The sequence below is a fragment of the Protomyctophum parallelum genome (genome assembly GCF_964188405.1).
Source record: "Protomyctophum parallelum genome assembly, chromosome: 4".
Lineage (NCBI taxonomy): Eukaryota > Metazoa > Chordata > Actinopteri > Myctophiformes > Myctophidae > Protomyctophum > Protomyctophum parallelum.
The window spans coordinates 13,692,804-13,743,517 of record NC_139700.1 but is presented as its reverse complement, the minus strand read 5'-3'; the positions used below and the strand labels follow the sequence as shown (position 1 = coordinate 13,743,517).

Genomic DNA, 50,714 nt, shown 5'->3' with positions numbered 1-50,714 from the left:
CTCTTTATGACGACAATCAGCATAACTATATCCCAGTTAACAGCTGTTAAACACCACAATTAAACATAGGAAATGTGTGTTGTCAGTGTTTAGGATTGGTACTTCTACTCCACTACATCTTGGATCCAAATATTGTACTCCACTATGTTTATACAAAACATACTTTAACCACTTCTAACTGCTTCTACATTGCAGTATTAATACTTTTATACTGAACTGTCATGACAATGTCCATTTTGATCTGTCTGCATGCAGGTATATTTATTTTCATATTATAACTAGAAAAAGTGCCCTTCTGGGCACAGGTCTCCACCAGGAAAGGAATGTAGGACATTGCAGCTTGCCTTCATCTGGTGGTTGGATAAAAGGGCAACAAAAGTAAATTATCCACAGATCCGTGCAGTTAGAGGTAAAAACACTTTTCGGCCAGTTATAGCGCCACCTTGAGGCTGAGTTGAAATTGTTCATGTGGCATTTCGTCCTCGGCCTAGTGGGAATGTGCGTGCACAATTTCACGGAAATCACGCGATGTGTTCATGATTTGCAGCATTTTGTTTGAAACTGAGCACTCCTGCGAACTTTGGAAGCCAATCTTAACCAATCAGGATGGAGTCTGAGAAATCTGAAAGACCGGTTTCGTTGAATGGCTCTAGAGAGACTGTGTACCAATTTGCGCGATGTTTGGACAAAATCTGTAGGTGTACTGTGCAAAAACTTGTTTTGCACAAAGCGGCCTCCTGGTGGCGCTATAACAGGCCGTTCTGGAAAGTTTGGGGCAGAGGTTCATCGTTGGCATCCAGGGAGTGTGTGTGCAAAATTTGGCATCGACCGGGTTAACGGTGGCCGAGATTAGCTGCTCACGGACACACACACGGACGGACACACGGACGGACACACGGACGGACGGAGTGCAAAACATACTCTCCCCCCATGCCTTCGGCCTGGTGGAGACAAAAATGGTTATGGGTATGGTTGGTTGATTATGATTGGCTAGCGATGTCCTTTGATGTGACCGGTATGTCATGGTGTTGAACTACCATGGGGAAAAATAAGCATTCATCATTTAAACTTTAAATGATAAATGCTTTACATTTTAAAGGATTCATATATTTATTCATATATATTTATAAGGATTAAGAAGAATGGTTAGAAATAGCAGACATACAAGCTCACTGCGCTTCGTGCCACGTTGCAAACTTGTAGGCTACACCTCGCCCAAAATTGTAATTCTTTCATTTTCTGGTACGGTTCCGAGGCCAAATAAAATAATATCAATTTGGCGGTCATTGGCACCAATGGGTCATTGGGTCACTAAAAGGCCAATGTTTGACCCATTTTTATAGTTTGTTGATTACTTTTGATGCAGTAATGTAATGGTCTTTTTTCTTTTCTTTGTTTCTTTTTTTAGGTATTAAAAAGTCCTTAAATTGTCGCTTCCTCTGGGGGACTTTGCAAAGAAAATCATGCTATTTTTTAAAAAACTTGAAAACGTGTGCAAATCTTTGAATATATATTTCACAGCGAACATTTTTTTTAACTCATATCTTCTTTCTGGAGGGTCATACATATTTTCAGATGGGGGTTGGCAGCCAATTACATTTTTGGGGTCCTTGACATGAAATAGTTTGAGAACCACTGATATAGAAACATAGAATTTTCCAGAAAATGTCATGATTTAGAAGACATTTGTAGAATCTGGTCTCAGGTCTTAATGTAGTCAGTAGTTCCCAAACCTTTCAGCGCGTGAACCAAAACAGAAATGAGATATTCGCCCGGGACCCAAACTAGTGAATATAGCAGATCTACAAGCTCACAGCGTGTCGCGTTGTGCCACGTTGTGAGCTTGTAGATCAGCTATTTTCACTACTTCTTTCAATTTATGGAATTTCTTAAGAGTTTTCATGCATTTCTTCATGACATTACCGAAAAAAATCTTTGCATTTTGTTATTAATTCATGAAAAGTTTTGCTTTTGGGGATTTTTTTTTTTAATAATTAAAAACCAAATGTAAGAAACAAAAACTAAGGGGACCCGTAACAATGTGTCTGCGACCCACAAATGGGTCCCGGGCGTAAACAGTGGTTAAAGTGACTGGAGGTGATGGTTCCAGGATACTTACTGAGATGGATGTTGTACTGGTGGTGGTACACCTTGACCACGCCATACTGCAGCTGTGAGGACAGGTAGAGGGAGAGGCGAGGATGGGGCAGGTTCGGCCGGGGAGGCGGGACTCTCACCAGGAGGTAGTCGATGAGCTGATCACTGAAATCATTAAAATCGCCATTATCCTTTTTGATCGTCAATGTCAGCAGTGGTTCCCCCCAGCAGACTTTTTTGCTCGAAACACACAAAAGAGGTATGCCCATAACCACCTATGGTCCAGACCCACTTGTTGTAGTACTAGAGAGACACACAGATAAGACTCTAGTGGCCAGATGCATAAGACATTTACACTTACAAAATGTATGATTAGGCCTAGGCCCTAGGCTATATGCACCTAAGATTTCCATTTTCCACTTGTAGGCTATTTTGTATTGGATGTAACCTGTGAAAGACAAACTGAAGGCTTTGCAATCATGAACCATGAACACACAGTTAAGAACTTCTTACCAGGTTCTTGGAACATTGACTTTCAGGTATTCACGTTTGCTGACTTTTTTACCATTTGTAGCCACCAACCTGAGAGGAGAGAGAAGAGGAGAGGAGAGGAAAGGGGAGGAGAGGGGAGGGGAGGGGGAGAGAAGAGGGGAGGGAAAGATGGGAGCATTGGGAGGGGAATGGAGGGGAAGGAGGGAGGGGAGAAGAAGAAGATGAGGAGCTGTTGTATACAATCTAAAATTATACCGGTATATTAATGTTACATCGCCATCTTCATGCCAGTGTTACAGCCTGAATCAACTTCAACAATCACCTCCTCCTTTCCCCAATAAATCCAAAAGTAGTGTGAATACCTCCACGCAAGTCTGGTTTAGCCTATGGGTTTAGCATTGTATCAGCTTGGTACAATGGCGGACCCGTGGATTCATGACGAGGAAACCCCGTGCAGCTGGGCTTTAACGTTGAGCGCTCGGCCGCATTGGACCACCAAAATGTGGACAAAAAAAAAAGTCTAGAGTAACAGAAGAGTATAGCTACTACCTGTTCCTATATTGAAACATTAGCAAAGAAAGTCTGCAAGATCAGTTTCTAGATGGGCAACTTTAATTGAGATTTAATTACAAGGTCATTATTAATATAGTGTCTATTACACTTTTTTACATTACATACAGACTATTACATTTTTTGATAAGAGCATCAGATAAATGTAAAATCATAGCCTACTAATGCATAAGGTCCTCGATTGAGCTATACTTTAATCAAAAACAGTAGCCTAGGCCTACATCTAGCTCACAGCACCACATCACACAGAGATTGTGTGCTTGTAGCCAGGCCTAATCTATTTGTGATTTTTTTTTAATATATTTTTGTAAAATATGACCAATATTGAACAATTGACAAAAAAATGTTGTTCGAAGTACAGTCTGTGTGTGACATACAAAAGCAGCTATACATACTGTTTGAGGGCATTTAAATTTGGTTTAAATATATGGCAAATTCAACTTAATGTAGTTTCTCAGTCTAAAGTTGACTTGTAAAAATGGAGGAATGGACTCACCAGATCGTAGAGAAACAACCGGCCTGTCGATTCAGAATAGCAGGATAATAGAACATCTTGAATGTTAAATAAATTCACCGAATAATAAGAAATTAATAAATTCTCCGGGGAATGTTGGAAACGCGCGAAACTCAGGCAAAGTGATCACACGTCACTAACTTGTAAAGTTATTTGATTGGAGATGACTTGACCCCATGTGCGCCAATCAGGTTCCCGTTACCAGGACACAGGTTCCCGTTGCCAGGCCACACATTCAGCCAATCATGAAACTTGTTTATTGTAAACATTTGGGCGCGTTCGGAAATACCGCACCGGAGCACACTGGCCTATTAGTTTGCATTGCACAGTGCGCTCAGTGCGCTATTTCCGAACGTGCAAATATGCTGCCAGTGCTATTTGTCCCAAAGTTTAATACTGCAAAAAAAACCTACTTGTTTAAAACATGTGATATACATGTTTACAAAATGCTGTAGTGTACATACAAAATGCTATATTTTGACACTTGCTTTGGCAATGTGAGTGTATGTTTTCTATAAGTAACTAGTAAACTACATATATTTACCTGATATTAAGCACTTAACTAAAGTATAATTTTGAGGTACTTACACTTTACTGGAGTATTTCCAATGTTTTACTTCTACTCCACTACATATTACATAATAGAGACTAATATTGTAATTTTACTCCAGTCTCCACTCCAATTATCTGAAAACAGGCTATTTTGGCACGTTTGTGGGATTGTTTTTAATTGTTTCCCTGAAATTTGCGATATAAAATTGACTTTAAAGGGGATTCTCTGAAATGGTGTAGCCTACATCTGTATACATGACAAATTTGATGGTTAGTTTAGTTTCTTAAAATTGATTCAGATCGCCACGGCATGAGGCGAAAAAGAAACAATGCTGCCATCTTGTGGCCTTGGTTTCAACACAGTTCTGAGTGAACATTATGTGAGTTCACCTGCCAATCTGTGGAGTCAGGAAGGACACTGTCCGCTTTTTACCTCCCTTCTGATGATGATTTCCTGTTTTGGCTATATAGAAGTGTATATTTGTATGTCTCTAAATGTTATGATGAATTGAACATGGTGGACCCTCTTGTAAACAAGCATAGTGCTTTATTGGTCATGCAATCACAGTTGAAAGTTTTTGTATTGAGTTGTGCTTGAAATGTACTGTAATTCTGCAAACTGTTAATAAATAATAATGTTTTCTTTGAAGATGCCATGGGCTTGAGTGAGATGGTCCACTGGCAGTTACAGCTGGCCTCAGCCTAGGCCATATGTTGCTCGCACTAGAGAAAAGGCCTAGGGATAACCAAAAGATCAATGTTTGAAGTGGTGTACGGACCATAGACTGTAAGGTGCGGAATGATCAATGCAATGGCCAACCGGCCAGCCAACATAGCCACGTTTGGAGCCCTGCTGTTTGGACATGGCAAAAAAATCTTTGAATGACACTTCAACCGAAGGTTTAATCTAGTTACCATCAAAGAACAGGTACAAAGTTACCGCCATCAAAGAGCAGGTACAAAGCAATACAAAACAATGAATGGAACATCAAATGCAAAACAACTGAAATAAATTGTTATCATGAAAAAGAAATTACAAAAAGTATTTGTTCCAAATGTTATTTTTCCACACAATTATTTTTCACCCAGCAACATTTTTTTATTTCTGCTACCTAAAAAAATCTTTAAAATCCTTCTAGGGCCCTACATTTTCTTTTAACAAACACATGTCCCTTTCTATCAAGTTGGTGTTTGTACTAAACAAAAACAATTAAAGAACCATTAGGAAGGTATTAAGTATTAAATACAACAGTGTATTAAACATTTAGCACTTGTGAACTTTGGCTCAGATCAGCAAAACGAACCATTAAACAATTACTTTTGTAGTATATTGAAGATATGAAAAAAAGGATGGCGGACAATTCCGGGCCAGATCAATGCCTGCAATGTGACATGTCATGTCATTAACAATCAAGTTGGGGTGATGTCGGAACTTGGGGTGATGTCGGCCTCGGATGGAAAGGAGACGTTTTCTTTCTCTCTCCCGTTGTCATCATCCTCCATAGGATACGGCGTCAGGTCCACGGACAGCATACGGCTCATAACGCAGTCACCGGTCTAGAAACAAGGGATTAGATTAGTTTGCATTAAATAGCATTTTTTCCTCAGACTCCCAGCAGGGCATCAGATCTATGGTAGAACAGTTATACTTACATCTGAGCAGACTCCCAGCAGGGCATCAGATCTACTGTAGAACTCCTCTTTGAGAGAGATGACGATGATTTGCATGTTGTTCTTGGACTCCTCCCTGATGAAATCTGTCACCTGGACGCACGCACACGCACACACACAGGTTCATGTGTACAGAGATGATGATGATTTGCATGTTCTGTATAGAATCCTCGCTGAAATCTGTCACATGTGTGTGTATGTGTGCGACACTGCTTGCGCACGCACACACGCGTGATCGCGCGCACGCACAGACAGACAGACAGACAGACAGCACTGCATGCCATTGTAAAAATGTCCTTAGATAAACAGAAAGCTCAGTAACCACATGTTAAACTTGCCTTGCGGATATTATTGTTGTCCAGTGCTGCATCAACCTCATCCAGCACCAGGAATGGAGCAGGACGAAAGCTGAAAGAAATCATTGATGTCAGTGACAGTGTTGTACCAAAGAGCAGAATCATTGATGTCAGTGAGTGTTGTACCAAAGAGCAATGAAGGAAGGTGACAGGTCTATGGTGTAACAACAGACATGTCTGTGTATGGTACATATACAACCATTTAGTCAGAGGCCATGTCAAATTAAAGGACTGCAGTTTTTAAATAACATTGCTCATTCTTTCTGTCCTAAAGAGCTTCTAACTAAACATCTAGAAAAAGCTGGTGACTCATTTCAGGATTCCACACATGATTTGCCACAAGGTCCCACATTTTGGGACACTGTGAAAGAAAAACAAAGTAAATAAGCAACTATTTGACTTGTGAATTCTCGCTGTTGCTGTTGTGCACATGAGTCTACTGCCCCTATCTATGATTGATGAGAAATTGATATGATTAGTCTCAACAGTTTTAGCAAGTTACTAAAATCAGCTTGAGTCAATGGCGAACGTTCACACACATAATAACCAATAATTCTCCAGCACTTGCTCCATGTGCACCTGCCCCTCTAGACCAGAAAGCATGCTGGCCGGGCCAGGCTAAACCACATTTAACCCTATACATATACCACCTATTTGAAAATAACACAACAGGTCACGATACGACCTTATAGATCTATTTAAAAAAACATAATTTATTTTATTTTGTATTTGGAAATATTTACAGTACACAAATCTTGTATCGGGTCCCCTGGCACAAATCATTTTCAGATGGGCGGCGGGGGGGTGGTCTACAGCAGATTAATTCATGACATGAAGAAAAAAATAAAAGTGCTGGTATAGTACTAACTGGTTTAAGGCGAAGAGCAGAGCCAGCGAAGCGATGGTCTTCTCTCCTCCAGACAGGTTCTCCATATCCATGGAGCGCTTCCCCGGGGCCACACAGATGTAGTTGATTCCCTCTAAATAGGGTTCGTCCTCGTTGTCGGCACTCAGGAAGGCCTAGATGTGAGAAACCGTGTTGATTTCGTCAACTAAAACTACAGTATGACAAAAAAGGTGACTAAAAATGTGACTAAAACTAAATTATTTACTATTCAAGAGACTATGACTCAAACTAAAATCAAAATTTGCTGTTTGTGTGTGTATTATGTGGTTTACTGTACCATGCTGCAGTCATGTGTTTACCTGTGCACTGTTGTTCTTGCAGAGTCTTTTGTATATGGGGTCGATGACGTTCTGTACGTGTTCAAAACACTTGTTAAACAGCTCACAACGCTGTGTCTTGACACGATTAAACTCCGTGGTGGCTGTCCTGGCTTCCTCTGTGCTTTCAGCTAATGCTATATAAGAAGAAACACACAGTTTTACTAAGCCATTTGCCACAGATGTAGTTTAATTTCATTCATAGTAAGACATGTGTGACTGAATGCTGTCTAACTATAAATATTAAAAAATAATAATAATAATAATAATACATAAATAAATTGAAAACATCAGTGTAAAAAAAGGCGAATGGCTCGGAACTGTCACAGGTCCACTCGGGCTCGGTGCCGTCATTTGAAAGAAATCTCAGAACGGGTCGGAATCTGATCAAATTTCACAGATCCATTCAGGGCTCGGGCAAATCAAGGACATAAGATAAGATTAAAGAATGAATCAGACTCAATAATCAAACCGTCAGAGAGACAGACTGAAGGAATGAATATATATTATATATAAAACCAACATACCATCCCGTGCCTCTCTGAACCTGGTTTTGACGTCTCCCAGCTTGCTTATTGCTTTGAGATCTGGGGGATTGGTTTTCTGGAGAGCCGACTGCTTGGAGGATTTTGCATCTCTCAACTTCTCCAACTCAACGTCCATCTCCTTTTCTTGCTCAATTATCTACAGTACACACACACACACACACACACACACACACACACACACACACACACAGGTGGTCCCCCGCTAAATTATGGAGAGTTGCTAACCAAATGGACCCTTATTAGAGAGCATAATGGACCACTACGGGTCCATTTGGTTTAATTTTACGCTCTCAAGAGTTAAATTATTGTTAAACATTAAGTACCCTTGTACTTAATGTACAAGGGTACTACACAATGTAGAATAATTGTTATTTTGATCAACGTTTGCCTGTAGAGCTTTCCAGAAGATTGAGAACAGTAAAAATCACCGAAATACTTACTTGCAGCTTGGCTGGCAGGACAGAGAAGTCGATGTCGAGTTGTTCCTCACGTAGATAGATCTCTGCGCTGCCTAGAGCATTCCCCGATTCCTCATCCATCTGGTCAGAACAAAAAAAAAACGAATTTGCCATTTTTTACTATTTTGAAAAACATTTTAAAATAGTTCAACTAGCCGATCTACATCGACACGTGAGCTTGTAGATTTGGCTAATTGAACTATTTTAAGGCAGTTGGGGGGAATAGGAGTGGGGGTTATGGAGGCATGCAGGGGAGTTGTAGGAGTGGAGGTGGGTATGCAGGTGTAGCCTTGCATAGCAATACTAATATCACTGCATGGATATTAGTCTCGTCCCTCTCATATTTGAATACTGGGCCCTGATTGTTAATAGCCTGGTTCCAGACGAATCTGGTTGGCTCGTCACCACTTTGGCCATGGCAAAGGCAAATGAAGGCTGGCTTTGCGAGGCTAATGCAGGTGTGGGAGTTGGGGGGTACAGGGTATGGGGGCCAGTGAGGAGGGGGCCTTCACGTATACCCTGCTTATTTTTTTCTAGTATTGAATAATGATACAGTGTCTACTGTGTACCTGTACATCGGCGATGTCATCAAAGCTCCCAGATCTCAGAGTGATGTCCACGCCCTGGATTTTACAGTCCAGCAACAGATTATGTCTGGCCAGGTACTTCTGTTCGCGAGACGCCTCTGTGGCGAGCTGCAACTTCTGTAGCTTGACCAGCTCCCTGACGGACGCACATTAGAGACCCATTAAAGACCTGACGGACAAATCTGTGTCGCCTCATAGCTTTGAATCACTTTAACCGTTATTTGAAACTTCAGTTGTTGAAAAATAGCAGATCTACAAGCTCGGTGCTGCGCTATGAGCTTGTAGATCTGCTATTTTAGAAAACTCAAATGTGGCACAAATCCTTGAATATATATTCTTTCACAGTGAACGTTTTTAACTCAAATCTTTGCTTCTGGGGGGTCCCTGGAAGAACATATTTTCAGATGGGGGGCGGCGGCCAATTACATATAATTTTGGGGGGTCCTTCACATGAAAAGGTTTGAGCACCACTGATATAGAAACATACTGTAGGTTTTTCAGGAAACTGTCAGGATTTAGATGACATTTGTAGAATCTGTTCTCAGGTCTAAATGGGTTAGGCAAGACTCTGAACCCCTAATTGCTCCCGATATGCAGGTTGGTGCCTTGCATGGTTTCCTCTGCCATCGGTGTATGAATGAGTGTGTGAATGGGTGAATGTAATGCACACTCTATGTAAAGCGCCTTGGATAAAGGCGTTATATAAATGCACCATTTAGAACCAGAAGTAGCAGTCATACCTGTAGCAAACATGCAGCGGAAAAATAAGTGGAATGTGGTGGTGTTTATAGTAATAGCACCTATAACAGAAGTAGTAGTGGTGTGATATTATCACCTGCTAAGTCCTCTGAGGTTCTTGGTGTTTTCGTCTAGCCGATACTTGGCATCAGACACCTCTTTTGTCTTGACCTGCATGCTGTTCTGGAGCTCCTGCAGGCTGTTCTGATTTTCCTCAACTGCCTTCAACAGCTTCGTCTCCTCCTGGAAGTTAAATATAAAACCAATGTTAAACACAAAAGTTAATCATCCATTAATTGTTGTCTTTCAGCACAACACAAATTATCAAATTGGTCTTTTTTGTGAAATATTTAAAGGGCCTACTAGAAGTAGCCACTAGAGACTGTGGCCAAAGTGGTTTGAACGGACCCACCAACCAAGATTTAAATTAAATGCTAAATGTTGCATTTAGGAGGCAACTTTCGGGATGAGCTTGTACATTGAAGGATTGATAAAAAACAATAAACTATTTATCTTTCTAAAAATCACTCCCAGGTGAAGTGAGGGGCGCTCTTATCATCGTACATCATTCATTCATTGTCAATGGGAATTTAATACTTTACTTTACTTTGTGTAGGACAAAAATAGCCGATTTGCTCGTCTACATATGACGTAAATTCTCCATTCATTGTCAATGGGAATTAATTTGTGTAACACAAAAATCTACACTAATAGCTGAATATAGGAGGTGGAGAAGGTGGGGGACCATGTATTTGATGTTAAATAATGTGTTTTGCCTCCTTCTGCTGGTCCATTGCTCGGCCCTCTTTGGCAATTGTCTTCTCAAGGGTCTTTTGTCTCATCTCGTGTCGCTGCACCTGCTGGTGATTGTACTCCAACTGGGTGTTCAGAAGTGAAATCTGGCCATCAAAGTCCAAGCTAGAGGACAAATACGACAAAACAAGACAAGACAAGATAAAAACTTTGACTAGTTTGACAAATTAAAATACTCTTTAATCTAAAAACAAGTTAATATATATTATTACTGTAGGGGTTACTATGCCAGATTTATACTTGATTTATAGCAGATCTAAATTTGAAGAAATTCCCTCAAGGCATTGTGAGACACAAAAAACCCAAAACATACAGTAATTAAATCCATTCCAAGCATTAGTTTTGCAAAAAAAACACTCATTGGGCTTAGAACGGCCATGCCCACTTGCCCAAATGTGCTGACAGCATCAATCTGTGATGACGGCATTGGCCGTTTTTAGCCTCATGAAAACGCCCTAGTTTGACATGTCACATGCTACATAAAGCATGATGAAAATTTAAAAATGTTGCCTTCTATAGGTTGTAATTGGTATGGTCACATATTATGCCAATTATGAAAATTGCTCAACATAATGCAAGTTAGCATCCGGCAGTTTCTACATGCTCCATACTAAACATTTCTAACATAAAACCTTGGTGTACTCAACATGTCCAGGTTCACAATGGGGCTCTATGGGCTGGCTACTAGACTAAATGTGAAATGGCACACTGTGTTCATTTGAGGCATTTTTGAAGCATCTTTTTATGGCTTTCGACTTTATTTTTTATGGAGGGACAGACAGTAGGCTGACAGGAAATGGGGAGAGAGATGGGGGGATGACATGCAGTAAAGGCCGTCGGGAGCAAGAGTCCAACCCGCGGCACACTGCCAGACTGGATTACCAGCCAAGGTGCCTGGACCACTGAGCCACGGCCCAGGACTGGAAAGCAATCTTAGCCAATCTGGATGGAATATGGTAAATCGGACAGATCTGTGTTAATCATATGACAATAGAGATAGTGTTTACCAATTTGTGTGATGTATGGATAAAATCTATAGGAGTAATATAAAAAAATAAGTGTTTTGCAAAAATCTGCCTCATGGTTTTGCTATAACAGGCTGTTCTGGAATCGACCGGCCCAACTGTGCCGGAGATTTTAGCTGTACACAGACGGACGGACACAGACAGACATACTCTCTCAGTCTCTCCCCATGCCTTCGGCCTGGTGGAGACAATAACTCTGGCCATGGCTATCACCAGTGGAAGCATAAAATTAAATAAAGAAATACCTATGTTACTGTAACTACAACAAAATAATAAATGAGAACCATGAGGTTCTTTTACTACTAATACGTTAAAATTGACGGTACCGTTTGCAGTCCAGTTCTGCTTGCTCTTTGAGGTGTTCCTGTTCATACTGCCTGATGTTTTCTATGCCAATCTCAGCACAGAAGTCAGCAAACACAGTGTCCTCCATCTGAACACACGTACAAAGACACATATTTAAAACAACCACTCACACCCATACAGTACAAATGATATATAATTTAAAATAATATATAAAAAAAATATTTATATTGGGTAGAATTAGAAGGTAATATGTTTTGTTTTAACAACTGGCTGTACTCAAAATGATATCCAGAAACACTTCATTTGTCAAGTACAATAAATGCACATCAATTTGACGTTTTTCAAAGAATAAATAGACGATAAATACACAAGGATATGTTTCGCATTATATTTATGTCAGTTTTTTCGTCATCCTCCCAGTGTGTTAAAGGGACATTTCACCTCTGCAAGAAACTGTCACTCAATGTTAATAGTATTTGTAGTAGATAACAGTAGCACAATTTGAAATTTGCACCCTAGGAAAATAATGACGTCTGTGTGTTTGACTGGATTGCTGAATTCCTACAATGCCCATAATGCTTTAGTGCACTGCCCCTCCTTGTGGAGAGGGGGGGGGGGGGATGCGTGGAGGTGTCACTTTGTAATCCAGGAAATAAGTGAGACCACATTTTCATGACAGTATTTTGGTCATGAACATGGCGTCATGACCAAAATACCAAAAAATAATATTACACACATAAAGTTTTTCTTGTGTCCTAAACATCATTCCAATAAGCTCTGGTTGGAAAAGGTGTGAAGTGGCCCTAGCCTTTAAGGTATACAATAACTGTACACACAAGGAGGAAGACAGCTGCAAGTGGGCAGAGAGCATCGAGATTCCTCAATTACCAAGACAGCACAGAAGATAATAGTCAGACCTGGTTGATTGTGTCTCTAGTGCTCTTCAGCTCAGCTTCCTTCCTCTCCACATTCTGCTGCTGCATCTGGATCTCTGCCTCCAGGTTGGCCAGCAGACTCTCCAGACGGGACCTCTCCTGCAGACAATACCATACCCAAATGAAATTATTGACTGCATGTGGTGGTTAAGACACTTTTTTGATACAGAGACAGTCATAGCGGCAAGACTAATTGTTCAGGAGAGGAGAAAAACTTTTATTTAATTTAGTTAATAGCACAGGCAGACTCTTCACATACTAGAGCATGTCTGAAATAAATGTCAGAGCTGAAATCGACATGGAAATATGAAATAAATGCTTAAACATGCAGCTAGGTGTAATATTAGAGACCACAGAAGTGAACCTTTCAAGCCTGTTTTCTCAACTCGCTGTAACACATTACTTTATAAGCCATAACTCCAAAACTGGTGGGTCAAACTGAACAAACAATATGTCAATTTGAAGCTATGATTCCCTGCTTTCATGACATGAAAGCAGGGAATCATGTGTATTATGTTGGTGCAGGTGTAACAACTGTACACATATTAAGTCAGCAAATATTGTGTATTCACTGAAACAGTACCCCCAAACACACAGACAGAGAGAGCGAGAGAGCAGAGGAACGTCCAGCGCATAATAAATCTGTGTAGCGTCATGATTGAACAACACCAGAGATAGATTGTGTATTGTACTTGGGTTGCCAAGTGGCGCGCGCACACACACACACACACACACACACACACACACACACAGTGCCACAGAACATCGTCAAATCAATCCAATCGTCCACTGTGTGCCTCACACACCAATGTGCCTGCCCCCCAAAAATAGGGCCCTATGTGTGTAGCTGTGGTTTGTACCGCTTGGCATGCTGGGATCTTGGTTTTGCGGAGTGTGTCCAGTTCAATGTTGGAGTATTTGAGTCGGGTCTCACAGCCTTGAGCCTTAACCTTGACCTGATTCAACTCAGACTCCTTCCTCCTCAGCTTCAGCAGTTCCTGTTCAATAAAAAATATCATCATGGTTTATGATTTGTAGTATTTTGTTCTGCCTCCAAGTCCAAGGTACAGTAGCTGACACACATTTGATATTGTGTGGGTCGGGATTAGTCTTCATTCAAATGAAATTAACAAGACACATTCCAAGACAAAAAATGCTTCTAATTTGTCTAGAGCCCGAATGATTTATCAATGTGACCACCATCTTTTTAAGAACATCAGTATAACAATTATGTTTTTTCAAATTGATTTGACATGACTTTCAGTCAGATTCGTGAGCGAGCACCTAATGATTTTTAAATTACGGTATTAAACAGGCACATTAGAAAAACAATAAAATTACACTATTTTGCTATTACTCACTTAAATTTGAGCCTTGGCTGGTATTAAGTCACTGAGCACTACAGTATTTTCTTCATTTTCTTGTTACGGTTTCTTGTCATTTCTATTGTATCAAAGGTACATTTCAACATGAGCAATTAAGTTTGTATTCTATTTTGAGCATTTATCCAAATAATCAGAATGGTCCTGGAATAAATACAGTGGTGTATGGAGTTGGTAATTAAACATAGTTTGCTGTGCTACTGGGCCCAACGGATTTGTTTAAATCCCTTGACTCACGCGTAGCTCTGCTGTCAGTTGGTCCTTGCGTTCCTTCAGTTCTTTCATGTCCTTCTCATCCCATCGCTTGGCTTTGCTTCGCAGGTGACTGGAGCCTCCAGAGATCACCCCCGACTTGTAGAACATGGTGCCATCCAGAGCTACCGTCTACAGGTAAAAGCAGAGTGACCGTGGTCAGATATACTGTATTTAACCCAAAAAATTGCATATCTACAAGCTCATAGCGCGGCACCGAGTGCAGCGCTACGAGCTTGTAGATATGCTATTCTTTTTTATCGTGAACATGTGGCGCAAAACATTGAATATATATTCTTTCAGACTAGCGAACGTTTTTAACTCCAAGGTCCCTGGAACAACATATTTTCAGATGACGGTCCGTGGCCAAATACAGATAATTCTGGGGGTCCTTGACATGAAAAAGGTTGATCACCACTGACATAGAAACATAGGTTTTTCAGAAAACTGTTTGTAACATGAGCAAAGAGCGGCTCTTGTTGCTGTTATGATATGATCTGAGTGCCTATGCTGTGTACTTGTACGTGAGAGCACAATGTATAATGTATTGTGTACTGAATGAACTGTAGCATACTAGCTACTGACACCATCTCATCTCAGACAGCAAGGTCAGCTTGCTGCAGTAAGTTTGTTATGTCTCAACTCTCAAGTGTTGTGAGGTACGTCATTAGGATCCAGCTATATATGTCCTGTGTGTCTAATAAAAATTTGTGAACGTCTTAGCGTGATACTGTCTCGTGTCATGTTATTGTTCTCCCGGGCCCGTCCGTCTGTCCGCCGCCGGACCAAGGAATAATTCAACCGGGTTGTCACACACCACCCAGCCTACACACACACTACCGGTCTGTCAGAACCAGACGAGGGTCCAGTACTTAGAAGATTACAACAGTTGCTGTGCCTGAAACTGAAAGTACTCATACCCCCTGGTCTACTGAGGCTCCCAGAGGACTACTAGGTAAAGTACTCATACCCCCTGGTCTACTGAGGCTCCCAGAGGCCTACCAGGTAAAGTACTCATACCCCCTGGTCTACTGAGGCTCACAGAGGACTACTAGGTAAAGTACTCATACCCCCTGGTCTACTGAGGCTCCCAGAGGCCTACTAGGTAAAGTACTCATACCCCCTGGTCTACTGAGGCTCCCAGAGGCCTACTAGGTAAAGTACTCATACCCCCTGGTCTACTGAGGCTCACAGAGGACTACTAGGTAAAGTACTCATACCCCCTGGTCTACTGAGGCTCCCAGAGGCCTACTAGGTAAAGTACTCATACCCCCTGGTCTACTGAGGCTCCCAGAGGCCTACTAGGTAAAGTACTCATACCCCCTGGTCTACTGAGGCTCCCAGAGGCCTACTAGGTAAAGTACTCATACCCCCTGGTCTACTGAGGCTCCCAGAGGACTACTAGGTAAAGTACTCATACCCCCTGGTCTACTGAGGCTCCCAGAGGCCTACTAGGTAAAGTACTCATACCCCCTGGTCTACTGAGGCTCCCAGAGGCCTACTAGGTAAAGTACTCATACCCCCTGGTCTACTGAGGCTCACAGAGGCCTACTAGGTAAAGTACTCATACCCCCTGGTCTACTGAGGCTCACAGAGGCCTACTAGGTAAAGTACTCATACCCCCTGGTCTACTGAGGCTCCCAGAGGCCTACTAGGTAAAGTACTCATACCCCCTGGTCTACTGAGGCTCACAGAGGCCTACTAGGTAAAGTACTCATACCCCCTGGTCTACTGAGGCTCCCAGAGGCCTACTAGGTAAAGTACTCATACCCCCTGGTCTACTGAGGCTCACAGAGGCCTACTAGGTAAAGTACTCATACCCCCTGGTCTACTGAGGCTCCCAGAGGCCTACTAGGTAAAGTACTCATACCCCCTGGTCTACTGAGGCTCACAGAGGCCTACCAGGTAAAGTACTCATACCCCCTGGTCTACTGAGGCTCACAGAGGCCTACCAGCGAGCCGATCATTGTTTTGTTTAGCGGGAGCTCGTTTACATGTCGGGAGCGATGCGAGACAAAATCACAAATGACATCCAAACCTTGGATGAATCAGGATTACCATGGACAGCGAACGTAGATGCAGAGTTATGAGGCTTTGAAAATCCTCCTTTGACTTGTGGTAAATGGGGGGCCGTGTAGATAAGTCCTGGTCGCTGGGGAGACGAGGGCGTTGCCTAGCAACCGGACCAATGTTAAAAGCTAATTCTCAGCTCAACCGCTTCATATATGGTGTAAGGGGGCGTACTTAGCAGATAATGTCCCATAGCTGGGGGGTACGTATATATATAATATATTCGTACTTAGCAGAGAAATAATTAACATCACTAATAGGATCACTTGACAAATGGCACGTTGACGACTGACATGGACATACAGCAAAACGCAAGATGGAAATGAAGACAGTATAATATACACTCCACTGATGAATGAGGCAGTGTGCAGGGCTCGACAGTGCGACTAGATACTCGCATTTGCGACTAAAAATATCACTGTGCGACTTGTAAAATTAAATTTGTCGCACAGGTGCGACTACAGGATTTGACCATTCAATCGTGATAAAGACAAGTCTCTGTCTACAGCAAGTGCACATTCTATAGTCGCGGTTCTATACCTAAATTTATATTTCTGAACGGCGGTGTCGTTCGCCAAAAAGAGAAGAGCTACAAGCTAACAACGTGTCGAGGCTCAACGCGGTGTTCATTTGAAGATCTGTCCCTTTGCTCCCACCGGCCCCTCCCCTCACTGTGTTGCTGCTCCACGGAGCGGAGCACGGAGCCTCCGTGCTCTTCCCTGTCAGTGCTTGCTGACTGTCAGCAGCGGCAGTCAGAAAATAAGTCAGAGCGGGATAGCATTAGCGTGATAGCACAGAGTCAGAAGGAATTGTTGGACCCCGACACGGCGACACGTTATTCGCAAAGTCTGTTTGTAATGCTCAAAGTTCAAACGTAACTTACTTTTAACCAAACGCGGGTGAAACAGCGTACAGCCGTGCACGCACGCGCTCACACACACACATGGAGTGGACGTTTATCAAAAACAACCCTTGCTTAGCGTTTGCTTACAAAAGCGTGTGCCCAGCATAAATGATAATGCGAATGACCGAACTGGCTGGATTACCGTATTAATATCAGTCAGTCAGTCAAAGCCAAGGAGAATGTTACAATACTAATTCACCATCGAGCAGCCTCTGCACTGTCTGAATGTCACACTAACATGATAGAACAGCAGGATAAAAACGGATAGCCTGTCTATCCATCAATGAGCAACATATTATCTATCTAGCTCTGGTCCATAGCTCTAATGTGTTGCACGTATTAGAGGTATGGAACAGAGCTACTATCGATCTATCTACAAAGTATTAGCATAAAACAAATTGATTATATAGATTATATGAAAACAAACATAACAATGATATCATGATGAATATCACTATTTTGTGATAATTGCTGAAAAGATAGTGATATAATATTTTGACATTATTTTCCACCCCTACCTCATATCACTTCATTAAAGAAAAATCACACCCATGTTAAGTGAGGGTCGCTCTTGTCATCATATATCATCAGATATCATCTCATACTGGCCAAAGTGGCCAATCAGAATGCCTGTTGCCTGTGATTGGTTAGCTGATTTGCTCGTTTACATATGACATACATTTTCCCTTCAATGTCAATGGCGTTTAATTTATGTCATATTTAGCAGAATTTTGACGTAATTTCTCTGTTGATTGTCAATGGCTCATTTTGAGATGTGTGGGGACAAAGGCTGTATATAGGAGGGGCTAGCGCCCCTTAAAAATACATCATTTTTCATCGTGCTCCTAAAATAATTTGTGTGCTACTAGATTTTTCAACTTAGGCGCACACGTGCTACTTGGAAAAATGCTAAGCGTCGAGCCCTGGCAGTGTGGCAGTGTTGATTTCGTCGACTAATACTATGACGAAACTATGGGTATGGGTGGAGTTTGCATGTTCTCCCCGTGTCCCCTAGGGTAGGTACCCCCTTTAGGTAATAAAGGCGAAAAAAAACACTGCACTGGCTGGTGTTACCTTAAGGCGCTCAGGGCCGCTGAACGCCACTCTCTGGGCTTCCTTGAGGCTCTCGCAGACCAACGTGTTGCCGCAGACAAACTGCACCGCCCTCTTCAGCTGGGAGGCCAGAGGACCAGAGGCACACTTCAGTACGTCAAACACCAGCTTGGTGTTTGGTGCGACCTCCCTCAGACGCTCGTTGATAGGTTTGACCTGGGCAGTCACATTCAATTTGAGACACAGGAGAGACAAGAAGGGGAAAGAAACAATGTCAGATAGTTAATGACAGTGTTGATTTTGGCAGCAAATTTTGATTTTAGTTTTAGTCTTTTGAATAAAACTTAATTTAGTTTTAGTCACATTTGAAAAGTCATCCGAAATGTGTCTAGTTTTAGTCGACTAAATATCATAAGATCTTTTTGGGGGGCACGGTGGCACAGTCGGTAGTGCTGTCGCCTCACAGCTAGAAGGTCCTGGTTTCGATTCCCGCTGGGGACACTGTGGGTGCTGGGGGCGTGATCAGTGCCCATACCCGAGACGGGGTTGGCGAAAGGGCGGATGGTATGGGTATGGGTGGAGTTTGCATGTTCTCCCCGTGTCCCCTAGGGTAGATACCCTCACAAAAACATGCAGTAATCCTTGTCTCTAAAACTACCTCCCCCTGGCCAGCCGGGGCGCCTGATGGAGGGGAAAGGAACTGGTCAGAATAACGTGTTCCTTCCACGCACTACGTCCGGCCAGGGAAATCCCCCTCTGTCAGGTGAAAAGAAGCAGCTTGGACTCCTCATGCGTAGAAGGAAGCATGAGGTCAGTCCACTGCCCCCCCCACGTTGGCAGAGGAAGTGTAGCGACCAGGATTACATTAGATAATTGACACTGGGTGAAAAAATGGGTTGCAAAATAATATATATATATAAGAAATATATCATAAGATTTGAGTCGATTACATCTACAGTTGATTTACCGGTAGTCGACTAAAATGTCCTTTGGCGGGCCTTGATGCCGTCGTAATGGCTGATTTTACACTTGCTGAAAATAGCAGATCGGCTATTTTCAGCTATTTGACTATTTGACAATCAATGTTCTTTTTCCACAAATGAGTCTTGAAAAAGTCGTCTTATATTCGGTATAGGGCCACTATAGAGTGTGTCAGGGGATGACACAAACATTTTTTTTAAAGGAATTTTACTATTTTCTATAGCAAATTTGTCAAACTATTTCTGAGCAATAAAGATCACTGTTTTGTTATAGTTTCTCTCTGTGCACATACGTCAATGTAGTCGATGGGTAGGAAGGTCTCAGCCTCGACTCTCTCCGACTTGATGAACTTGATACAGTCTCGGGCCGTTTTCTCCGTGTCTACCACGATGGCGTTCATGTAGCGACCAAACACCTTGGTGACAGCCAACTTGAACCTAGGATGGATGGGATTGCACAGCTCCACCAGCCGGCCATACTGAAAAACCATAGAGTAAGATCTCTGTCTCTCTCTGTATATACAGTATATGAAATAATGTGACAATCTGTTGGCAATGCGTTGGCAAAAATGTCTTCTAAATCGTAACGTTTTTGAAAAACGTATGTTGCTATATTAGTGGTGATCAAACAGTACTACAGTACTTTATATGTATTTAGCCACAGACAGCCATCTTATAATATTGCATGCCAGGGAGTCAGGGACCCCCAGAAGATTTGAGTTAGAAATGTTCACTTTAAAAGGAATATATTTATTCAAAGATTTGCACACATTTTCACAATCTTTGAATAGCCAAAGTTTTGGAGTTTATAAAATCTTTGTGTGAAATATCGTCTCTCACCACAGCGTCAGGATACAGCCTGAGGAGGTTCTCCAGCACCTCTTTGTGCTGCTGCTGCCGTCGGCTCTCATGGCTCTCATCACAGGCCTCCCTCAGCTTCACCAGAACCTCCCCCAGCTCCACGTTCACCTCCTCGCTCCTCTGACGGCTGCGCTGCAGCTCCTCACTTATGCTCACGTTCTGACCACAGTACTCTTCCAGAGATGCCCTGAGACACGCATGTAAAATGTGGACATGAACACACATAAGCATGAACACAATTACATGTACACACAAGCAGTAAGGTTGTACAGTTGTACAGAGATAGGCACACAATCAAAGGTAATTTGAATGTGGCAACAGTTTGCATTGTGAGCGCAATATATTGATCTCCCACTACACGTATATAATGACCAATTGATACAAATCAATATCAACATATCAAAAACATAGTCTTCGTTTCATTGTATCTCTCAACAATGTAAAGGCAGGGCTGCCATATTTCAGAAAATGTCAAGAGTGAGACTCTAGTGTCTTAAAAATGCTTTTTTTAATGTCGATTTGGCCCGTTTTAACGTTGATATTTAACCTTAACACTGATGTCTTCACCTCCATGCCAGCTGCTCTCCCTGCACTGACAGCCTCCTCATGCTTAAAGTAGAAATGAAAAATATATCTATCTATCTATGCTCCTCAGACCCAGCCAGCCAGCCAGCAAGCCACACACATAGTACTCAGACCCAGCCAGCCAGCCAGCCAGCCAGCCACACACATAGTGCTCAGACCCAGCCAGCCAGCACGCCACACACATAGTGCTCAGATCCAGCCAGCCAGCAAGCCACACACATAGTGCTCAGACCCAGCCAGCCAGCAAGCCACACACAGTGCTCAGACCCAGCCAGCCACACACATAGCTCCCTCAAAAAATCTTCAAAAAACTGAAGAGGCTACTGGAGATTGGAGAACCTGATTTGGACATGATCTGATGCAGGAGTCAGGACAATGTCACTATGACAGAAAGAGAAGATGGGTCTTGCCACATTCATTCACCCCATAATCTCAGTGGAAATTGGGGAATATATATATGAATGTGGGAAAATTCCTTATTTTTACATTTTCTTAGTTCAAACACATCTGTGGGCTCTCTCTCTCTATGAACAGAAACAAGTCGCGATGCGGCCCCTCCCCCTTCACTTCACTTCACACACACACACACACACACACACACACACACACACACACACACACACACACACACACACACACACACACACACACACACACGACTTTGTCCCTATAATGTGCATGGGCTATGGCACCGTTCCACTTCCTCATATCACGCAAGAGACGCCACACACCAGTATAGAAGAGAGATAGTCACAGGTCACTTACTCACTTGTTGTAACTTGTGGGGGCTATATTGTCTTCCATGAAAAATATTTCGAAGCGATGTTAAACTCCGCATGGCTCATTTCCATGCGTCACACAGTCAGGGACCCTGCTGACGATTTGGTCCCTCCTGCATATATCAGCGCTGCATGCAGATCGGCTATTTTACCGTTCGTGCGTTATTACGCGGCGGAGCCGCAGAGAAAATTGTTATTTATCATTATAATGCGTGTGAAATGGCATGTGTGGCGTGGTGCGTGGTAAAGGGTTAAATTGCGTGACTGTCACACTCAAAGGGTGAGACATGGCAGCTCTGGTAAAGGTAAAGTGAGGTTTACAGCTCTCTATGTTGACTGTTCTGTTGTGCATATAACTGGGCAATTAACCGAAAATAATAAACCTACATTTTTGAGCCAACAACAGACTTAATCTTGCTCATATGCAGGTTAACCCATTTTGGACTGAGTCCAATTCTAAAAATGCCTTCTAAAGTTTCCGAAAAACTTTAAATATTTATTCAACACATCACGCTGCGACGTGTTATGAGCTTGTCGGTGCGCAGCATGCTTTCACAGAAGACACGCTGCTGTTAACTTGAATTTCATTGTGCACTAGCAGTATAGTAAAAGTTAACTTGAATGTCATTGTGCACTAGCAGTATAGTAAAAGTTAACTTGAATGTCATTGTGCACTAGCAGTATAGTAAAAGTTAACTATAGGTTACGAAGATAACCCTGGTTAATTAAATAAACATGCGAGGAAGCTCGCTATGAAGATTGCGTCTCCTGACGTGATCACAGAAGCATTCAATAAACTCACAGGCAATCTATTGGCTGGGTCTGAGACTAATGTGCACCTTAACCACCCCCCCAGGCGAAGGTAATAAAAGGTGTCATCCAATCAATTTGTCTTCACTTCAACATGTGGAACCTTCTCATGAGGCATTGCCTACAAGAAGGGCGTTTTGGCGAGCTTCCTCGATTGTTTATTTAATTAACCAAGGTTACCTTCGTAACCTATAGTTAATTTAAACTAAACTGCATGAGGAAGCTCGCTATGAAGACTCGATACACTCCCTTCTTGCCACCACAAAGTCTAGACCCACGGGCCTCAACCCCTGCCTGTAGGGTGACGGAGTGAAAAAGAAGGAACCCCGGATCCAGAGCCACTTCACACAGAGGCCCGATAGATCCGAACCTTACCTTGAAGCCACGCTGAGGACAGCATGCGCCACTGGCGCAGCCATCACGTCCAATCTGTAAAAATTGGCAAACGTCGAGGAGGATGCCCAGCTCGCAGCCGTACATACCTCCTGGATAGACACCCCTCTGGACAGAGGGCCGAACAACACACTGAAATCGAGACTTTGTGCAATGCAGTGATCTTCATGAGAAGTTACACAAAAGTGAAGACTAATTGGTTGGATGACACCTTTTATTACCTTCGCCTGGGGGGGTGGTTAAGGTGCACATTAGTCTCAGACCCAGCCAATAGATTGCCTGTGAGTTTATTGAATGCTTCTGTGATCACGTCAGGAGACGCAATCTTCATAGCGAGCTTCCTCGTGCAGTTTAGTTTAAATTAACTTGAATTTCATTGTGCACTAGCAGTATAGTAAAAGTTAACTTGAATGTCATTGTGCACTAGCAGTATAGTAAAAGTTAACTTGAATGTCATTGTGCACTAGCAGTATACAGTATTAAAAGTTGGCTTGGCAAGGACAGACATACTTGCAGGTCTCTGTGTATTCCTCCAGTTTCTCTTCACGCTTGTGTAAGTCCTCCAGCTGGTCATGGCTGGCCTTGATAGTGACCTGTGTGTAAAGAAGATAAACAGTATCTAACTGTAGGGCGTGACACCAACGACGATATCACTGATTATTATCTTGATCATAGAAATGTGTCTTCTTTGCTTTTTTCTGCACTATTTTCAAATTATATTAATAATAACAATAATAAAGTAAGTAAGAACTTACTTCATAAACTACTGGTGTTTTACTTGTTCTTTATTTGTTTGTGCTTCACTGGTCGTTTTTATTGTATTGCATTAAGTTTAATTATTTATTATTTTTATATTGCGACTGAAATTGAATACCTCCAAATCCTTCTTCCTGCGCTGGTCAAAGGAGATCTTTTCTTGGTCGGACTTCAGATAAAACTGCAGCTTGTCAGCCTTCTGACTGAGCACGGCCCCCTGCCTCCTGGACATCTCCTTTAGCTGGTTGTATCGCTCCCGCTGCAGCAGAAGGACACAGGGCAGACTTATAGAACACACTTTACTGTACTTCATTCAATGACAGAGTAAGGCCACAATATAGATGGATGTCATGTTATACACGACACATCATTTAACCCATTTTGACCTGAGATCAGATTCTAAAAACGTCTTCTACTGTACATCCTGACAGTTTTCGGAAAAAGCTATGTTTCTATGTCAGTCGTTCTTCGATTTTTCAAAAATAGTAGACCTACAAGCTCGTAGCGCGGCGCGCTATGAGCTTGTAGATCTGCTATTTTTCAATAGCTAAAGCATAGCATAATGCTAACACCAAAAGGGGTTCCCGCCTAAAATGATCAGGCATAATAACTTTGAGAACTTTATATAAAATCCACGGGGCAGTGGTCTGGTCCAAAAGGCATTACTTCTGAAAGAGTCTTTAGTTTTCAGCAGGTAAAACAGAAATGTAAACTTTGCCCATATCTTAAAAGAAATACCAGTTCGGCTCACGTTTCCCCCCAGATTTCTTGTCCCGTCCCAAGATACTAAATGGATGCTGTTTTCAAAGCAATAAATACAAAAAGCTACACAGCTTGGTGGTCCCACCCCAAACATCACCTGCTCTTCCTCCAGTTCAATGTCTCTGTCCTGGGCTCTTTCTCTCTGGAACTTCTCCTCAAGGCTCTTCCGGGCCCTTTCCAACTCTGCCACCTCTCTCCTTCCTTGCTGCAGCTCCAGCTGTTTCTTGTCCCTCTGCCTGTGGGCCTCCTGCAGGGAAGAGCGCGCCTCCTCTACCTTCTTCAGGTGATGGGAGGTGTTGATCTTGGTCTTGATGTACTGTGACTGACAATCTGATAGTGTCTTCTCCGCAGAGCTAAGAAACAAAGTGATACATTTTGAGATTTTAAGACATCAACAACTCTGTACATTATCCACACATATTAACAGCTATAAAAAAGTATTGCAAGTTACACCAACTATGCTCCTCCCCCCCCACCCCCCTATGTTTATTGATTTGCATGTACAGTAGCATATTAGCAAGCACATTTGAACATAAACTTGCTTCATAGCCCTTGTTGACAGCCGGACTCAAAACTCACAATTGAATTACATAAGTGTAATGAAACCAATAGTATTTTTGTTTTGTTAAATGCAAGTCAATGTACAGTACACAAATCTAACTATTAACTATTATTTTAAAAGCAATGTGAAAGTTTGAAAAAGCATTTTAAAATGTTCAATTTATTCTGAGATTGCAAATCTCTTTACGCTTTCACAAATCAATGTGCACGTCGTTTGCTAATCTTGTTTACACATTTGCAAATCAAATAATAATCTCCCACCTCAAATCTAATCTCCAATGCGCTCACCGTATGTTCTTGTCGATCTGCTGCAGCTCCCTGCTGCGTCGCCCATGTTCGCTCTTGATGGTCTTGACCCGCTCTTCCGCGTCATCCAGGGTGCTTTTGTTATTATTCACAACTTGCTGCCTCTCCGTCATCGTCGAGTCCAGAGCTTCAATGTGGCTCTTGTTGCACTTCAACTGGAAGAGCATGAGCAGCAGGTTGCTGTTGTTCCAATCATCCAACAGCGTTTGGTAGATCTTGGACTGGAAGTGGAAGGAAAAGAAAGCACCAGTGTTGATTTTGACAGCAATTTTTGATAGTTGACTAAAACTTAATTTAGTTAGTCACATATTTGTCACCTGAAATGTTTTAGCGTTAGTCTAGTTTTAGTTGACTAAATAGCCTAAGATTGCAGTTGACTAAATCTACAGTTATTTTCAAAGCTGAGCACCCACTGCCTTAACCAAGGGCAGTTTCCAAAGGAAGCGCACCTGCTTTTCTTTCTTTCTCTAATATCTCAGTATCTCATCTCAGTTGAATACGCTAATCTACCAGCTTTGTCACTACATCTGGCCAATAATAAAAGTATTGACAAATATTCATGTACCATTGTGATGCCCCACACATATGAATAGAATATGCCTGCCTGCCTGCCTAACTGTCATCCTGTAGGTGAGCCTGGGTAGGGCATCATTGGCCTGATGGCTGATGGGAGAGCACCTGGGCCCGGTGTCTCCCAGAGGCTATAAATGCCACACTCACCCCAGTTGAGGAGAGAGATCCAGAGGAGGCAGACCTGCTGCCTCAACTCCCTGCACTAGCCTCCATGTCGCTGTTCATTTATGTTTGATTATTCTTTCCATCCACACATGCACCACACCATGTATCACCCATCCATACACCACACCTACACCACTGATTCACTGACTCCACACCTCATACCTGTTTCTTCATTATGTTATAGTTCAGTTCATTTAAGTTATTGTCTAGCCTTTTATATATAATAAATACAGTTTATTATACTGTTGCGCTGTCTCCTGCCTCCCAATCTTTGTCATAGCCTGAGCCAGCTATGACAAATGGGGGCTCGGTCCTGAAGTGTGAGTATTAAACTTTCAAACTTTGATTTGTAGTTTGAGTTCGGTTTTGTTATCTAGTAGCGGCTACTAGAACCTAGTGGTTGTGACGCGCACCGTTTTGACAGCCGGTCGGAAGTAAATTGGGGGTATCCCCGTGACGTACGGTAGATCGGGGCCAATCAGAGCCGGAGGTTGGGAAGCCTGGCTCGGGATTCCCTTTTTGTCTTTTGTGACACGGATTTCAAATTGTTTGGGGTGCGGTCTTTCGCTTGACTTTCCGTGGCCGTTGCTATTCTTTTGTTTTCCGTTCGTTGTTTTGCGTTGAGCATGGAGTTATTTGGATAAATCATACACGTTTGGTGACACATCACGTAAGTTATAGAGAGTACTCAAACAAATATAGGAGCTAGACTGCATTGTCCCATGTGAGGCTTAGCCACGGAGGTTTTTTAACTTTCGTGGGTTTGTTATTTTTCTTATAGTGTTGGGGGAACGCAGTAGTAGCAATTGTCTCGGGAGCACAGTACGTGGCTGACGGCGCAACTATTAAATGGTTGCGTTGTCCCCATCGTATACATTAGTGCATAAGTACCCCTGCCGAACCCCATGAAGAGCTAGGGGGAGGTAGATAAGGGTTTGATAGGCAGATAGGGGACGCTCTTTTTGTTTGGGTCGCTCTGTATAAAGTTACGTCGCTGTGTTTAATATTTATTCTCGGTTTAGCTATATCCAAACGTTGTGATGGCGGAAATTGATAAATTTGTGGCGTCGCCGTCAGTGGAATTTTTAAATGACTGTACAAAGGAACAGTTGTTTGATATTGCTGACCACTACCACATCGATATTGGGGACAGGAGACGCAAAGTGGGTACACTAAGGTTGATCTTGATGGGAGACTTAGAAGAAGCAAAGGTTTTGCCATCGGAGCCTGAGGAAGGCGCGGCTGCCTTTGCGCCTATTAAAAGCTTAAAGGCAAATTCAAACTTTTCATTCGAACAGCAAAAAGAACTGATGCTTATCCAGTTGCAGATGGATAGGGCGGAGACTGAGAGAGAGAAAATGAGAACGGACTTGCAGAGGGAGAAGTTGGAGCTGGTAAAAGAGGGGATAATGGATCAGACGTGTTTGGAGAGTGGAGGGAGAGCCTCGACTGCAGTTAACAGGCAGTTTGATTTAGTTGGTAATTTAAGGTTGATGCCAAAATTTAATGAGAGGGAGCCTGAGACATTTTTTTCATTGTTTGAGAGGTTGGCGGACTCGAGAGGGTGGCCTGATGCGGATCGGACTGTGATGCTGCAGTGTGTTCTGACTGGGAGGGCACAAGAGGCTTATGCTGCGTTGTCGGTGACTGACTGTCTAAGTTATGCCACCGTTAAGACTGCTGTGCTGAAAGTATATGAGATGGTGCCTGAGAGCTACCGGCAGCGTTTTAGAAATGGTAGAAAAGACGAGAGGCAATCGTACTTAGAGTTTTCACGGCAGATGGTGCTCAACTTTAATCGGTGGCGTGTTGCTGCAGGTGGAACAACATGCGAGACAGTGTGCGAATTGGTGCTGTTAGAACAGTTTATTAGAGCAATCCCACAGCGGGTAGCAACCTTTGTAACTGAACAGCAGGTTAAAACGGTGGGAGAGGCGGCCGCTTTGGCGGATCAATATGTTTTGACGCATCGGGAATGGGTACCGCGAGGCGCGCAAAATACGCACCGGGAGAACACTGCACCCAGCCATAATAGCGCATCCAGCAATAATAACAATAGCGCACCTTCCACCAGTGGGTTTAAAGCGGAGGATGGGAAAAGTCGGGCTGCCCGTGACGGCGAAAGAACATGTCATTTCTGTGGGAAAAGAGGGCATATCAAAGCTGACTGTTATGCCTTTAAAGGAAGGAATAACACACATGTGAAATCGGCAGCGTTTGTAGCGCCTGTTGTGGCAGATGTTAGGTCGATAGGTCCTTTACATGAGAGCGAGAGTAGTCTCGGCGGTGTAGACGTGGCATATCGACCGTTCGTGGAGAGGGGCTTTGTGTCTCTTGTCGGGTCCAAAGAAAAGGTGCCCGTGAACATCTTGCGAGACACAGCAGCGCTGGGCACATACGTGCTTGAGTCTGTCCTGCCGTTTTCACCGAAGTCTGCGACCGGGGATGCCATGTTGAGCCGTGGTATGGGCATGTCCATAATCTCTTCTCCTACACACAAACTTGAGCTAGACTGTGGCCTTGTCCATGGTGAGGTGGAGGTGGCGTTGCGTAAAGCGTTTCCAATGGCTGGGGTCGATGTCCTCCTGGGAAATATGCACGCTGGGGGTCTAGTATGGGCTAATGTGCCGCCAACACCACTGGTGAGCCCAATTCCAGTCGTGGGCAGTGACCCAGATGAGTCTGAGCGGGATTTTCCGCAGGTTTTTGCGGCAGCGGCCGTGACGCGTGCCGGGGCTCGTGAAATTGAGCGTAACGAAGTTGTAAATTCTGATGCAAGTTTTTCTTTGTCTGATGTGCCTATTTCTGTGTCTCAGACAGAACTCGTTGCAGAGCAGCAGTCCGATCCGTCCATCAGCGCCTTGTTTGAGGGAGTTCTGACAGGTAGTGAAGTAAAGGATAGTGCTAATGGGTACTTTCTGGATAACGGGTTGCTCGTGAGGAAGTGGATGCCTTGTGGGGAGCTGGGGGCAGGGGAACCAGTGTTCCAGGTGGTAGTGCCAGCCAAGTACAGGGATTTGGTTTTGAAACTCTCACATGACCAGGCAGGGCATTTGGGGGTGAAGAAGACGTACTACCACATTTTGCAGTATTTTTTCTGGCCAAAATTAAGAAAGGATGTTGCTGCATATATTAAAACATGTCACACATGTCAGATGACTGGTAAGCCGAATCAAGTAATCAAACCTGCCCCATTGCACCCTATACCTGCTATAGGTCAACCATTTGAACATATCATAATTGATTGTGTTGGTCCTCTTCCCCCGTCAAGGTCTGGTGCCAAGTACCTGCTAACTGTGATGTGCCAGGCAACGAGGTATCCAGCTGCCTATCCGCTACGTTCCATAACAACTAGGGCTGTGGTGAAAGCCCTGTCACAGTTTATCTCCATCTTTGGCATTCCACGGGTTCTCCAGAGTGACCAGGGTTCGAACTTCACTTCTCACATGTTTGCCCAGGTTCTGAAACAACTCCAGGTGAAACATTCTAAATCCTCAGCGTACCATGCTCAAAGCCAGGGGGCGCTAGAGAGGTTTCACCAGACTCTGAAGTCAATGTTGCGGGCATACTGTACAGAGTTGGGCAAGGATTGGGGGGAAGGCTTGCCCTGGTTAATGCTAGCTGCTCGTGAAGTAGTGCAAGAGAGTACCGGGTTTAGTCCGAATCAGTTGGTGTTTGGCCATTTGGTCCGTGGGCCGCTTGCACTACTGCATGACAATTTCAAAGCTCCTGACCCTCCCAAAAATCTGATTGACTTTGTCAATGGGTTTAGGCAGCAATTGTATGTGGCAGGTTCAATGGCTAAAGAGAACCTGGCAAAAGCTCAAGTGAGAATGAAGCGCTCCTATGATCGGCGGGCTGAACGTCGGGAATTCAGTCCGGGTGATCAGGTGCTGGCTCTTTTGCCGATTGTGAATTCGCCGTTTCAAGCAAAGTTTACAGGTCCACACACTGTGCTCGAGAAAATTTCGGATGAAAATTATGTCATTTCAACTCCTAACCGTCGGAACCGTTCTCAGTTATGTCATGTGAACCTGTTAAAACCGTACTACGGCCGAGAGTCTGAGGTGATTCTACCTGTGTGTTTGGCAGCTGGTGTGGGTCCTGCCTCTCAGTCTGTGACTGTGGCTGAGAGCGAGGACACAAGCACCTTTGATGAGACATTGGTTTATGGGCGGTTGAAAAACACAGAGACTCTTGGCAAGTTGGACAATCTGTTGGGTCATCTCCCCAAGTCACAACGCTCAGAGCTGACTGGGGTAATTGGTAGTTTCCCAACCTTGTTTAGTGACACACCGTCACAAACGCATCTCATTGAGCATGATATTGAATTGACTGATTCAAAACCCATTCGACAGCGTTTTTATCGGGTCTCTGCAGACAAACATCGGGTGTTGGATACAGAGTGCCGATATATGCTGGAGAATGGTATTGCAGAGCCGGCCATATCTAGCTGGGCTTCGCCGTGCATCTTGGTTCCAAAGTCCGATGGGTCAGTTCGGTTCTGTACGGATTTCCGGAAAGTTAACAACGTGACCAAACCGGATGCATTCCCTTTGCCTAGAATGGATGACTGTATTGATCAGGTTGGGTCGGCAAAATTTGTCAGCAAGTTTGATTTGTTAAAGGGATATTGGCAAGTCCCATTGTCAAAGAGAGCTCGTGAGATTTCATCATTCATTACTCCGTCGGGGCTTTATTCCTATAAAGTTATGCCATTTGGGTTACGAAATGCGCCGGCGACGTTTCAACGCCTCATGAATAGGGTGGTTGGGGACCTTGAGGGCTGTGCCGTGTATTTGGATGATTGTGTAATTTTCAGCGATACTTGGGAATCTCACATTGCTCGGATTCGCGCCCTCTTTCAGCGGTTGGCTGACGCGCGGTTAACGGTGAATCTGGCTAAATGTGAATTTGCTCGGGCGACAGTCACGTACCTTGGCCGGGTAGTCGGTCAGGGGGAGGTCCGTCCGGTACAGGCAAAAGTAATTTCTGTGGAGAATTACCCTCCTCCTGCCACTAAGAAGGACCTCATGCGCTTCTTGGGGTTAATTGGGTATTATAGGAGTTTTTGCAAAAACTTTTCATCTGTTGTAGCTCCTCTAACTGATCTTCTGAAGGATAAGGTGAAGTTCGTCTGGTCCACCCGGTGTCAGCAGGCGTTCCGGAATGCCAAAATCCTGTTGTGCTCTGCTCCGGTATTGGTAGCTCCTCGCATGGAGCAACAGTTCAAGTTGCAGGTCGATGCGAGCCATGTTGGAGCAGGTGCAGTATTGGCGCAAGCTGACAGTGGGGGGGTGGACAGGCCGGTCAGCTTCTTTTCCAAAAAATTTAATAAGCATCAGCTTAATTATTCTGTAATAGAGAAGGAAGCATTGGCACTGGTGTGGGCTTTGGTACATTTCAGTGTGTATGTGGGGTCTGGGGTACCTGTTAGAGTGGATACAGATCACAACCCACTTACATTCCTTAGCTCTCTTAAGTGTCCGAACCAAAGGCTCATTAGGTGGTCTTTGTTGTTGCAGTCCTTTGCTCTGGACATCAGGCACATTAAAGGGAAGGATAATGTGGTGGCGGATGCATTGTCTCGTGCGCCTGTTTAGAGATGTCTGTCTAACCCTTGGTGTCCTTGTTTTTGTAGAGACTGGCGTTGTGGCTCCTGGCCTGTTCTTCTCCTGACAGCCCTATTGCTAGCTGAAACACCAGGATCCAGCTGTTAAGGGGGGAGGAGGGTCCAGGTGTTGCAAGGCCAGGCTCTAAGGGTGTTTTTCACTTTGGAGTATTGTAGTAGTGTATCTAACATGTTTAAAATTATATAGTGCACTTGATTGTGAAATGTAAAATATTTTGGTTAGTGGGACATTAATCGTTGATTAACCATAGGTAGGCTACATTTGATGAAGATAGTGCACTTCATTGTAAAAGGTAACATGTTCGTGAATTTGATGTATATAGTAGATGTATGTAGGTTAAATGAGGAGTCATGGTTCCTATTGGGACCACGACTTTAAGGGGGGGGGTGTGATGCCCCACACATATGAATAGAATATGCCTGCCTGCCTGCCTAACTGTCATCCTGTAGGTGAGCCTGGGTAGGGCATCATTGGCCTGATGGCTGATGGGAGAGCACCTGGGCCCGGTGTCTCCCAGAGGCTATAAATGCCACACTCACCCCAGTTGAGGAGAGAGATCCAGAGGAGGCAGACCTGCTGCCTCAACTCCCTGCACTAGCCTCCATGTCGCTGTTCATTTATGTTTGATTATTCTTTCCATCCACACATGCACCACACCATGTATCACCCATCCATACACCACACCTACACCACTGATTCACTGACTCCACACCTCATACCTGTTTCTTCATTATGTTATAGTTCAGTTCATTTAAGTTATTGTCTAGCCTTTTATATATAATAAATACAGTTTATTATACTGTTGCGCTGTCTCCTGCCTCCCAATCTTTGTCATAGCCTGAGCCAGCTATGACACCATATTATATTGCGATATATCAGACAAATGATGAAATAAACAAATAATAGCCTAACAATAGTAGAGAACTAGTACTAAGTAACAGTACTATTACTACTTAATTTTAGTAATAGTTTAATTACAGGTCTTGCCTCAGGGTATGTTTTGTCTATAACTAAAAATACATTGCATGGATGTACCTGGGACGTATCCTCAGTGATGTATCCTGACTGGTCAACGGGGTTTCGGGTCTACCAACATTATACCCCTCAATCAGGTGACCCAGCCGGGGTTGATCAAATCCCGACTTACGTCCCAGTAGCTACCCTCGATCAGTTTATCAAGGAATGAGCAAGGCCACACAATCCGTTGCTCCGGAACTACTCTGCCGGGACTGGGAGAACCAGATTATGGCGCGTGGAAGGACTAGACTCTGTGGGTTGACTCCTGTCCGGGCCCCTCCTACGTCTCACCAGGTCCACTCCTGCTCTCACCAGGCCCAGGACCTGTGCATTGCACCAGACTCCCAGGACCAGGCACTTCATTCAGGAGTGGTGGATTATAACTACAGTACTACTTACTGTTTACAAGGCACTAAATAGTTTATCTTCTGAATCCATAGAGTATATATACTCATATGCTGTATGCCCACTGCCTATAAACCTATACTGTATTTGTGTCTTTTAATACCATGCCTGAGGGCGAGAAGCGACCGTCGCGTGCACGGCTGCACGCATCTGCCTGGGTGACAGCAGATTGCTGGGAAATCACTGGCGCTCAACATATGGAATGAATTATGTACTGGCCATATATGGAGCGTGTCTTGAGTGTACAGGGTTTGATGAGGTCAGAACAACATATGGAATGTCAGAACAGATCAGCTCCATAATAGTCCATATATGGAGATCTAAGTTTGGCAGTGTCTTGAGTTTACAGGGCTTGATGAGGGCCCAGGTAGGGCCGGGCCTTAATTTTCGGGCATGTTGAGAAATATAGTTTTTGCCGGCTTTGGGGAAGGCTCGTCTAGAGTTTAAATGGACAGGTATCAGTCAAAAGGGAGACATCGAATAGGAAGGATGGATGGGGAAGGATCAACATGGAATGTCAGAACAGGTCAGCTCCATATATGGAGATCTAAGGGTTTGAGGAAGATTTTCTCGTGTCAGCACAGATTGTGTTAACACAAAAGAAATTCAGATGACAAGAATTCGACTAAAACTAAATTAAAACTACCATTCAAAAGACTATGACTAAAACTAAAATCAAAAGTTTGCTGTCAAAATCAACACTTCTACCTCCACTTCCTGAACCGACAGTTGCTTCTTCATGTGAATGGCTGCCCTCTTCTTAGTCAAATGGTTTTGGGTTTGGTCCTTAGCCTCCAGCATGGCCTTCTTCAGCCTCTCGTACTCCTTGGCCAGCTCGTCCGACAGGCTGATCCTCTCAAAGATCGTGGTCCTCTCTTTGGGATTCATCATGGCGATGGACTCCACCGCTCCCTAGCGGAGACAGACACAATGCAGAATGATGAGGTCATTTAGGGAGTAACATATTATTTGTAATAAACTAGAGCGGTGCCCGTTGACGCCTCTACTTGGAACGATGCAAGTTGGAAATGCATTCCCCACCCAGATATTATGTCTGTGTTCCTTTTATGCCCATATATGGAGTTATTTGTCTATGCACACGTCAGAATGATGTCAGAACAGGCCAGCTCCATATATGAACACTAGTTCTTTGTCAGGGCTCCAACGGTCACAGCTCTAGTTTGACAAATAAACCCATGTTAAAGAAATCTATAGTCTATTTATCAATTACATTGCGATGTGGCTATCATTTAACAAAAAAAAAAGAAAAGAAACACTCACACTTATGTTCTGTCTCAAACCTAATAAATGTTTTTTTCTGAATGAGCAAGTCATTCTGAATACAAGTGGAATAAATCTGTCCATGTAAACGCATCCATTGTCTTACATCACATCATCTTTTTGTTATGGTTTCCTTCAACCTTCATAGATTAATTCACCACTTCCCAGAAGAAAACATTCTAAATTGAATGATTGTGAGAAAGAAATAACACAATCCAACCAGTAAGTAAGCACTGTCAATCTGTTGTCCTGATTGTGGTTCCTACTTAGAATGGCATCGGGATTGGGATCCTGTGGGTTCTGCAGGAGCGGGCAATTTTTGAGTTTTGAAGTAGATGTCATGATGAATGCATTGAAATCAATGAGAGACGTCGAGTGGAAAAGTGAATGAATAAACAATATCTTTGAAAGATTGTCACCTTTATAAAATAATCGGTTCTGTGACAAAGAAGAAGTCATATAACACATACACATTGTTTTCCCATCTCTTGTTTTTTAATGTGCAGACTATACCATTTGAAGCAACTAAAGAGCACAGATAAATATTCTGGCTGGGCAGTATGGGCTGTCAGTGCAACACTGTATATTAGTGACAGTATAAATGAGAGTATAACGGAGAAATAGAAAATCACTTCAAAATGTTATCATCGACAGCCAATCAAATCTAAATATTGACTGATCATTGACTGATCAGAAGGTAGCCCACTGTGTCTCTGTCTGTGGTGCTGAAATTGTCAGTTCATGCCCCATTGCTGCCTTTGTTTTAGTATAAACATCAGAACAATATAAATTATACAGACGTCATGACTCGAGAGACAAGACTCATGGCGTAATTTAAATCAAATCACATTCACAATGATCTATTGTCTGATAACGAATAATTTTCGATTGAGTTGAGTGCAATGTCAATATCAAAGCAACTCAACTGTTGCACATCAGGTAAAACCTTATCTAAACCTAATTTATACTCCGTTGTAGGATGGGTCGTTAAGCTGTATCAACAATGGTATCAGCAACAATACAACTTAAGGGCAGTCCATACTCTCTCCGACCACCGAACTTTTCGTCAGAAAGATCAGACTTTAATTTCTTCTCCGAAGTAGAGTTCGGAGAGTCACATCATATGGGAGTGCAGCTTTCAGAACAAAAATTCGGAGGAATGCGTTTCAGAAGTTGCGAGTGACGTCATGTTGTAGTTGTACCGGAGCTTTCCGACGAAAAGTTTGATGGTCGTAGATAGTATGGACTGCCCTTTAATGATCCCCATCCCTATCAGATTTTTAGCAGCGCTTTTTCGACTCGTCATGTCACCTTCACATAAAATGATTGAAACTGTAATTAAATTGTTGAAAATATAAATCAAATTAAAATTAAAATGCTAAAAATGTAGTTTTTGTATATACCCTCAGAAAAGAACATGTGCACGCCCACGGTGCAAACTGCACTGCATTCTTTCTGGGGGAAATCCATGGGTTCACAATACTGTATTTCTGGGTCAAGTGTGACACCAAGTGGTTACATTCAGTATTAATTGGTCAGATCCAACGGGTCAAAACCAATATGTAAGTGTATACACAGTGTAGACCAACATGCATACAGTACAGTACATACGTAGCAGAGTGGGTGCTCACAGCCTCAGCCTGATGGCCTCAAAAGTCTAATATCTCCCCGCAAGCCATAGGCAATTGCCTTTGGCTTAGTCGTTCAGATGTTGCCCTTTAACGTGAGAGACCTGTGTTCGATTCCGGGGTGTTACACATACATACATATAGACTGACAGTACATACATACTAGTAACATAAGAAGCAAAGAAAATCCATTATGTTTTGTATGGACAGAAAGATGGTATTTGAGTGAGACAAACGACTCATGTCATGTCATGCTTACCTGGAATACGAGGCAGTTCCTGGTCTTTGTGAATATGCCAATCCTCTGTAGCTCCTCTAAGTATTTGGCCAGTGTCACAGGCGAGTCGTTGATGTGATACACAGAGGAGTTACCTGGACAACACATTGTACGGCAGTCAGACAGGCCCCCCAGCATTGTTTAAAGAAATAAAAATAATAATAATAATAATAATAATAATAGTAATAGTAATAGTACAATTAACAATTTAGGCATTTAGCAGACGCTCTTGATTCAGAGCGACTTACATTTAAGCAAAAACAAAAGCATGGCATACATCACATATATAAAAAGTAGTTTAGTAATAGTAATACTAATAATCAAAAAAACATTTGGTTCCTGACCAGGCCTGGTGGAGGCCTGTGCCCTGAGGGGCACTTTTTTTAAACATATTATACCTGTAATATAGCAACGTCGGTCAGGAACAATGAGGGATCCATTTTAATGTCAATGAACCTAAAACAGAGAACCAGCCTACACCTAAAATACCCCAAATAGGCTGAATCAGCCGTTAATCCCACGTATGTACCTGGATACCCCAGAAAGAGAAAGCGTTTGAAGGAATGTTTTTGCTTTGTGGAAGACATCTAAAATGAGCTTTTTTGACAATCTATCATCAAGATTCATACTGAAAACTGAGGAATAATAATGGCTGTGCTACACCATGATATATTGACACTGGTCTGGTGTGCTGATCTGGCACTCTGCCTTTGACTCCATACTCATACTGCATTGAATGCCAGTGATGCATCAAGGATGGGATGCAATACTGTTCTGTAACGTTGTTGAAGTAGGACTCATAAAATGTCCCTGACTCCCTGTGGGACCCATCTAAAAGACCACCCCTGGGTCCCGGGACTAACACACTTAGTTCTGAATCTAAAAACAGACCTGGTTAACGTTAGTACAGTGGTTTTCAACCAGTGGTCCGGGGACCACCAGTGGTCCTTGAGGGGGTTCCAGGTGGTCCCCAGCTAATGATGGAGAGTTGGTAACCATATGGAGCCTTATAGATCTTTAACTCTTGAGAGTTGTCATCAAATGGTGGTACGTGGCTCAAATGCAGAATAAATAATGGGTCTTGATATGAAAAGGGTTGAAAACCACTGCGTTAATAGATTTACCAAATTAGGAAAAAAATTAAGCTCACCTAAGATACTCCGGCAGAAGTTGAGCTCCCCATCATCATGAGAGGAGATCACCATGGTGACGCGGGCTGTGTTGGACACGGGCCGTCTTATGCTGGCCCCGTGGATCAGGTCCTTGGTGTGTTTCACCCGGAGAGAGGTCACCCGCTCAGCCATCACAAAGCCCAGGGCATCCATCACATTGGACTTGCCTAAAAAAGCAGGGGGTCATCATGATCAATAAGGCTTGACTCATTTTGATACAGAGACAGTCATGGCGGCAAGACGAAGGGCTCTATTTCCGTCCATGCTAAACCCCTTATCCCTAAACTTCTTTGCCTTTTTTACTGTTTTGAAAAACATTTTTGAACAGATCAACTAGCCGATCTACATCGGCACGTTGTGGGCTTGTAGATTGGCTATTTTAACTACTAAAAAAAAATCTAAAAAGTAAAAAAGGCAAAGTAGTTTGGGGATAAGGGGTTTACATAGACGAAAATAGAGCCCTGACTGTTCAGGAGGAGAAAAACAGATGTTTTTTAATCCAAAATGAGTTAATAACACAGGCAGACTCTTCACATACTGTACCTAGAGCATGTCTGAAATAAATGTCACAGCTGAAATCGACATGTAAATATGAAATAAATGCCTAAACATGTAGCTAGGTGTAATGTTATGAGTCCACAGACAGAAGTGAACCTTTCAGGCCTCTTTTCTCAACTTGCTGTTTCTCTGTAAGACATTCCTCTATAAGCCATATCTCCATAACTGGTGTGTCAAACTGAACAACCAATATGTTGATTTGAAACTATGATTCCCTGCTTTCATATGCAAAAACTAAAATTAAAAAAATCCAATGACCTCCTGGGGGTTAAGTTTGTTCATTATGCCCGTCCGTACAGATAAAATGTGTCCGTGGCAAAGTCTTGTCTGTGGCAAATGTTTTATTTTTATTCATTATAATGTTCTTGTATTTTGATCATAAGACCCAATTATTGAATGTCAATGTATAACACTGATTTACTAGGTATTCAATGTAATGGGTCCCAGGAACCAGGGGTGGTCTTTCAGATGGGTCCCAGGGACATTTCATGAGAATTACTTCAACGACGTTAGAGTGCAGTACTGAGTACAGTATTGCATCCCATTCCCAGGACCCCTAGAGGGTGACATGATTGCGTCCTTTCTCAATGTTGTGAGTCTAAGGATGCAGGATGTTTGCATCACTGGGCATATTAGGAGTCCCATTAGTACTAGTGGTTCTCAAATGCTTTATTTGCAAAGACTTCCTTAACTCTGAGAGTGTACAAATGGAACCAAATGGACCCATTTGGTTCCATTTGTACACTATCAGAGTTACAGACCTGTTATGGTCATTCAGTGCAATCTCTATCTCTTCATGTGTATTATTGCCCAATGGCCACTCATTTCTGCATGTCCGCAGCAAAAATGGAATGGAAATTACATGGAAATTTTAGGTCACGATTTACCAATCAAAGTGGATCTCCATGAAAGGGTTGAGAACGATTGAGATTGAGAAAAGACTGCAAAAGCATAATATAACCATTCCTCCACTTATCTATGTTATAGTTAGTTAGTTAGTAGTTCAGTGGTTTTCAACCAGTGGTCCAGGGACCGGCTTCCTGGACCTTTTCGGTCACCTCACCACCGAAAATCCAGACTCTGAATGAGGGGGTTGCAAAATGGACGTATCGGTCCAAAACCATTTGGTTTCATTTTTACAATCTCAAGAGTTACAATTATTGTATCTGTATTGCTAACTATGAACTATGGTTCACATGACGCTGTACTGTCATGATGATAATCATGACAGTCATGTTTCAGGGCTACTGTATTACTTAATTTACAAGAACTCGTTTGCCTGTCATCTCTACTAATGGTACCAACATCAATACAGCATGGAATTGTGGACAAAATCTTATCCAAGAAAGACAGCAAAAAAACATTCAAAGTTGTGGCTCTGAGAGCGGCTAAATGTCATCAAATGGTGGTCTGTGACTCAAATTTCCAATAAATAATGGACCTCGATATGAAACAGGTTGAAAAACACTGAGTTGGTTGAACCATCGGATTTACATGCGGTCCCGGGTTGATAAATTACAGCCGAAATGGCGGCAGCCGGCCGGCATGGTCAATCAACAGTAAAAAGCTAATATATTAGTTGACAATAACAACCACAAATGCACACATACCTGAGCCATTAGTGCCGATAATGCAGTTGAAGCCCTTGAACGGGCCAACGATGTGCTTCCCTCGCCATGACTTGAAGTCTTCCAGTATGAGAACTTTTATCATCAGAGAGCCTGCGGCTGCCATCTTCTTCAAGTTCTCTCTTCGGGCTGAATGAATTGACCTTACCTTTAAGATGAACAGTGTGGCCGCACGAGAGGGGCGTTACTTGCCCGGAAAGAACAGAGTTATAAGCTAACCACGCCTATACCTACGCTATATTAGACGCTTTGTTGGTTTGTAGATCAGTTCTTTTTTTTGGCGAGCGAGACCGTTTTACCACGGATTATACATTTTAGGTTTATTGGTTGGGTGGGTGGTACAACAACAACGCGCCTTAATTCCTCACTTTCTTGACGTAAAATTATTGTATTAAAACAATTATAATAATATTATACATACAGTACACCTATTTTCATTCTTGAAAAGATGTATAGAAACTCCCAAAATATGTCAGCAACCTTTTGTGAGTTTAATTGTAGTTTTTATGGTTTGACATTATAATGCTTGGATTGGATTTCGTTTTTCTGGGGTTTAGGTCGGACCAATGTCATGTTACCTCCCCACCACCAGTGCTATGGGGCTCCTTCCCTGCTCTGTCTCTACAGACAGTGTATGTGGAAAATCTGTAACATACTGATATACAGACCTTTTCATATCAAGGTCCATTATTTCTTTGGCATTTAAGCCACAGACCACCATGAGATTTAGGTCTGGAAGTGAAAAACGACAAGTTCAGCCTCTCAGACCCAAAATATTTTCATGCTGCATTGATGTTGGTATCACTATCATAGGAGAGATAACAGGCATAACAAGTCTTCTACATTCTCTAAATGTGTAGACTTAATTAAGACAAGTAATGTCAAGGTGGACCCTCTTGTAAACAAGTGTAATGCTTCCACTCGTCCACAACTGTTAATAAATATTTCAATCAATCAATGGTTTCAGGGGTCCATTTGGTTTCATTTTACACGCTCAAGAGAGTTAAATATCTATAAGAGTCCGATTGGTTACCAACTCTCCATCATTTAGCTGGGGACCACCTGGAACCCCCTCAAGGACCACTGGTTGACAACCACTGATATACAGGGCTGCCAAGCAACACTCCTGGATCTCCTGCATTGTCATTTCTCCTGGAGTTCTCTTCTCCTGGATTTGGTATCAAAGTTCCCATTCCAAATTCACCAGAACACATGAGGAACTTACATCTACTATGTTAAAAAGGCTGCACTAATAACTTTGGGGCTAGAGTCTGAATGGACAGGTATTAAGTCAAAAGGGAGACATTTATGCCAGGTGGGGCGTGAATGTGTGCGTGAATGAGTAAGTAATGCACAATCTATGTAAATCTATGGAATGCGTCACTCACGAGGCGTGACGGACTGACTGACGTGAGGCGTGACTGACTGACATGAAATGCAGATTTTCATTGTAAACTGCGACCTACAGTCGCAATGAATGGTTATAAAATATAGGTCTTACATTGCTTCAGTAATCAAATACATTTCTGTAGGCCTATACTTTTTGTATTTTAATGGCTGAAACTGTACCCATCATTTTCCAATGCTAAAAGGAAGCCTGATAACTCCCAAAATTCATCATAACACAGGAAATTACATAATCTGTTAAAAAGTTTCTGGGGCCTGGGCTGGCCTAGCGGTCCAGGCACCTCGGCTGGACCGTAAAGCTGTAAAGTTTTTCATGTGTCTATGAGGTGACAGTACTTCATTAGACACCCTGGAGTCGTTTTTATGTGTGTATTAAGGTGTAATAACTTTGTATTTAGGGTTTCTTCCTGGAGGCTGAACCCTTGACAGTCAAACGGGCCAATGAAATAAACAGTAATATAGTGACACCACACTATCAGCCCCACACTATCAGTCCCTCCCTCTGCTATTTTCTGAAGATTTGTATACATTTCAAAACTCGAAATGGGACATTCTGCATAATGAGTACTTTTACTTTTGGTACTTTAAGTACATTTTGATGCCAATACTTTTACATTTACCCAAGTAGATTTTGGAAAAAAATTGAGTACTTTTTTCACCACTGCCCAGAATACACCTTTTTGTTTTTTAATCTTTATTGCTTCAATTTAAATCATTCAAAGCCTACAGGTAGGGTTTTAGATGCTTCAATAGGGATGATCATTCATAGCGTACATTAGGTTTTAGATGCTTCAATATGGATGGTCGCGGACATGTTCCATGAGGTGTTTCAGGGCCAGCCAAGTCTCGCTGGCGGTGGGAATAATCTGATTGGCTGGCAGGATGAACCCATAGCGTCCGGTGTCTCTCAGCTCAAAGGCATAGGAGTACTTGATGCCCAGGTTGTAAGACCAGTCAATACTGCCACCACTGGCTTGATCTGAAATAATGGAGGAGAGAAAGGAAGAGGATTAGACGTTTCTATTCAGGGTACGTTTGGAGATTCCCACTGAGGGCACTGGTGTGGCCTCTTGTCGTCCGTTTATTCAGTGCACTCTGTGCGTTGTCGTTTGAAAGTCTAGTGCGCTGCGCCCCGGGTTGTGCTGAGTGCCTGCACTGACCGACCCTATACTCAGAAGTTGGGGTTGTTCAGTGTGAGTGTGTCACTGTGGTGTCTCAAGCGCTCCCTGGGAACCATACAACAAGTGTTCATTTAACACATTCATTTAAAACGCCCAGATTTAACTGGTCGTTCGTAAATAAGCCACACTTGCGACGGTGCGCTCTGTGATGTGACCGGCCACATTCCCGGTGCGCATACTGTATCAGAACGCACCCTTAATGTCCTATGAGGTACATTGAGAGTTTCCCTGCTTATGAGATGTCATGTGATGTGATCTAGCTTGCCCACTTAGCATATTGATTGATCTAATTATCTACGCACCTTCTGTACCTATACCTACCCATCTGACTTACACTGTACCTATCTAGCTATAATTTTCTTTGTTTAGTTTTTGCAATTCCAAAGCAGTGACTTTGGAGCAGAGTCTTCAACTCTTCGTGATTTGAGTAACTCAATGCGGTATAAAGTTCCATCTATTCTAGACAGAAACTACTTACAGATGATGTTGCAGATGCTTCCAACCTTGTATCGGGTGCCATAGAGGGAAGTGAGTTTCTGAACTGCTGCCCTGCCAACGGAGTCCTACAGGAGAACAATAAGGTTTGGGAGGAATGCATTGCAGAGGACATTAGAATGTATATTTTCGTTTGTTGGAAGCCAAATGGCCATAGCTTGGTCAAAATGTTCATGAACATTCATTCAGCAGGCATGCAGTATATGCAACCTGTACCCAAGCAGTAGCAGCTTAGTGACAAATGGAGAAGCAAAGAACAATAGCTAGGTGAAAGCTACTGTACAATGACAATGATGTCCAACTTTAAAAACAGGCTGCCATACATTACAGTGGAGAAGATGTATAGTACATTGTACAGTATGTTGTTCTTACCAGCTCAGGCTGGTCAGGAACAGCTTTGCAGGAGTAACCATAGGGGTACATGAGCAGCTGGGAGTAGGCATGGACAGAGATGAAGGCCTTGAAGTTTCCATGGTTCTTTACCAGGTTGACCATATTTTTCACCTCGATCTCAGAGTGGGCAGACGGGCCGTGGTAAGCCTCGGAGCAGGGGTTCCGACTGGCACCGGGACCTGGTTGTGGCGAACCAGAATCGGGATCACAATATGAACTGGATTCAGAATCATAAAACATTTCCTGTGCCATGTATGAGTTCACAAAAGGAATTTAATTTGTGTCTCATTTAAATTGTGCATGTTGGATTATTGAAGTAGACTATACCACTGGTTCCCAAACACTGAGTCTGGACCCATTTGTGGGTCGCGGACACATTTTCCCACATTAACCTTTAATTATTCTTATTTCAAAACATTTTCAAAAAACATTTACAAAAAAGCAAATATGTTCATGAATTCAATGATTTTCTTTACAGTAATTTCATGAAGAAATACAAGAAAAATCTAAGCAATTCCGTAAATTTGAAAACAAAATAATGTCTAAGAAAATAGCCGATGCATTCTGAGCTTGTAGATCTGCTATTTTCATTAGTTTGGGTCACGGGCAAACGTCTAATTTCTCTTTTGGGTCTACAGCTAAAAGGTTTGGGAAACAAAAAATACACATTAAGTGGTTGGGGCAATATTGATAAATGAATGAAGCCTATTCAGTGTGGTGTACCTATAGTAGGCTACTATTGCAATCAGCATTTGCTAGACTATAGTGATACCGGTAACTCACTATAAACAATAAATGCCGAATATTCATCAATGCACATACAAGTTTCACATATGGTATACAACAATTTGCAACTCAAGACATATAGATCAGATGCATTATATGTACACACACGCGCGAGCACACTCACAGACACTCACGCAAGCACGCACGCACGCACGCACGCACAAAAATAAATACAGTACATAAACATGCATGCACACGCAAAAATAAATACAGTACATAAACATGCAATCATTTTTAAACCACCTCTGCATGATTTTCAAATTTGGTAAAAATGTAATTTTATGTAAGTGATTGTGTTGTACCAACCACCAAAGCCTGCATCCCAGTTCCTGTTGGGATCCACTCCAACGCAATAGGAGCCAGAGTTCTTGGAGCGGGTCTTGCGCCACATGCGGTCCTACACATCACATGACACATTTTCATTAGTCAAGTTCTACATCTTCTCTGGCATGTAAATTCCCTGTTCACCTCTTGAACCCTAGTGACACTACCAGCAAGACGCCTAAGGGCGAGAAGCGTGCAAGCATCCGCCTCGTTGACGGCAGACTGCTGGGCGAGCGCTGGCGCTTTGGCATGGGGGGTCAGATCAACATGGAATTAATTCTGTACTGGCCATATAAGGAGAATGTCTTGAGTGTACAAGGTTTGATGAGGTCAGATCAACATATGGAATGTCAGAACAGGTCAGCTCCACTCAAGACATTCTCTTGAGTGTACAGGGTTAGATGAGGGCCGGGCCTTAATTTTCGGGCCTGTTGAGAACTCAAATTTTCGCCGGCTGCCAGGCGCAGCTGCACTAATAACTTTGGGGCAGGCCCGTCTAGAGTTTGAATGGACAGGTATCAGTCAAAAGAGGAAGGGTCGGAATGTCAGAACAGGTACACATATCCATATATGGAGATCTAAGGGTTTGAGGTTTGAGGTCAGATGTAGAGTTGCTGGCCAACATTGATGACATCAGGGATCTCCATATATGGGCTTAATTGCGACAGCAGTTCGCATTTACTATGACATAAGGGATCTCCATCCCTGATGATGTCACATGATGTCATGAGACCTGGGCACCATATGGGAGCATTCCCATGTATGGGGATTTTGAGTGACTGACTGACAGGAAATTAAATACATGGTGGTTGAAGGTGGTTGCACACTGGGTGCGTTTTTCGGAAAACCGACGGAAAAACGCCACTAAAAGTCCGAAATCGCGTCCGGTGTGCAGGGACCTTTAGGTCATTCTTTTTTGGAAAAACAGTCTTGAGAGAATAAAGGCCTATTCATAGTCAGTTTGACGTCATATTGTAGTTTTCGGTGGTCACCTCTTCACCTAAAACTGGACTATGAATAGGCCTTAAGTAACACCAAATACCGTAGTACTGGTGTGTTGTCGATTCGGCCAATATGCCTGAATGAGTCATCATAGTGTTGGAGTGCCGATTGGCCATTGTACCCGTCCCTTTCATGCCCATATATGGAGATCCCTGCCCGCCCTCCCATAAGCCAATTTCAATATAGGTCCTAGGATATATATTATTTCTTTTATTATTATCTTATGTATGTCTTGAGTGTCATGTAACCTACGTTGCTGTGCGTGTAAGCATATCCATCAGGATTAGCGAAGATGAGAAGGTATACGTCCATGTTGTTCAACAGAGAGGTGATGGAGGAGTCACTGCTGTAGTCAGTGGCAATCTGGATGGAAACAACATGGGTGGTTATTCTATTTTCGTTTGTTAGTGATCATTGTGAATTATTTTACAATACATTCTCAAGCCCAAATTACACACTTGGACATGTAGAAACCTAAACTAGAAAAGGAAAAGATTACATAATCTGTAGCTACCAGTAGATATAATATTTCTCCAAAATGTTCATTTTTCTGAAAATTATTTTTATTCTTTATTTTTCAGGAAACAAAGCAATACTGCCTCATCAAAGTTGGTGTTGTGACTTGACTTTATATATTAAATTACTTGCATGAGAGGGGGAGAGGTGGATACTTTTGTTTTGTTTTAACCAACACACACAGACATAAAGGGTGTTTTCTTTTTTTTCTTTTTTATAAATCACTGCTGATTTATGAAAAAGAAAATTGAGTTAGGTGGTTTCCTACCGACAGCAACGCTATAATATTTTATGACTGTGAAAGTGCGAGGGAACAGTTACACCATTTGGGCCCTACATAACCATATTTTCCATAGTGTCAATTAGAGTGAATAAAACACTGTAAACACCCCAAGGTTCACAGTTCAAACACGGTGTGTGTGAATGTGTGTGTGAATGGGTGAATGTAATGCTCAATCTATGTAAAGCGCACAAGGCACTATATAAATGCACCATTTACCATTTACCCTAAAAGCATCATGTATTATATGAGTTATATTTACTTAAGTATTTCCTGTTTATTGAATTGGTCCTCCCATTCACCTTGTTGGCAGTCCAGATCCCAGTAGCCTGAGACACCCACTCCCTGGCGTGGATTCCAGTGTCAATCCAAATGGCAGGACGCTTTGTGCCACCAGTGCTGAACTGTACAGACAGAGAGAGAGATTGTACTGATAGTTTGATTGTGTGTGTGTGTGTGTGTGTGTGTGTGTGTGTGTGTGTGTGTGTGTGTGTGTGTGTGTGTGTGTGTGCGTGTGTGCATGTGTGCGTGTGTGTGTTTGTGTGTGTACATTGTTGTGTACAGTATAATCCCATGCAGCAAACTGGAATAATTGTCAAATTCCATGAGGCTGGAATTCAAATCAAATCAAAACAATTTCCCTCGATGATACATAATTATGTATCTTTATACGCGTAAGTACATATGTTTAACATACACATATTTATTTTGTGCACGCAGTTTACTGGTGCTCTATCTCTCTATCTCTCACACACACACACACACACACACACACACACACACACACACACACACACACACACACACACACACACACACACACACACACACACACACACACACACACACACACACACACACACACACACACACACAGTCTCATGCAGACATGCACCCATAGACGCAAGCACACACGCATGCATACACAGAAGTTACAGTTCAGGCAGTAGACACACACAACATTTTCTCTAGTCTAGCCCAGCATAGATCTGTGGTCATCTCCTACCTTGAGCACATGCATAGGCCAGTAGATGTGTAGTGGTCTCCTACCTTAAGCACATACATAGGCCAGTAGATGTGTAGTGGTCTCCTACCTTAAGCACATACATAGGCCAGTAGATGTGTAGTGGTCTCCTACCTTAAGCACATACATAGGCCTGTTCTCGTAGCTTCTCCCGATCTCCTCCTTGGTCACCAGGTTAGGATGCTCAGCCACCAGCGTGTCCATCCAACTGTAGATCTGCATGGGACAAGCCCGGGGGAGGAGGTATTACAAGAGAGACGGTCTTCAACAGGGCGTCTGGGACTAGGACGTTTTTTCTTCTTTTTATATGAACCACTTGAAACCTCCGTATTCTGAGGAGAACTTTAGCCAACAATTGCTGATCTACAAGCTCACAGTGCTTGGCGCTGTGAGGCGTTGTGAGCTTGTAAATCGGCCATCTTCAGCAAAGAGGTTAGGTGCGTGTGTGCGTTAGTGTGCGTGTAGAAGTGCACGTGTGTACATGCATGTGTGTTTACATACAGTCTCCAGAGGGTGGTATGCTCCAAAGTTCAAGCTGCGGGAGCTGCGTTCCATCATCTGGTTCTTCTCCATCTCTGCCCTCTCCTCATCGAGCACCTCCTACACATCACACATACAGTCACCAACATATTCATAATGACTCTGTTGTAAATTAACGGGCTTACTGTAATAGTGGAATTCACCTTTTGTCAAGTCCCGCCCGTGGTTCTGCCCCTCTTCGCACGCATTGGTTGCCTTTCTCTTCATCCACTACTATTGAAATAACGTGTATTTCAGTTGCTTCGTATTGATAGTCTGTGCATTCTGCATGATTTTAAACTTGGTGTCAGTAAAAAGGAACACCACAGGGGAAGCATGGTGACTGGGCATGTCATGTTTGTTTTTAGTTTTTTCCCCAAAAATATGTTTTAGCAAATTCAATATAAACAAGGCGGAACCAGGGCGGAACAAGGCAGAATGAGCCTGCTGGTTAGTCAGTCAGGGACCAATCAGAAGGCTGACAAATTGAAAATAATAGCTGTCAACCTCATTCTTGATAGCAAATATCTCTACTGCAGTTGTTGCAGTAGTTACCAGCTAAGTGAAAATACAGGTAGCCTAAAAACATAAAATGGAACATAATGAAAGACCTGAAGGTTGCTGATGACGACAGAGAAGGGAATGTTGTGGGCATTCAGGTAAGCCTTGACAGCACTCAGACTGGAGTAGGGCACACGGATGTCAACTGGCAGCTCGGTGGAGACGGGATCCAGCCAAAAGTCCAGCTGGAAGAACAACAGGATCACAGAGGGTCAAAATATATATATACACAGTTTAAAGGACAACTTTGGGTTTGGCATTCAAACATGGGGCTAAATACGTCTTTTCTTTTTGCATAGTTGTGTCTGTACAAGTTCTGTGTATGCCTGGTTGTGTTAACCTGACTCCACCAGATGGGGGCGGTATTGAGTTCACAAGTTTGTGAAACAAGTGTGACGCAAGCTTCTTCCATAAGTGTGAGTGTGAGTGTGAGTGCGTGTGTGCGTGCAAACCATAGGGTGCAAACACACAAGTCCGATTTCAATAATAGCGAAGAAAATAATCAACAAGCTGCTGCGAGCTTGATGTGGACATCTTGAAAGTCTGTAAAGAAAATTGAGAAATTGCAGCGTAGGCCTACTGTACCTCCCAGTAGTGATCATCCTCCATAGCTTGCAGCAGTTTGATGTGTTCCTCTGTCTCCACATTGACCCTGAGAACCTGGTCCCTGGGGAACACACACATACAGCAGTGGTTCTCAGACTTTTTCATATCAAGGACCCCACAATTGACACTTATTTGCCCGGGGACCCCCATTTGAAAAGATACGCCAGGGACCCACAGAAGAGAAGATTTTTACGGCTCTAGGAGTGATTCTCAACCATTTTCATTTCAAGGACCGATCAGTTTGACATGCATTTAGGCTACAGAGTACGGACCCCCTTTTAATGGCATGTCTATCTCTGGGAAAATAACTATCACTAAAATCAATGTTAATTGAACTCTAAGAGGGTCCATTTGGTTCCATTCGTACACTCTCAGAGTTATAGAGACCCATAAGGGTCCATTTGGTCCCAAACTATCATTTAGCTGGGGTCCCTCTGGAACTCCCTCAAAGACCATTGGGGGTCCCCGAATCCCACTTTGAGAACCACTGGACTACAGCATCACCTACTGTATATGCCTTCAAAGGGACAACTAGGAACTCACTTTAACTTGACAATGACATATCCAGGGGTCATCAACATGTCCGTACACGGACAAAATGTGTCCGTAGCAAATTTTAGATTTTCTTTTTTACACACCATTATAATGTTCTTATTTTGATCATAAGACCCAATTAGTGAATGACTGTCAAGTCTCCAGGTTTTCTTCGAGGTATGACACTGATTTACTATGATATTAGTTCCCAAAGTGGGGTCCGGGGTATTTGATGGAGTTCCAGGGGGGACCCAGCTAAATGATAATTTGCAACCAAATGGACCCTTATGGGTCTGTAACTCAGACAGTGTACAAATGGAACCATTTGTACAATCTCACTCTCAGAGTTAAATTAACAGTGGTTTTACAATATAAATTGGGTTACCAGAGATAGAAATGCCATTAAATCAGGGGTCCGTGGCATAATGTGTGTGAATTTGGGGGTCCATGAAATTAATGTGTTTCGAAATCACTGCTAGAGCTGTAAAAATCCTCCCTTATCGGGTCACTGGCATATGTTCTCAAATGTCTTATTTGCAAAGACTTTACAGACCTGTTATGGTCCATCAGGACTATAGCTGTTTATGTGTTTCTGCTAATATTGTGTTTGTCCGTGGCAATAAAATGTCCACCACAAGCCAGCATGGTGATGACCCTCATTTGTTTTGGCGTGGTTGCATTATTTTTGATACATCAAGCAAAGAGAAAGGTGGGATACAGAAAAGAGGATCAGATGTGAACCTGGATCAGCTGGACTATGCCCTTAATTTAATACAGTTTGCACTCTTAGCTCTGAGCCACTGCGGGGGTAGTGAAACACTGCAGGGCATCCATAAAAACGGATTATCGTCCTGACACGTCACATGCTACTTAATGAAATGTAGTACATTTGGCCTTATATTGGTTCTTAATGGTACCCCAACATTTAGCAGCTGTCAAAAATTCCCCTAGGGTGGCTGAATACTAGAAACCAATGTAGGATGTGTTAGTTAGACACCTTTACAAACACATTGGTGAAGACATTTCTTGGTAAGAAATGTATTCCCAGATTGTATTAATTAATATCCTCTGACTATCAGGATAACCACATCAATCAAATACCTGAAACATATAACTTACCCAAAGAAGACCCTCTCACACTGGGCAGCCAGCAGAAATGCACACAACACCACAAGGCCTTTCATGTTGCCTCGTAGAATGTCCAGCCTGTTTGGGAGCCACCGGCGAGCGAAGCAGTGCCTCTTATACTGGAGTTTCCAGTGGTGGAAAGTACAGTACATTTACTTAAGTACTAGTTACTTAAGTACAATGTTGAGGTATTTGTACTTTTCTGGAGTAGGCCTATTTCCAATTGCCAGTACTTTTACTTCTACTCCACTACATCCGCAGAGGCAAATATTGCACGTTTA

General features: G+C 42.8%; 2 protein-coding genes across 2 annotated transcripts; both read right to left on the bottom strand.

The window, feature by feature from the left end:
• Positions 1 to 5,635: 5,635 nt before the first annotated feature.
• LOC310857070 (structural maintenance of chromosomes protein 1B-like) lies at positions 5,636 to 39,783 on the bottom strand (the record flags this gene model as incomplete). The annotated part of the gene is made up of 33 exons (XM_083762684.1): positions 5,636 to 5,782; positions 5,879 to 5,989; positions 6,235 to 6,304; positions 7,121 to 7,272; positions 7,459 to 7,613; positions 8,004 to 8,160; positions 8,465 to 8,563; positions 9,052 to 9,205; positions 9,905 to 10,050; positions 10,584 to 10,725; positions 11,972 to 12,078; positions 12,869 to 12,985; positions 13,747 to 13,884; positions 14,506 to 14,652; positions 18,569 to 18,763; positions 19,821 to 20,006; positions 20,368 to 20,575; positions 23,466 to 23,548; positions 23,830 to 23,970; positions 24,571 to 24,826; positions 25,323 to 25,561; positions 25,958 to 26,018; positions 27,212 to 27,469; positions 28,143 to 28,254; positions 28,341 to 28,814; positions 30,080 to 30,206; positions 31,016 to 31,119; positions 31,186 to 31,395; positions 31,697 to 31,772; positions 33,842 to 34,045; positions 36,302 to 36,414; positions 37,470 to 37,658; positions 39,660 to 39,783. 33 exons carry the CDS (start codon positions 39,781 to 39,783, stop codon positions 5,636 to 5,638), a joined length of 5,202 nt encoding a protein of 1,733 aa, XP_083618810.1.
• Positions 39,784 to 41,875: 2,092 nt separating this feature from the next.
• Positions 41,876 to 50,495, bottom strand: cpa4 (carboxypeptidase A4; the record flags this gene model as incomplete). The annotated part of the gene is made up of 11 exons (XM_083763038.1): positions 50,425 to 50,495; positions 48,751 to 48,832; positions 48,216 to 48,350; positions 47,587 to 47,685; positions 47,200 to 47,301; positions 46,364 to 46,465; positions 45,518 to 45,628; positions 44,246 to 44,336; positions 43,133 to 43,332; positions 42,744 to 42,828; positions 41,876 to 42,063 (listed from the first exon to the last, which is right to left on the bottom strand). The coding sequence occupies exons 1-11, from the start codon at positions 50,487 to 50,489 to the stop codon at positions 41,876 to 41,878; spliced, it is 1,260 nt and encodes a 419-aa protein (XP_083619164.1). The 5' UTR covers positions 50,490 to 50,495.
• Positions 50,496 to 50,714: the final 219 nt, after the last annotated feature.